Here is a 72,089-nt window from a genome sequence, read left to right as displayed (position 1 = left end):
GATTTTACAATTTGTTGTTTTTTCTATCCATTACATTAATTATGAGGGTGGATTGAAAATGAAGCTACTTAAGTAGGAAAAAGACTTTTTTTTTTTCAAAAACCATTTATTTCTCAACATAGTCTCCTTTTACTTCGACACACTTAGTAAGACAATATTCCAACTTTTTTATACCATCTGAATAATACAATTTTGGGAACCTCTCAAAATACGCGTTAGTTTCAGTAATCACTTCTTCGTTTGAGCTGAATCTTTTTCCTGCGAGCCATTTTTTAAAGTTTTGAAACAGGAAAAAGTCACTAGGAGCTAAATCTGGACTATAAGGTGGATGGTTAACCAATTCGAAGTGTATTTCACGTAATTTTAGTATCGTATCTAATGCTGTGTGAGCCGGTGCGTTGTCTTGAAGAAAGAGCACTTTTTTATTTTTCCTTGATTGCATCATTCAATTGATCCAATAATGCACGATAATACTTTCCAGTGATTGTGGATCCTTTTTCAAGATAATCGATGAGCAATATTCCGAGTGCATTCCAAAATACAGTGGCCATAACCTTGCTAGCGATTTCACTGCCTTTGCCTTCTTCGAAGCACTTCCACCAGCTTCCACCCATTGTTTCGATTGATTTTTGGTTTCAGGTGTATAGTGGTGCACCCACGTTTCATCAACAGTTATTAATCGGCGCCAAAAATCAACAGGGTTACGCTTTGTCATGTCCAAACACTGCTGTGAAGTGGTCTCTCGAACTCGTTTTTGTTCGACACTTAGCAATCGCGGCACCCATCTTGCCGATAGCTTTTTCATATGAAAATGTTCATGCAAAATGTTGAACACACGTTCATATGAGATTTTCACCATTTCAACAATCTCACGCAACTTCACTCGGCAATCATTCATAACTATATTGAGGATTTTCTTGATATTTTCTTCAGTAACCACCTCTTTTGGCTTTCCGTTGATGGTATTGTTGCAGTGCTTGTTCGGCCGCGTTTAAATTCAGCAATCCAACATTTTACCATGTAATCTGACGGAGCGGACTTACCCTAACGTTAACCCAGCTTTTCTTTTGTGTCTTTCGCCGTTTTCCCTTTCAAACAATATTGTTTAATCAATGCACAAAATTAGCTTTTTTCCATTTTTCAAGAAACACAAAAGTTGTTTACTTCAAACGACTACAACAAATAAACTAATCGATGAATTTGGGTGACATTTTAACAGCTGCCGTTTGACAGATTGCAATTTGGAAAAAATAAATCTTTTTTGTGTTTTTGCTGCCATCTAGCGCTAGGTAGCTTCATTATCAATTCGCTCTCGTATATGTAAAAAAAATTACTGATAAACCTTGTAGAAAAACGCTTTGTTTGAAATTATTCTAGTAATACACCTGTTTATGATGTATAAAAGATGATTTATGTTGTGATTATTTGGCTGGTACAGTAAAACACATTTTGAAAGAAGTTTGACTGCGGCGCTAGTGTTAAAATGGGTAATATTGTTTTTTTCCTATTTTCAATAGTTTTATTAGATTAATACCCGTATGCAGAGACAAGACTTAAGGTGAGGAAAGTACATTCTAATTTCAAATGCAGAGAATAACCCGAAGGTGAAGACAATAGAATGTACCTTCCTCACCTTAAGGTTTGTCTCTGCATACGGGTATTAGTCAGTTTGTTTTTTGGAAATACAAGGAGCTATAATTTTTTACAGATATTAAATATTTTTAAAAAAACTGAAAAATTATCAAATAGAATATTCCTTTATTGAAAATAAGACCCTTGAGATTTAAAATATTTTAGATAATATCTATATCACAAACTTTTAGGCCCATTATTTGTCAATATTTGTCAATAATGTTTGCAGACAGGCTGGATTCCCTCCCTAGGGAGTTATTCCGATCTAAATTTGTTGCAAAAGAGAGGATAAACATTTTTGAGAAGGGAATATGGAAGTCTAGGCATTTACAGGACTTATGACCTGTCATTGGCTGGTTTAAGTGGCCACTTTACACTCTGTGTGACATTTATCATTCTGCCCATGTTTATACATTCACAGTTCCTCAACTCTTCCATATACATAGTTATGTTTAGAAATTCCTTTTTTGTTGCCTCTTTTTCACACCTACGGACTCCTGCTATCCTGTAAGATCGTTGGTAACAATCTTTTGGCTTCATTTGACGGAATTATGGTATGCGGGATTCATGTGTGAGGAGGCTAGAGTGCTGGCTAGCAATAGGGTCTCATGCTTTACTTAGGAGTGGATGTAGAAAAAGTAAGAAGAGTAAATAAATAAATACAATTTCTGTACGAGTTACACTAGCATAGGCATAACTAACCTACAGAAACTAAGGTGTAATGCGCACTATTGTGACCAGACCAAGCTGTCCTGCCTTATTAGACTTTGTGAAGATCAACAAGCACATTGACGTACACAAAGTTATTATTTATCCTCTAGAGTAATATAAAATTTTAATTTTGATGTATGAAATAAAAGTATATAACATTGTCACGAGAGATTGGTCTATGTTTGGTTGCAGTAGTGCGTGTGAGGTCATATACTGTTTGACCAAAGCATTTTTAAGTAATTGTCTTTTACATCCTTCCCAAATTATTGGAATTTAATTGATCGTATCCCTTGCTCAATACAACCTTTTTCTCTTTCAGGTTTGACACAGTTCATTGATGTTTGTACTCGACCTACCAGTGAGTCTGATTATATGGCTCTGTATTTGGAAAATGGTGGTAATGCTAATGAAATTTTGAAGTTACTAGATGACCAGAACAAGAAAAATCCCGCTGTTATTACTCCTATATTTAACATACTCCATTTATTACTTTTGAAAATCCAATCAGCTAATCCCCATTTGTTTCAAGCTGCAGAAGAAACTTGTCGATTTTTCCTTAACTCGTATGTCTCAACTATAGGCTTTATGCTCAGTGAAAAATCAAATTCCAAGCAACAAAGGATTACACTGAAATTACTTGCGAGTATAGTTACCTTCAGCCCTGAATTAGGATTTACTGTATTAAATCAGCTGTCTCTACAACCTAAAACATTGATTCATTTGGTGAAAAATGTACACGGAAAAGATAAAGATGATGTCAGGAGTACTTTTATTAACTTTGTTTTGGCATTTTTATCTGAAGGAAACACATCACTCATTAAGTCCGCCTTAGACAAATACGGACTTCTCACATTGATGTTTCCTGGCCTGGTAAAAGATAATTCTGAAACTGTTCTTACTGTTTTGAATACATTTAGCAAGAACATTATACATAACATAAATATATCAAAAACTATTAAAATCAAAACATTCAATCAGAATATTATATTATCTTTATTCAATATTTTCAATTGGAACGACAGCACTCAAAAGTCAGAGGATGAAAAATCTAATGCCAAGAAAGAAGTTGAAGAAGCTGTTTTCAATATTTTGTTAGTTTTATGTACTTCTCACAAGCACGGTATTTATTTTACTGATAAGAGCCTGGGCACAAGTGATGTTCCCACCAGCCAATATTTGTGGAAAGCCCTCGAATCCCTCGAAGCTCCCTGGAATAATAAGGAAGCCGGTCTACTGATTATTGATATGGTCTCTAAATGTCCAGATTTGTACAGGCCAGTTATTCGTCTGGTAGAACAATCTTACGAACCAAGAAATTCAGAACTTTGGTATAAAACTACAATATTTTTTATGAACTTATTGAAAGCAATGACACCTGAGAATATTATAAGCAGAAGTGGAGACATGAATGCGGTGCAAATAACAAATTTTGTCTGCAATGTATATCTACCCATACCGATCCTAAAAGTATCGTCTAAAGTTTTGATTACATGTGAAGATGAAGTGAAAAACCAAATTATTCTCCTTCTTCACGTCATGCTCTCTTCTGTAAACTCTTATTTGTTATTATTAGAAAATGAAAAGAGCAATGTCTGTTCTGTTCTAAAAAGTAAACTCGAGGAATTCATTCCGAAACATTTTCCTTCAACTGATGTTTTGGTAACTGTGCTACATTCCATGTTAGATAACACTTTACAACCGGAAATAGATTCAGATGCAACTAAGAACACTTTTACAATTCCACTACCTAATCAGAGTAGATTATTAATCAATGTACTGGATCTGTTATTGTTGTACAATAAAGTTTTACCCAATTCCCTGGATCCAATATCTGCTATGTTGGACTCTAAAAGGCTATTTGATAAAATGGAATCTATTTGTGAAGTTGACAAAGGGGAACTTAAATTGAAAATTACTATGTTTTTGCTTTGTGCTGATAAATTTGCCTTTGCCCCAGATAAGCCTCTGTTTAAAGAAATTCTCCAGTCTATGTTTGAAGTATTCATTTCTTCTGATTTATATGTTTCCAAAATATCTAGAGTCGTTTTATATAACATTCTCGAAACTACAGGAATATTTGAGAAAAGTAAGTCTGAGATAGATTTACTTTTATCAGTGGTGCACTATGTTGGATCTAAGTTGGGGCATTCAATAGCAAAAAATGTTGTCAGTGTAGTTGAAAATGTTTATCAGTTTTCAGACAAGTATGTGTCCAGTCTTATATTTAATAATGAAGAAGAGAATACGGAAGGTTTAATAAAACACTTTGATATATTCATTTCAAATTTGCAATACTATAAAGGTCACACTTTAGAAAAGAATATTGTTTTTGAGAAAACGTTTCTTACGCACTTTGTAATTGGTTTATTAGAGCACTTAAAATCAAACAAAACTGATGGTTTCAATTTACTTACTAATCTTTTTATTATAAATCTTTTACACTATCAAGATACCGCTGAATATATTTATCAAATTTCAGAAACATACCCGATAGATTTACCTGTTAAAAAGTATATCCTAAGTTGGAAATCTAAACCTATCAGTTTGGATCTACCATTTATTGACAAGCTTTCTGTGCTGCATAAATTAAGTAAAGCTTTATTGTCTGAAAGTCCAATTGATCTTGATGAAGTTTTTGCCCAAAAAGAACAAAACCAAATCTCTCTATATTTTTCCCATGCTGATAATCACAATGCACATTGCTTAACCGAAAATGAGTCAGAAATATTCTCTTGGTTTAACATGATATTATTTACTGTAACGCGTCAAAGTAGCTTAGATATCTTTAGTGAATGCAAGATGTTGAATGCGAATAAATTTTTAAATTATGTTCTACTAAAATGCAAGGATAATAAAACTCGCTCTTCCAAAGTGTTAAAACTTATGATTGGAAACTGCTTGTCACATAAAATTGTGCTTAAAAAATTTTCTCCATTAAAAAAATCCAAAAACCTTTCAGATAAATATTTGTCTGAATTTGTACTTAACTTTGTCAAATTTTGCACTGAGCATAACCTAGAAGTTTCAATGGTCAATTCCTTACTAAGACCATATAAACATAAAATATTTTTGGCATTGATGACGTATCTTAAAAAAACCTCAAAAAGTGAAAGGGGTCCAAATATTCAATATGTAAATGAAATTCTATCAACAATCAATCTTGATTTGAGTGATGCTACACTAATTATGATGGAATTACTGAAATTGGATGTCAAATATATGGTATCTGATGAAAATCAAGCTTCATCATGGGTTTATGTATTATGTCACATTATCAATCAGTTTATTAAAAATGAAACACCTTTTCACCAAGAAATTATTCAAGGAATAGCTTCGCTTTATTCTAAGATAATACTACAGCTCGACGTAGTAATAAATATTACCGATTTTGAGGAGGCTTTATATAATTACCTGATATCCAATCCTGAAATAGTTTTTTCAATTCCAGGCGCTACTTTTGAAGCTATTTTTTCAGTCAAACATGTTAGTAAGTTCACTTCTAAAATTATTAGTTTGTTACTGAAATTAAATGCTAATTTTCTTCCCAGATTCTGTAAAAATGTTATTAAGAGTGATATTTTAGAGAAAAGAGAGTTAGTGCTTCCATTGACTAGTGCTGCATTTGGTCATCATAAGTTTGAGTGTAATCACGATATAATACTAGCTATTTATAATAATTACAAGTCGAACATACAGAAAGTGCTTGAAAAGCCACACAAAGCATCTCAAATTTATATTGATAATTCAGATCTTATTGTAAAATTAATAAATGCTTGTATGGACAAAGTAGAATGTGGGATTTTTTTAAAGAAAGTGCATAAATTTGATTCGGTTGAAATTTTTCATATAAATATTCTGGAGGCAATATTTTCTAAAGCACAAAGTGACTGTGAGGCTAATATTATTTCAAATAACTATCTTTTGTCTATTCTCCATTTAGCTATTATCGAATTAAAAAAGGAAATACCGGAATTTGAAAAACTCAAAAGGATTTATAACTGTCTCAAAAAGTTCCTTCTAGTTTATAAAACAAATGGCGGTCCAGATTTATTTTGTGTTGTCAAAGAAAATGCTATATGGCAAAATTTTTTCAAATCAATTTTAAAATACTATCTTCAGATAGAATCCAAGGAATTGGTAGATAAAAATGAAGTAGAAGTAGATGAAACTGCTTTATTTAGTATACTTTCATCTTTAATCAATTTAATATATCCAAATGACGATAAAGATATTTTAAATTTATTTGAAATGACATCTTCTCATTCGGAATTTCTTAACATAATGTTAAGTAATCGTCACTTGAATGTTAAAACTCAATTGGTTAAACTGCTCTTCACTATGGTTTCAAAAAATAAAGACATATTAAAACCAGCGCATACCACTGTGTATCTAAGTGCATATCATGGATCCTTAAATTTATGTGATAGATATATCTTGGCTTTACTAAAGTTTTATGAAAGAAATGGACAAGCTATGACTGAATACCAGCCATATTTATGGGGAGATATTGCCGCTAATCATTACGCTGTCAGAAGTAAACGGACAAAATCATCTTTATGGAGTAACCCTACCGCCAATCACATTTTAAATTTATTGGATAGAGAAATGATAGAGAGAACTGTAAGATACTATCCTACCCATGTAAGACTTGATGTGGAAGAAGATTTGTTAAACGGAACAGATTTCTTGTTCAGCATATCTAAGAATGGATTGAATTGTGCAACTCGTGATATTATTGAAGATAGCTTAAAAAAGAAACTTGGAAAAGTTCTGGATAGTAAAAAAAATTGCAATTTTTCGTGTGAAGTCAAATCTAAACATTACAAACTTGCTCTAACTGACCTAATGAAACCCGAAAATTCATTGCAATGTGGTGTAAATGATACAGAAATTTATGATCCAGCTTTTTTGATGCCATTGCTGAATTTTGTTGTTACACCTGGATCAGCGGTTTCTTGCCATAGGATAGTCCGCTATGGAGTACTCGCTATTCCTTTTATGGCTCTCTCATCTAATTGTCCAATGATGCGGGCTGTTGCTTTGAATATACTGCAAAGATTTTATGCACTTTTGGAATCTGAAATGTAAGTCACTTGACAATGATATCACATTTTCTTTGTCTAATTTATTTTTTTATATGATAAAATAAAGTATATTTGATTTTTCTTTTATTTTATTAAAATACTGTATGTTTTTGTATCATAATCAAATTTATTTTAAATGACTGCATTTTATGTAAACTTTATATAAGAGACTAATACCCGTATGCAGAGACAAACCTTAAGGTGAGGAAAGTACATTCTATTGTCTTCACCTTCGGGTTATTTTCTGCATTTGAAATTAGAATGTACTTTCCTCACCTTAAGTTTTGTCTCTGCATACGGGTATAAGCTGTAGCTCAGTTTAAAAGTTAATTGTTTAGGAACAATATTTGTTATAGCAAAAAAAAAACATATCCGTTAATACCGTGTAAAGTTTTACAACTTTGACAGAAATAATTTTGGAGCCTATAAATTTAGGATCTTCTTTACTTAAGCCTTCTCATAAATTTTGTTTTGTGTTTTTATAGGAGTAATAAACTAATTTAGTTTTAATTTCATTGCAGGTTTTATAGAAATGACAAAGTATTGTGGTCTCAATTTATAGACACAGTAAGAAACAGCTTAGATTCTACTTTACCCGCTTCTGAAAATGAACAGACAATATATGGAATGAGCGTACCGAGGTTACCCGCTGTAGGAGCCATTTATCTAGCTAGAGCAGCTATGATTATGACGCACCCTTTGGATCCTATGTTTAAACCCATTAATAATTTTATTATTTCTAAACAATCCATAAATTTTTCAGTTGTTCCAGATTTTTTAGAACTCTTTCATAATACAGATATTCAATATATTGATAGAAGAACATGGATGCTCAAGATTTTGAGAGACGGTACTAAAACCTTTGCAGATGTTAAAGTTTTGCTGAAAAGTGTAATTTATAAAATCGTTCTTGATTTCTACTCTAGTAATTTGTCTGATATCAAGCAGAAATTATTAATTCTAGAAATACTTAACTCAACAATTTGTATTCCTAAAGCGGCCAAAATACTGTGTGATGGGTATGGATTATTTGCATGGTTAAATTGCTCGATTAAAAATATCCATTGTGATAATAAAAGTTTGATATCAATGGCGATACAGCTCATATCGAGTCTTTGGATGAGTTTAGCATGTGAACCTCTTTCGAAAGTACCCAATATTATGGAAATTAGTAAGGCAGAAAATGTTATTGACACTGTCATTGGCAAATGTTTTAAAATTAGCGAAAATATTCAGAGCTCTTTGTTATGTTTGCTTATAGAATTGCTCCCAAAATTATCAGGGGCATCTCTACCCGATTTCAAAATGTATTTGAGTGTTTTACGCAAGATTTCAAAAAGCTCTCTTAACAATATTAGCAAGCATCAAATACAAACACTTCTTAAAGAGTGTGAGTCCTTGTTACACCTTAAAAAAGTTTCGTTAATTTTAGCATCAGTAATTGAATCTTCTAAAATAGATCAATTATTGAGTTCTTATTTAGTTCTAGATATTTCAATGTATGATTCGGAGGATAAATTTTTAGTTACTAAGTATTTGCATGAAATCATAATGGTTTGGATTTCATAATATTAATGACATAATGTGTTGATTAAAATTGTATTTTTCATAAATATACTTTAAATATAAAATATTTTATTGAATAAGTACTTATTTGCCTACATTGCCCTACTGTTAGATGATACACAGAACCTTTGATTTAATACTGGTAATAATTGTCTTGGGAGAGATAATACAGCGACATGTTGGTATTGGCTGGTGAAGATTTGGAAGAATTGCAGTATAAACATAAACACCAAAAAGAGATTGATGCGGTGTGGAGTGAGAGAAGTTAGACACTGAGATAATCTGAAAATAAAAAAATCGAAGCTTTCGAAATGTGGTGTTGGCGGTGAATGCTGTGGGTTCCGTGGACGGCCAGATGTACTAATGTATTTATACTCCAGGAACTGGACATAGGAGAAAGACTTACATCCATGTGCGAGAAAAGAATCCTGCAGTTCTTTGGACATATTTCCTGGGGGAACTCTGATAGTTTGGAGAAAACTATTCTCCTGGGAAGTGTCGAAGGGACAAGGTCGCCTGGACGTCAACCGACAAGATGGAGCGGCTTAATTACTGAATTATCAGAATCTTCACTGACGAATGCCTACAGAAGAGCACAAGGCCGTTTCAGATGGAGAGAGACTGTCCACAGATGAGCCATGCCTGGAGTCAGGTGTAGTCATCATCCTCAGACGCAAGGCACGGATTGAAGATAGATAAGTACTGGTGAATCCAAAAATTAGATTTGCAAGATTTGTATCGATGTTGTCAATAATAAATATGTTTATAATATGAGTCCATTGCAGGTGAACTAAATGGTATTTTAAAGGTAAAGGTAAAGTAACCCGTTGTATATATTACATTCCTGTAATCGGTATAATCCATAAAACTTTATTTCCTGGTTCTTTATGAACAAAATATCCATGTTAAAAAGGCTTAAGCAATGGCTCTGCACGCTAGCCAATACATACGCCAGTTCGCTGGCGCGTCTATTGGCAACAAAATTGCCAATGTGCCCACACGTGTCGGGCAGTGTGTAAACATTAAAAGTCCACAAAAAATCACGTGCGCCCTCTCCGGACTTACTAAAAGCTGAGCCAACGCGTTGACAAGCATTTAGCCACCGCCCTTTAATCTGTGTTGAAAAACTGACAACAGACAGATCGCATGCCAGCGCATGTGCCAGCGCGTCTGCCAGCCTAAAATACCCCCTCTAACACGTAGTTGCCGACGTACTGGCCGACGTATTGGCCAGCGTGTAGAGCCTCCTTTGTATATGGTTCTCCCAACCTCTATCACAACATGGGCTATGTCTTCTATCTAGTAACGAGAGAACCCTCGTAATACCCATTCACAGCACTTTTTTTTGCCTTCTCTTTCACAGTAGTTGCTGTTTTATTTTGGAATAATCTACCCACTGATGTCAGAGATGCCTCTTCTTTATTCAGATTAAATAACTATTGAAATGTCACCGTCTGAGTATTTGAGTTTTTCCTTTCCTCTCCTTTTCCTCCCACTTTTACCCCCTCCTCTCCTTATAGTATAGTGTTAGTTTTCCCGCGATCGAAGATTTGATCGGATTTTGGTTCCGAGGTTAGGGTTGTGCGCTCACGGATCAAAGGTCCGAGATTTGAATCCCACTCTATCGCAACTTGTTTCCCATTTTCTTGAAGTGATTGACAACTCATTGAAAATGGCCCCAAAATCTAAATATCCACATAAATCATAAGAAGGCGTGAATTTTGAAGAAGTGAATTTTTTTTACACATATTTTGTTATTTCATAGAATTTAAATTCATACGATTCTATTATACCTGCGACATGTTTATCTTGCTTTGGGTAGGTAGGAATAAATTCCCTTAAAGCAAATATAATACGCACCGTGTAACATTCACCATTCTGCCCATGTTTAAACATCCACAACTTTCCTCAACTCTTTCACCTGTCGACTTTTGTGAAGTAAAAGATCTGAAACCTGTATCATGTGGGTGAGATTCTGAACCAATTCACCTACTAGGTATATAGAAAGATAAAAAATCTCACCCACATATGATACAGGTTTCAGATCTTTTACTTCACCAAAGCCAACAGATGGAAGAGTTGAGGAAATGTTCATGTTTAAACATGGGCAGAATGGTGAATGTTACACAGTGTGTACAGTGGCCACTTAAACCATCCAATGACAGGTCATAAGCCCTTTAAATTCCACATTTCCCTTTCAAAAATGTTTTTCCTCTGTTTCCCGCCCAACAAATGTATATCTAAATAACTCTCTAGGGAGAAAATCTAGTCTGTCTACAAACATTTGGACATACTTAAAACATGGTCGAGTTATTTACTCAAAGTAATAATTCACTAGGGAAGCCCTTTAGCTCTATTGTATAGAACAAAAGGGTTCTAAACTTTTGGTTTGGTTTTTAGTTTAACAACAAACGTGTAACGGACGGTTTCGGTTAGCGCTTGCAATTCTTAACGCATGTACCGCCCGTTGTATTGTTGTAATCTGTAGCTAACTTTGTGGTCAATAATCATAAATGGTTTTTCTCCGTATGGGCGACTCTATTAGGTTATTACTCTAAGGTTATTTATAATTCAAATATTAATATTTTTTTATACAAAAAACAATTATGTTCCCTTCGCGGCGAATGTGGCTCCATTTTGCGTTGGCAAAATATGGAACTTTTGCGCATGCGCTTGTTACCGCGCAATTTTAAAATGTCATTCAGTTTGAAATAGACGATAGGGATGGGGAAATCTATGTTTTTAGACCTTGATATCGATTTTTCGGTTCCTCCAGAATACAAGATATTTTCCAAGAAACCAGTTTACTACTGTCCACTTAACGATATGTTGGTATATTTGTTAGGATGTTGACTATCGTAGTCGTAGGTAGGTGCATCAAATCTCAAGTTTGATTACCGACTGGGTAATAAGCTATCAAGAAAAGATAAAATCGTTTTTCAGTTCAATGCCCAATGCACTACTAGGTGCGGCAAGAAATGCGGTAACGATTGTACAATATTCCAATGCAATAATTAGAAGAGAAAGAAAGGCCGAAATCTTTACTGGGTTTTATCCTGGAGGTTTTTTTGTAAAGACAAAAATATATGTATGCCTAATATATATTTCAAAATATCTTGAAGGCTTTCTACAAAATCACATAGAAGTTCGAAACATTTATTCGCAGAATACACAGCGTGAAAAATGACGACGCACATTATCCAATGCCCTCACAAGACTCATAAGCAGACCAGTAAATGCCTAAACTTCCACTTGTCCTTGTCAAAGAGGTTCATTATCATTCCCTTTCCGCACCTAATGGTGCATAGGGCACTGCATTGGTACACCAATCGCAGCGTATCTTGATAATTTTTGTTACATGTAGGTAAGATGATCAGACTTACGCTTCAGGTGCCAGTCCTGGGGCTATAAAATATACTAGTGTAAAAACACCCCTTTAAATAATATTTCATATCAACCATGTCGGGAATCGAACCCGAGACCTCTCGCATGGTAGGCAAATGCACTGACCATTACACCACGAGGCCGACGGGTTCTTCATCTCTCTTGAAATGTCTGTCGATCTTGATAGAATCAATATTGTTGGCGAAAATATTAAACATTTATTCATCTTGTGTTGTGGTTTGCAACTCTGGCAGCCGTAAATAGAACCGCTCAAGGGAAATTTTCATGTTCAAAAAATCACCGAGTCTCTTCAAAACGCTTTTCTATATGAAATTGTATTACCTATTTTAATTTTTGTAACAAAATTTTCCCCTACATTATACCTTTTTATGAAAGCAACCATTACTTGACATCCTCTTCTTTACGGATATGACCTAACGCGCGAGAGAGGGATAAATACATACCACCATTGTTGCATCCTTGCCTACCTACCTGTTTACCTTTGCCAGCCTGCGGTGGCGTTGTATGAGATTCGTATTTGAAATTCCATTCCTAACCAATTCGAGAATATGGCGGTTGCGAGCGGACGCCTGCGCACCTGCTTTGTATAGTGTATAAGAACGCCCAGTGCTATAAACATAGAAATAAATATTGTTTTTACTGAAACGAATATTCAAATTTCAAATTCATGAAAGTTAAAGCCAGTTTGTGTTGCTACTTATAAAAGTAAATTTTCAAAAGAGTGCTTTGTGCCGCTATTTTTACAAACAATCGTGTACTTAATTAATTTCTGCGTGTGTTGGATGCAAAATGTGTAATTTTCCCATTGCTTTTTGTTATTGAAAAACTGCAAGTACTCTGTGCATCAAACATAACGAATTCGTTAGAAGTTAATTTATTTTTGTTATTTCGAAACAGTGAGGTAAGTAAGTGCCTGAAACGCGGAATATTGTTTAAAATTTAAAAGGGTATAATAATTAATTGAACCAAAACCAGTAAATTTGATTCATAATTGTATTGTCTTTTGGTTATTGCGTATCACTTTTGTTTGAATTTATTTATTATTGAATCAGTGAGTGCAAAAGTTAAGTGAATTTTAGTTTTACTGAGATAATGTTTGTAAGTACCCATTATTTAATTTGATTTTTAGTGCTTTTTACAATTCGATCATCATCATTCTCTTATCCGCATCAAATGGTGCGTAGGATACTTCGTTAGTAGGTACCTACCCACTTCAATCGCAGCGTATTGGCGATCATTTTTGTTACATACATACATACATGAAGGAAAAAATACTAGTTTTATGCTTCAGACGCCAGTCCAGAGACTATAAAATATCGCAATAAAAAGCCGCTAATTGAATAAATATTTCACGTCAACCTTGTCGGGAATCGAACCCGAGATCTAACGCATGGTAAGCAAACGCCCTAACAAGTACACTGCCAAATTAATCTTCCTTTGATTTCATAGTATTTTTATCTCCAAGGCAACTTTGCTGACCATTACCATTCTGTGTCAGGGCGGATAAAGAATACATTTTTAAATGTAAAAAAAGAACCAGAACCCTGGACGTACGTTTTTGACTCGACGGCTACTCCAAGGAAAAAAAATCATGAAAAACAAAATCGAGTGGAGACAAGTCCATCTCGTTATATAGTGGTTGGCGAATTCGCCTACTATTTTTGAGTTTCTGGGTTAAATTTCTGGCACGGTGGAAGTGAAATATTGGTTCTAAAGATTGTTCCACACTGCACACTGTTCCTGGATTGGCACTTGAATCGAAAGATCGATAACCTTACCTTCCACCAATACAGTGCCCTGTGCACCACTAGTTGCGGATAGAGAAATGATGATGAATGATGAAGAGTTCTGGTTCCACTTTACCTACACAACTGTATTCTTTATTCCGCCCGGATACGGGAAAATAATAAGTTAATAAATATGTAGCAGTAGGTATAAAATCTATTTTTGTACCTAATTGCCATGTTTTTATTGGAAAATGGTTATTTTTACTTAAATATTTAAGATTTTCACATTCTCCAATAATTTTCACCTCGGTTGAGAACTATTAAAGAACTAATCCCTTAGTCACTGTTGAGATATTTGTCTGTTTAGATGAAATCCAAAGAGGGTTATATTCCAGTATTGGTCTACAAATATATTTGGACGTAGGTACTCAAAATATTATCCACGTATTTGATATTTTAACTCATTTATGTAAAGCGGGCATTTTACATACTGTAATATAGGTACACCATTATGCCTATGTTTGAACATAAACATTCCTTAAAATTATTCCATCTGTTGAATTAAAGAGCTGAAAACTTGACTTATTAGGCAACGTTTAAAAATATATTTAAGTTTTATTGAAATTTATTAATTATATATAATAGGCATAATAACCCAGAAAAACTTATTGTGCATCTTAACGGCCGTGAAAATCTAAGAAGTTTAATTATATATAAGTCGAAGTCGTCGACGTCGAGTATATTGAAGTTGGCCTCGTAGTGTAATGGTCAGCGTGTTTGCCTACCATGCGACAGGTTTATGGTTCGATTCCCGACATGGTTTTTTTTTTTTTTTAAAGGAATAACCCGCTAAGCCTCTATTTCGAGCCTTGTCAGCAGGTGGGATAGAAGGGATATGGAAGGAGGTAATGAAAAATACACCACAACACCCAGACCAATTGAGAAAAAAATCTTTCTTTGATTTTTTTCTTGCAACTGGCGGGAATCGAACCCGCGACGCCAGTTTCACAGATAGCCGTCTGACCAACTGCGCCACGGCGCCGGTTGATATGAAACATTTATTTAAAAGGGTGTTTTCACACCAGAATATTTTAAAGTGCCAGGACTGGTACTTAAAGCAATGTAACAAAAATGATCAAGATACGCTGCGATTGGTGTACCAATGCAGTGCCCTATGCACCATTAGGTGCGCAAAGATAATGATGATGATATTTAAGTATTAAATTTATCCTCCCTATGATTTTTCCTTCTTTCCGCGTATAAAATGTCCAAACTTTCGCTTTATAAGGACAAAAATATTGAAATACCGAACAAATGAAGAGCTTAAAACATACATAAATATAATTCAGATGAATCTTATTTAAATATTATGCAGCCTCAACGACGCAATGTTATCTGTGGTATCCATATTATGAATATTAAGACGATACTGGAATAAATGCAACAGAAAATGTCCGTATAGAGTTATACAGATTATTATTATCGCCGGATGAAATTCTTAAGCCTCTGGTACAAACCTCTTGTCATCTGTAATGGGACCTTCATAAATTGTCGAGTTTATTGTTTGATCTTAACCTCAACCCTCGCTGGACATCTTCATCGGTTTGTAAATTGATATGGGGAATAAAAATTCATTCTAACGACACTTTCGGAGAGGATGAAGACATTAGCGTCACGACGGCTAACGATGACGGTAGAGTCAGGCAGGTAAATATGGCACACCAAGGTATCGTATATTTATCCTAGCCAATCACAACAGTTACATGAAGATACACACATCCATTAAACTGAACAAAAAGAACACAAAACTATGTAGCAAAGACTAATAAGGGCAATAAAATAATGGTTTACAATATATTCATAAACACGATAAACAAATAAGGCTTCTAGCTAAACCATGGCAATACATTTTCATCCCACACTGTTTTAGAGGCGAAGAGATCTTTGAAAAGCCGGAAGACATATCCCAAAGAATTCCAAGTTATGTGACTGGACATAGAGGCATAAAATCAAAAGTTATCTCTTAGATTTAATAAGTAGCAGATTTTGACTTCTGGTGACATGGTTGGGAACGTGAAAAGAAATAGAATACAACAGAGATAGAACATCATTTATAGAATTATACATGTAAAGAAAACTTTATTTGAACAATATTTTTTTAAATGGTAAGATAGTCGCAATGCTTACTAAATTTGTTATCATGGCATGATATCTTAAGCACACGATTGATACTGTTTCAGTAATAAAATTACCATAATTTCCCTATCCGCACCCAGTGGTGCATAGGGCACTGCATTGGTATTCCAATTGCAGCGTATTTGGATAATTTTTGTTGATGATTAGTTTAACGCTTTAGGTGTACGGGTTTTAGTCAATCACATTAGTAATGGGTTATGATAAACTTAGTTTTATATCAACGCTATGTAATAAATTGTTTTTCAACAAATAGGAATCTGGTATAAATACATACCAACTACTCTGCTAAAAAAACTAAATTAAATCACAGCAAAATAAATATGCCATAGAAATCTTCAATATGCCTTCTCAATGCCTTGTGGGTTGTGCGAAATAATATTAAGTGGGCCATATTACACGCCTGCGTCATTTTCCTCCGTCAATACCCTAGCCATCACACCATACAAAAATGAGATATTAAAGATACCACAAAACTAGTATAATGACATCGTAATATTAATATTATTCGAGATAACTTCTCGGATGCATATTCCAACACTTAGGAGTCACCTATTTACACATTACTTTGTACAATCTACACGTTTCCGGAGATATTCCGATATTCATAATTATTATAAGTGCAATTACACTTACTTGCTAGTACATACACCGTTCATAGTCATATTGGATGTATTTTACTATTCGTCATTAATTTTGACTTGAGTTTTTTTTTAAATCGAGTCGAGACTCGAGATGTGTATTTATTCAACTGAATTCAAAATTGATCAGTTATTAGATTTCTTAATAAAAGTTAAGTGTTTTTTTGAAGCTGGTATTTTCACAAAATGTGATAATTATTTTTATTTTTTTGTATTCGTGTTTTTAGTTACACTGCAACAGGCCAAGAGATCTAAACCAGTGGTGAATCACAGCAGAAAATTCTCAGACTAAACAATAATCACATAAAATTATTGTTTATTTTTTATTTATTTATTTAACGACGCAAAAATAAAAGGCGAGTACAAAGTATTAAAAAAAAAAAAAAAACGTAATAAATTTTAAAAAACGATAGAACAATGCTGTAATGTAATAAAAAGGAAATCTTAACCTTATAGAAACTGATAAAAAAAAATGTTATTACATTATTCGTTATGTTCATACAATTTTATAATTATGAATTATAAAAGATCAGTTAATAAAGAAAAAAAAGAAAATAATAAAAAGTTTAAAAAATTGTAAAAAACAAAAAATAAAAGGTATTGAAAAATATTGAAAAAAAATACACTAATGATATTTTAAAAATGTCATCATCATCATCATTCCCTTTCTGCACCTAATGGTGCGTAGGGAACTGAATTGGTACACCAATCGTAGCATATCTCGATCAATTTTGTTACATGAAGCGTATTACGCTTTAGGCACCAGTCAAGGGACTATGAAATATTTTAGTGTAAAAACACTCTTTCAAATAAATATTTCTTGTCATCCATGTCGAGAATCAAACCCGAGACCTCTTGCATGGTAGGCAAACGCGCCGAAAAAAATCTACATATAATTAAATTATATACATACACATTAAAAACAAAGAAACCATTGCATGAAAAAGAATGAACATTTTAAATAGACTTTATGAATGATTGTTGTAGGCATTAAAAATAAATAGTAGATACATTACAGGTAAAGAATGTAATCGCGGAATTGAAGAATGTCGTTACCTACATGTTTTTTTTCGTGTTTTTGTATATTGATACTATTTAAATTCAATTTGTAGGTTCTACCTCTGTAGTGTATAGTTGTTCAGTGTTCAGTGTCCACATCCAATTTATTCTGCGAGTGAAATGTGAATTTGATATTTTTTATTTCGTACAGAACAGGATGACAAATACGCCAAGTTTGAAAAGAAACCAGTCCCAAGTATATTGCAACAGAACAGCACGATCATTCCATTATGCGAGGTTAACTACCAACACGGATTATTATTGGTAACAAAAATATTAACTTTTATCACATATGCTAAAATTAATAGGTTTTTTATCATTTTATAAAAAAGACTTTCTATATTTCAATAAAAATTGGGTTACATCTAAAATTTGAAACATTCGTAGTAATTTAAGTAATTAATTTACGAGACAAACTTCGGCCGAAAGTAGGGAAGGCTAGAATTGTTAAAATATGTACAGTATTTGTTATTTTTTCAACTCTTTTAATACTCATGCCATGATGCTTAAAATTGATATTTTTAATAGATCGGCTGTTGACATTCCTTGGTGGATTTGCAAGTTTACTAGGTCGCTAGTAAAAAATATTTTTTTTAACAGTGTTGAAACATAAAATCTGTATTATTTATATGTTATTATTAATTCGTTACCTTTCCGGCATTTTAAACCGCCCATACCCCTTTAAAGGTGGATAATTCCGTGGACACATACCTGAATAACGTGTCTGTATTATTTGCATTATTAGCAATTATTATGAACGTAATGAGCATTTTTATTCCTCGGGAATTCGCAAAAGACATTTCGTGACAATGCGGATGTTAATAAGCTCAAATTGTGTTCTCTTGGGATGTGTCTTTGACTCGTCTCCATCTGGAGAATGGCGATAAAAATACTCTTGCATACTTTCAAGAGCATGAAGTTTGTACGAGCACAAAAATGAGGTTCGCGAAGCTTCCAAAATGTTGTTTCGACGGGTTTTCGTTTGGAAGAATTGTATCTACTTGGAAGGAAGTGCGGGCAGTAGGTACATTTCTGGCTGGAGATCGAAGCCGATATATTGTGCAAGTTGTACTTGGCGAACTTTCAATTTTCAGCTGCTCATTCAAACTATGTAATTGGCAGTTCTAAATGTCACATGAAAGCAGCTTAAAAGATATACGTATTTATGTATATGTATTCTATTTTGTAAAATCGACAAAATATCGTTATTATCCTTGATTTAATTTCTAAAGTTATTTTGCCATGTATGTATCTATAATTAATATATAGATAGATGAATACCATACGCTTCTTACTAACATATCAAGGTTGGGGTACGAAAAAAGGAATTTTATAGTTTTTTAAAAATATGAGAGTTTCATATTTGAATTTAGTGTTAGCAAGTACTTTGATCGTATCTCAGAGTTAAGTTAATTTTATTTTTGATCATCTTCAAAATATCTCGGGTAGAATCGAATATTTATTGAGTTCATACTTTTAGAAAACGCTGAACATTAATAGGTTTTATGAAAAAACCATCGATGTTTTACTTTAAACGACAACTACGCTTCGACGCTCTTAATGTTTTAATAAAAAAGTCTAGTAATAAATTAAGTGTTGGCTTAATTTGCTAATATCTATATTTCATCTTAATAGACGGACTCCGTATGTGTACATATAAATATGTACGTATATCTATATAGAGCTGTGCACTGTTGCATTGTCGCGGCGCGGCGTCGTCTCGCTGGATCTTGAATAAAATAATTATAATATGATATTTAGTTACAAGTTTTCACTTTTCCCTTCTATGAAGTCATTGACAACTAAATGACACGTTTGGTAGTTGGCAGATGTTTATAAAGACAACTGACAACGTTTTGCAGGAAGTAAGACAGTACCTGCAAACTTTCTCTTGAAGTCTACACTCCGCATGAGCTAAGATTAGGTATGTACATTTATAGGTATCTACTACAGCAGATATCAGAGAGAACCTCTTGCCTGAGGCACACCGCATACCTATATTAAATCCGCGGGGATATCTCAAAATGCATTTTCTGCGGAAATAATAACACTTAATTGCAGTACCTACGTCCAATCTCGTTTTTTAAATACTCTTTCGTTGACTCTCGTTCGCTTGCAGGTAAAGTTGAATTATTTTAATATTAACAAAAAGCATAAAATACACGCCTTCGCATCTCGGAAAAACGTATTTCTATTGTTAATATTGCAAAGCAAAATTTTCAAGCGCACATACGACAGGAAAGTGGTATGGAGGGTTTTCTATTATATTATGCAACGAAATGCGAAAAAATAAGATATTGACTAAAAATGCTGATTTTTTAAGGATTAATATTTTTTTTTTCTTCAACTGAAATGCGATTACAATATCAAAGAAAGTGAAATATGTAATGACGGAACTAAAACAATTTAGTGCATAATACATATTTCAGTTTATTTTTTATTTATCTTTATTACTGTGTAACAGTGGCGAATAGTGATTTTATTTACAGGTAAACCATAAAAAAATATCACAAATTTTTACCTACATAATATAATAAATGTTATACATACGAGTACAATAAATTTGCATTTTTTCAGTGGTTCTGTGTAATACAACAACATATCTCATCTATGAAATCAACTCAAATGACGATTATTATAAACTTCGTGATATATTATATTATGTAGCTATATTATCCATTATTTTATTAACAAACAGCCCAATGAATTTAGTAGGTATTAGGTATTCCCATTACGATTTAATATGAAATGTCAACCGGCCGATTTGTTCTTGAGATGAATAATTCTAAAAACAGCTGCGTCAAGCGCCACGTGTCCTGCGATATGACTGCATGAAATTAATGGTGGTCAAAGAAAAACAGCCCTTAAGGTGATTCTAAACAAAAATATGCAACTAATTATTTAAAAGTTTTTTTTTGTTTTTTTTGTATACCATTTTGTGGAAAGAACCTAAATTATATTGCTATGGTATTTGTTACAATCAATATAGTGTAAAGTTTCCGCAAACCAAGTTTTGTAAAATTTCCATTGTAAATAAACGTGAAAATGGCATTTTTCAATAAAAAATAATAAAAGCGCCATCTATGAATAATTAGTTTTGTATTTTCGTTTAGAATCACCTTAAGAAAAAAATATCAAAATACTGTTTTCCAAATCGAGAGTCTTCAAATAATTTGTGCAATCTGAAAGCTTACTACAGGAGAAAAAAACTGCCACTGGGTTTAAGATGTTCAAAATACAGTAAACTTATTTGTATAAAGAAATAAGCTGGAATAATCGGCTAAATTCATGGTTCACTGCTAGCGCTGGACGTGTTTAATTAATATTCGAAAAATACAAACAATGGCAATGATTTATAAGAAATAATATTTATTTGTTTGTTTTTCTGTAAACAAAGTTAACGTAAAATATTGTTATGGATAACCTAATATAATGGTAAGCTGCGCATAATCGCTTATTTGGATGATCGTCCCTGCTGTGTGTGCAATAAAACCAGGACCCTGGACGAGTCCTTCCGACTCGATGGCTACTCTCAGGTAATCTTGAGAAAGGAAATCTAATAGATAAAAAATTGCCTCGTGGTGTAGTGGTTGGCGTGTTCGCCTACTATACTTGAGGTCCTGGGTTTGATTTTCGGTAGGGTTATCATAAAATATTTGTTTAAGGCAAGGCCCGCTCTTATAATGTATATTTATATAGTTTAAATGTACAAAAGTGTAAAATAAATAAATATTTCCCTTTAGGAAAGTTGACGTGGCTGGTTTTACGACTCTATCCATTAAAATACACTTCATCAAATTGCACAGTTATAATTTGAATGTGAACGGTCCATTATAAAGAACATTTACTTTAATGTTGTCCATCTCAGTTTTGAATAAATATGACGCGTACAAGCAACTCCATTAATGCGATTTGAGGTTTTTTGTTCATTTTTAATACTCGGGATATTAGTTCCAGTTAATAAAGAAGCGATCAATTCTGTTGATGGAGCTTCGGAGCCTTTTTTATTTTTGGTATTAGTTTAGATTTCGTAGAATTTGGGATCGTTTTCTTTACAAACTCTTGTATAACAACGATTGAGTTAAGGCAGAATATATTATTGTTCAAATACTTTATTGATAAATATGCGGAAAGTTAAGTTTTAATACATTATTTTTGGTTAAAACAAAAATAATTCAATAGTGAACTTTTCATAAATTTTATTAATTATACCGATTTTTAAGACTCAGTTAACAATAGATTTTTATAAGTTAACCTTGTTTCTTTGAAATGGTACCGACAATCTATAATATTCATGTGTTTTTAAAAATTAAAAAAATAAAATTGATCTTTAATTTGAAAGATTGAATTCATTGCCAGGTAGATGGTATTTTTCAGTTATAAATTTAATTTAAAAAAATAAAATATGATGCATTTCGTATGCACTTTATATTATACAGATTTTAAAATCCAGCCTATCCGCAAACATTTTTGACATACTCAAAATATTGTTGATTAAACAAACTGCTTTAAAAAGAAGTATAAAAAATAAAACGTATAATCAGGGGTTACCTAGTAGGTGAAAGAATTCAGCCATATGAACCTCACCCGCATCAATAAAGGTGTCTGCTCTTAATTCAAGTCATGCAACAGATGGAAGAGTTGAGGAAACGTGGAAGTTAAAACATAATCTTATATAATGCATACGTTCGCAGCCATCTTGAGTTTGCATCTGTTGTTTGGAATCCTCGATATACAATTTATATATCACAACTAGATAAAATACAGAATGGATTCCTTAAACTTCTGGATCGTAAATCTCTTACATGTTTTGACTCGTATGAAGTCTCTTCTTCCTTTCATAGTTTAACTTCCCTTACTAAACGTAGAAGCATTTCTGATCTGTCTTTCATCTTCAAAAGTTTAAACAATTTTATCGATAGTCCATAACTCTTTGAGCGTATTTCAATCAATTGTCCCGTAAAGTCAACACGACAAGTTAATTTTTTAAATAATTTATTGCCAAAAAAAATTATGTTCAAAACTCGTTTATTTATCGTAGCTGCTCCAGATTTAATTTACTTTGTCCCCATTTAGATATTTTTAATACCAAATTTTGTGACTTCAAGAAAAAACTTTTTGAAACAATGTAAAATAAAACATTAGTCAGTGTGTAATAAGTTTATGTTCCTTTAATTATGTTTATTTTATTATAATTTCAAAATTTTGAATTGGTCAACTATATTATAAAAATCCCTCTCCTCCACTCCTCCACTCTATTTCCTCGTCCCTTAACCTTCTTAAGAGCTCTTTTTTTTCTCTCATGTCTTATATAATATATTATTTTTCTCTTTACTGTGTAACATGTTCTCTCATTATATTTGTGAAAAACTTTAACTGGATGTATGTACTATTTTTTTATTTTGTATTCTTATATAATAACTGTTGTTTTTCCTTAATAAATAAAAAAAATAAGGAGAATAGTGGATGTTATACAGTGTAAAGTGGCCACCTAAATCAAAAAATGACAGGTCATAAGCCCTGTAAATGCCTTGACTTTTAAATTAATTTCTCAAAAATGCTTTCCTTCTCTGTTGCAATAAATTTAGAATTTTAGTTTTTCACCTCAACTTCTCGTAGAAAATAGAAATCTTTTTTTTTGTGTATGTAGGTATATTACTTTTTTCTTTTAGTACGATTTCTTCCATGAATGTTACTCTGTTAATCTTTATATGGAGTCGTAGAATTTTAATTATTATCAATTAAACCCTAAATGGGACAACGTGAAAGCTGTTTAAAGAGAAAATATAGCTGAGACATTTCTTGACTTTTCTTTATTTATCTTTTCGTGATTCATAGTAATGATAAGGTCGTTTCCTCGGAAAGGTGCTCCTAACAACTAGTCGTCGATATGAAATAAGTCCACTCATTTCATCACTATACAATTTGACACGCATATACACATAAAACGGAATGACCAGTTGTACAAAAGAAAGTAAAGTAAAAGAAAAAAACTCAAAGCAGAAAAAAGAAACAAGAAAAACGATTTTGTTGGAATGGGAAAAATTGGTGGTTTTATTTTAATTTTTGGTGGAACACATTTTGTCCATTTTGACAAATACGCAACAATAATTGTCTTAAGTCTTAATTTGATTTAATACAAAATAAGAATAACATTAAAGCACGGACATCAAATCATTAAATCGTTACAAGATTCTCTTACTTTTTGAACATATTATTTTCAAGATATTATGTTTACCTACATGTTATTTTTATAAATGTATATCTAATTTTACTGTTTTTTTATTTTTATTTTTTCTATATCTATGAATTAAGATCTCCATATTGTAATGTTCATTTATAAATTGAATTTGAAATTGAAATCACAACACTTATCTCTCCTGATGATGCATAGGACATTGCATTGGTACACCTCGTACAGTGTAGCTCGATCATCTGTTGCATAAAGGTGCTCGTTATACGATCTCATATTTCAGTCCGGTCCAGGACAATATCCATATAGTGTTTTGATTATCATCATTGTCGTATATGTATATAGGTATTTGTGCGGATGTTGAAGGACCGGCAGCTGGCCGGTGTAGAGGAGCCAAATAGCCCGCGACGGGGGCATGCTTCTCGGCTCAATATCTACACAGTACCTATGTGTGTTATTACGATTTTTTTGCTATTATTATGATTGATTTTGCTATTTATTTATATATGTATGTGTACTATGCATACATTTATGTATGTGTGTATGTATACGCATATATTGTTATAAATATCAACTACTGTAACTATAATATAAAAAAATAATGTGAATGAATGCCTCGACACGGGCTATGCCCAGTGAGGTGTTTCATGTGAAATAAATAAATACAATATATTGCAGTGTAAAACCACCTTTTAAACAGTATTTACTTTACCTTGCCCGGAATCAAATCCGTGACCTCAAGCATGGCAGCCGAACGCGCCAACCATTACAAAATGAGGCGGACTTACCTCCGCTCGAATTTCCTTTTCAGAATTTTTGCCTGAGAGCAGACATCTAGTCAAAATTACTAGTCTAGGACTCTGATCTATTTCACACACAGACCTATATTAAGATAAACAAATACATACTTGGGTACTAGCTTCGGTTGTCTGAACTGAATTTTTGTCCGTCTGTGTTGTTCTTGTCCCATAGAAGGGAAGTGGTAAATTACAAATCTAAGTAGTAGACTAACTCAAGATGACCATGCTCTAGGACCCGTTTCGTCTGCTCTAAAGTTTGAGAGGTTGTTAGAACGATTAGGGTCTTTGCACAGGATTGTTCTTACTGTTGGTATTAGGACAATTAGGGTTTTTGCGAGGGATCAGTGTCATGACGAGAGGTAATTTCGCCCGAGTTCGATAGGCATCATGTTAGTATCTGGGTTAGGACTTTGCAGTAGTGTCTTGATAATTTGTGGTACTTATGTGCTTTGGTAAACGTATTGTTTTTCTTCTGTTGCTTGTATGCATATTGTATGGGGCAAATTATTCTAATGTTTCATATATGTATTTGAGTTTTGTGTCGTTGTTTAATTTGTTTGCATTACTACGTTCTTCTTCCTTTCCGAAGCGGGATCTGGAGCAAGTGGCCGCGGTCTCAATTTGGAACTAACACTGTATTCCTTCCCTGTCATACTGGGAAATTAGAAAAAGGTGATTGTACTGACCACGTGTATTTGATTGATCACTAATTGACAGTACTGCAGTAAGGGGTACAATGAAAGCGTTTAAAGATTCTTTGTTTTGTTATTTTCGCGATTGGATTGTAAAGAAATATTACATTTTCACTTAATTAGTTTTAAAAAAGTTGATAGTGAATATGCAAAACTAAAGGAAGACTCGAGTCTTTATTAACATTTTCGGGAAATGTTTATATATACATATAAATATATTATTCATCCGCTTGGACTTAAGGAAACACAAACGATATACCTATATCTATATTTTACGTTTAATTTTCATCTGATGTTATCACTTATGTTTTGAACAACTTATTTTGTTATTTATGTGCTAAAAATAAAATGATTGTTTCTTCTATGTTATAAATAATTACTTTCAAAGGCTGAGTATCTACATTTCAATACGGATCACACTACTGCCCACGTCAAAACACCCACATAATATTAGCTTAAGCCAACAGTTGTACGGAAAGGTACTACTTAACTTATTTTGTATTATGGAACAACGTATTATAATGAGAAATAAGCGTGATATGTGACTTGACAATGGCCGTTGTGTCCTTTAAGATGATTTCTTCACCATTCATTAGCATAATTCCCCTTAATCTTACATATAGAGAGATACAAGGGGTATTCAAATTTATTTTCCAAGTGTTAAATCAACTACAAAACAACCCACAAAACGTGCTTAATCATTTAATTTTAATTTCTAGCTTGTTCGAAAATCTTCATAACCATTGTCGTTTCCTTATTCGCACTATTAACAGTATTAACACATCGATAATTCATTACGTGAAGCTAAAATCATCAGTCTTAAACTTCAGATACTAGTCAAGGGACTATAAAAAAAAACATCTTAAAATAAATATAGCATGCCGACCTTGCTAGGACTCGACAACGTGCTTGCTAACCCGTACACTTCGTAGCAGAAGGTAATTTTAATGCAGAATCGTGAAGGGAGAATGAAAGAAGAAAACCTATAATTAAAATTATTTGTTTCTTCTTAGACTTGTTGGACATATTTATTGTTTATTATGTAATGAACTTAAATTACTTTAGCCAACTATGAATGCTAGATGCTTGGCTGTTTATTTTTTAAAATAGTCTGAAGCTGGTTTTACTGAAAAAATAGCCTAAATCAAGAATCGTGTTAGGATTTTATTCGCTAATTAGTTTTTATATTCATGATTTACATAACTTTTTTAAATTATACAATATTCTCTATTATTAGCATTTCGTGGCTATATTATATGGCGGCTTAATAGTTTTGTTTATATTTCGTCTACAAATAAACGTACATATCGTGAGTTTTAGTTCGTTAACAGCGCGCCATTGCCCTGCGTAATTGCCTTTTATAGGGCCCGAGTGTAGTATGGAGTAGATAGTCAGTGAAAAGTAATAAATACATTATGTAATGTAGGTCTTTATTGGTGCGGTGTGTGCTCAGCAGTACGTGTTGGTAGCTCTGTTCTCCATTCACAGATGGGTAGTCAATTGGACCACCCAAAAAGCACCCCTTTACGGTTTGACTGCGGTGAGGAGGTAACACAATACATATTGGATTCGCTATTCATGCGGAATCCTAACGCACCCCTCTTACTTTGTCGACAAATAACCAAATTATTCATTAAAAATACAAGCATTAAAAATATTTTTGCACAGTATAACAAGTTTTTAAAAAAATTTTTTTTATTCTGCTTGTGTAAGAAAAGGTTTTTGGCGTATATGTATATTTATTTATTTATATAATTTTACAATACGCCCAAGGGGCATTTACAAAAAATATACAGTTAAGTACAAACATAGTGCGTAAAAATTTAAAAGATAAACAATGCTTTTTTGTATACATTTAGAAACAATAAGAAGCATACTGCCATGCAAAATAAAAAGTGAAACTTTACATAGTAAAAAAGAAAAAAATAATTTTATATGGATATAATAAAATTAATTGAATTAAAAAGCAAATTGTAAGTAACTTGTAAAGAATTCAAACAAAAAAAAAAACATTTTCATATACTTATAAGTATAAAAAAAAAATATACAGGTAACTACAAACAAAGAAAGTAATAATTTTATAAATACACAACACATTAAAAGAAATAAAAAAAGATTTTATATACATGTAGAAACAATAAAAAGCAAACTGCAATGCAAAATAAAAAGCGAAACTTTGCATAAAAAAAAAGATTAAAAATATGAATATAAGAACAATGTTAAAATTAAAAAACAAATTGTAAATAAGTTGTTAAGAATTCTAAATATATATATACACACATATATACGCATATTGTTGTGCTATTTCTTAGTTGTTCTGAACATGTGCTATTTTCTAAATGTCAATATTATTTATGTCCCGAATTGAGTTGTTGTAACTCCTGGGAATGTAATTCAACGTAAAAAACACTTGTAAAATACTTTATGTTATATGATTTATAAATAAAAAAAATTTAAAAAAACTAGAGGCTTGAAAAAGAAATGAATTTTGGCGAAAATTTGAATCTGTTTGTGGCCTCGTGGCTAGTGTTGCGAACTCACGGATCAGAGGTCCAAAGTTCGAACCCCACTCTACCCTTACTTGATTTCCATTTTCTAATGTGAGTTATTTACAACTCGTTGAAAATGGCCATCAAAATCGAAGTATTTTAGTAAATTATAAGAACGCTAATATTTCTTATTTTTATTATAAAAAAATGTTGAATAGCTTATACTCGAAGTTTATTTCTTCTCAAATTTCTTTATAAATGAAACCAAGTGCAGAAGAAAAAAAATAAAAGACTTTGCCATTAAAAATTTAATAAAAATTGTAGGTATTTTTTGGTATAATATAAAGTTGTATAATATTCTTGTTATCCTAGCCATTCCAAACATGAGACGGCCATTAAAAAATACTATAATAATAGTATTTATTTTAATAAATCACAAAAATAATAATAGTTACAACTGTAGACTGGAAGCTCTTTTTACACAAGAATACGTTCCACACAGTACCGTGTAAAAAACAGGTATAAAAAGTATAGGTACTTAAAAAGAACAATGTGGGATCGGTTTTGTCGTACAAAAATCAATTTGAGATTTAAAAAAAAATGTTTATTTGAACCGGGCTCACGGATCAGAGGTTTGAGGTTCGAACCTCACTCTACCACAACTTGATTACCATTTTTAAGTGAGATATCTACAATCTATTAAAAAAGACCCCCAAAATTGAAATATTTGGGTAAATCGTAAGAACGCGAGTATTTATTTTTTTTAATAAAAAAACATATTTTTAAAAATTTAAATTGAAAATATATTATACATAATTTTATATAATATTTCCAAGAAGTAAAAAAAAAACTCATTTAGGGACATGCAGATAACAATATTTATTTACAGACGTTTTTATATTTTAAACTATAACATTATTTACAAAAGCAGAATAGAAATTATGATACAGTACAAATTAAAAGGGTATGAAAAAGTAAAAAAAAAAAAAAACTTTTGTACCTTAATTTTTATTTTAAATGACTTCAAAATACTTTAAAAAATTGGAACAAAGATTATTCATCAATATAATATGTTATACGCCAAGTAAGTGAAAGAACATTGTAGAGCATTTCAAAAGCTTAGTTTTTATTATGTTACTATTACGAATTGTTTAATGTTAATTTAAAAAAAATATGTATTCAATTTTGGGATCGTGTTATGTTGAATCCGTGTAAAAAAACGGTTTAAAACGAAGTTCCAACGTATTATAAAACTCAAACAAACAAAGGAAACACTTTTTAGATATAATGTTTGAAGTGGGTAGGTACCTAACTCGCCCGCTATCGTGCAAACCCATATAAATAGATTTGACATCTATTTGTGTTTTTTTATATCAGTGTGCAATAAAGTGTATGATATTTCGTTTGTTTTTCTTTGTTATATGTATAAGAATATAAGTTCATAAAATAACATATAATACAGGCATAAAATTATATCTTACCACTTAGCAATTTAAAAACTTCATGAAATTGATGAAATATATACACAAAACTGAATTCTGACGAGAATTTTGGCATTAACGTACATCTTAAATTGCTGTGTTATTTTTTAAATTAAAATCAAAATTACTACGGAATTTTATCTGCCTCGTCGTATTATTGTATAATTTCGTATGATGGTATTCACTGTGAGACTTTAAAAATTAAATTACCTGTTACATTTTTGTTTTTACATAAATGGAAAATTTATTCATTCTCTGAATTCTTGGATTTATTCCTCTTTTTAATGCGGTAGGCGGTTCCAACCCAACTTGCCCAGGTTTCAAGAATATCGTCTTTTTTATAAGGCCTTAAATTGTATTAATTTTTATTTCAAAAATCACAGTGTATAAGCAGGCAACTCGCCAGACATATTCTTATGAATGCTTTAAAATGATATTGTATAAGAACAGATGCGTAGGAGCGTGAATCTAGGGATTTTGATTTATCGAACTGATTTTGGGGGCGGGTTATTTAGAAACAGATCTATGAAAGTTTCTTAGATGTTTTTTTTGTAGGATATCTTATAAAAAAATGTTATAAATTTAATGGTATTCCGGTGTTTTAGTTTTGCGATCTAGTGGGTGTGGCGTATTTTTAACCTACCTACAGTGGGGTTATATGTGAGAATATTTATAGATTTGTATGTATTTTTACTTACTTCATACGAAAATTTAATAAGTTGTATACTATTTGACGTTCAAGTCAACGGTAGTACGTTATCCAAAGCAGATATTGTTTTAAAAATCCCATTTAAAATTATTTTCTATGTGTAAAGAATACTGGGAGAAATATTTGCGTAACAAAATGAATTGATCAGTGAAACTTCATTTATGACTAGAAAGCTGAAGCTTTTTCCTTAAAATTTTAAGCTTTAATGAGACCTTGTACTTAAATGTGTCGCAACAGAGAGGGAAAACATTTTTGAGAAGGGAATATGGAAGTCCTATATAACTCCCTAAGGAGGAAATCCAGCCAGTCTGCAAGCATTTGGACATACTCAAAACATTGTTGAGACCTTGTACCTACTGTGCAAACTTAATAATCATACTTGCGTGCCAAAACACTTACTTGTGTGTCTCTAATTTTACTTTTTCAGTGTCAGATTAGTTGAATTTATTTCCTCTTCAATTATCCAGTACTAGACCGCCTTTTCGACTGGTTAGTTCTTTTACTCTTACATATTTATTTATTTAACAATAAAATTGTAGTCATCATAACTTTCGTTACATCATTAGGTCAAGTCGTGGTGTAGTGGTCAGCGCGTTTGCCTATCATGGAAGAGGTCTCGGGATCGATTCCCGACATGGTTGACATGAAATATTAGTTTAAAAAGGTGTTTTACCAACTAGAATATTTCATAGTCCCTGGACTGGCACTTGAACCGTAAGACTGATCATCTTACCTTAATGTTACAAAAATGATCAAGATATACTGCGATTGGTGTACCAGTGCAGTGCTCTATGCACCATTGGGTGCAAAAAAGGAATGATGATGATGATTACTTTACGAGTTATTAAATCCATTACGTAATGTAGACTATTAAATCTCGGAAGAAAGAAGAAAAGGTAAGGAATGGAAAGGAGATAGCTGCTAAACTGCCGATATGTGCAGAAATATATTTTGTTTTATTTTATTTTATTAACATATACGGCGAAAATGCCTTTTCCAAAAATTATAGTATAAACATATTTGGTTTGATTAACGCATACAATACTGCATATGTCCATATTATGTGCGGAAGCTGTATTTAGCAAGCAAATTGCCCTTTCTGAATTGCATTCGTATGGGGGTTCTGGGAACGTACACTCGTGCATGAGATCTGGCTCTGGTATAGGGAACATACAAACTATATATTTTAGGTATATCTTTCCAGAAATCAACACATAAAAATGTGTCCCAAGAAAAGTATGACGACGAGATTCGAGGGTGTTGTAACCCAGCATCCGTGGCCAGACCTTCAAAAATACTACTCTTTTAATAATTTAAAATAAAAATTTGCATTTTTTTTTATCAATGTGATATTGAAAGTGGCGATGAAATTTCTTCTGAAAGTGATTGGTTTTTAAGCCTTTTGTTTGTACATTATGTCTACTACCCGTATTTATTTTTGTATGTATTGATTGCTGTTTTTAAAGATTTATTTGACTGGCCGCGGCCGTAAAGGTTTACCGCATGTGTAGCAAAAATTAAAAAAAAAAAAATTATAAAAGCTCTGAGCGTTTTAAACAATTATTACCTACTGTTTGTAAATCGACTTACTCGTGGTTTGACGTAATAAAGTTTGCTTATTACGGTATGGCTATTTCGACATGTAAATAAGAAGCGTTTAATGTCAATAAAAATATCTAAACCTTCTCTTCACTAGAATTAATTGATACGCATTTACTTTTATCTTTTATACTTTTTTATAGTTCATTTACCAACGTTTAGAAAGTGAAGCAATTACAATAGTGCACGAACTATTTAAAGTTTTTTATAGCCATACCAAATACGAGTACTTAATTTTCTTTTTAGGTAATCTGATGTGCTGAACTGAAATAATACTAAACATTTACTGATATTTAAAGCGCTGGTTATGTAAATATAATTTTTAATATTTTACTTTAAAATCACTATATGCTTTACTTATAAATCGAGTATAAAGTTAAGCTTGAGAATAGTGGTAGAATAATGATGGTATAGCAAAAAGTATTACTTATAAACCTCGCATAGAGTTAAACTCTGTTTAAATCTGGGATAGGGACCTTGGAAACTTATACCTGCACATTATGTGGTATAACGCTGGAATAAGCACGCGATCTGTCAAAAGTCATATTTTTCGGTAATCAAAATGGATAGTTTTTTCCCCAATTTTAAACGATTTCGAAGTCCTGCGACCTTCTCAATGCGATTCAAGTGATTTTTAATTATTTGTTTAAATAATATCTGAAATATTATATGTTTGTATGTGTTTTAATCAATTGTGATAGAAAAAGAAACACGAATAAACTATAGAATTCGTTTTTAACTTCTCCTCCTCGTCCTAATTTTGATTTCTTTTTCTAACGTTTTTCTCCATGTTCTCGATTACTCTGAAAGTAGTCTCGATTTGACTTTGACGTTTGTTTGTGTTGTTTTAAAAGTTACTGCGCACGCGAAAATATCAGTTTTGACTGTTTTAAAAAATTAAGCATGAAATAACCTGTGAATTTTTATTCAAGGTAATAAATATTTTTATATGTAAGCTTTTTTTATATCGATTATAAATAGTTAAACCGGGTATAGTTATTTCTTAATGTAAACCTGGTATAAAGAAATCTAATAAGTAAGGCCCTATATTAACGATTATCCCGAGCAGTTTTGGGTCAAACAAGCCGATATTCTATAAAAAATTGCTCAGGTATCTCAATATGTGTGACTCAAAAGCTTTAGATAAATTTTCGAACTTTTAAGAATATTAATTAAGATTATTACCGGTCAACATAAATCTATTATTTGATAAAGTTGTATATGAATATTTGAAATGATAATATCCAAACGATTAGGGGTCGACCCACGTTTCGTGTTCCTCGCACTCTGGCTTCGGAGAATCATGGACCCGAGTTTTTTAATCGAGGAAGCAATTTAAAAATTCCACAATCTGCTCACCTCACCTGTTATTTTGGTGAAAACTCAGCGAGGCACCATTTTGTTTGTAATACAACACGATGTGCGTAACTCTCAACGTGGGCGAGAATTTGACATTTTCAACTTAATTAATATTATTATTGCCTTCTTATTTTTATGGTTTTCTTAATGTCTTTTTATTTGCATTAAATATAATGGAAGTGAATTTATTACATCACGGTTTCATGGATTTTTAATTGATTTGAGTAAGTTCAAGTGTTTTTTTGTGACGTTTTATCGTGCTATTTAGAATTATTTCTACCCACATGAGTTTGCACATGAAGTCTTAAATGTATTAAAAATAACATTTGATTACAAAAAATGTGAGATATTAAAGAAAAAATAATCTTTAATAATAAATTATTAATATTCAAATATTGAATTTAAGTAGTTACCTAGGTACTTGTTTATGGTTGAATTCCAAAACATAAAATAAATATTTTTTCAAATATGTCAATCGTCAATCTCCGGTCTGCTCACCAACAGAGGGGTGTACTTATGTAGGAATACGATTTTTAAAAATGTATTGAATTTATTATTATTTTATTATTACTAAAAACCCATTAAAAAGAAATAAATGGGTAGAAATTATAAGGAATTTAAGGAAAGAATCTGATCCACAAAAAATGAATGCTGTTTGTATACATTCAAAGACAAACTTTTTTAATGCACAAAAAAACAACATCTTTTTATTTTTTTGCAAATGCATTATCCTCGAATGCAACCCTGGTAGATCGATGAATAAAACATTTATGCTCCTAACTTCTTTTTTGCATAATCGATTAAAGATTTTAATATCTACGAACACGCACAGCGCAAAGATCTATATTTCTCTGAAAACCAGACAGTTAAGCCGTTTAGGAGGAGTACGGTGACATCACACGTACAGAGGAATTATATATATTATAAAGATTATGTAGATATTACGGGAAAATAACACGTATGTATGATATATTTTTATTAATTAAAAATAAAACCTTATTTGGCTCTTTTGTAAGGTTGCTACATGTCGCTTTAACTTTTTCATTTCCAGAGTCTATATATTTAATATCTTAAAACAACGACTTAAGAGAGTTGACATTTTTAACCGGTCGACCCATAACTAGAGATGAGAGTGGTTTATGCAAAGAAATAAACAAAATTTTACAAACTTTTATTATTTAAATAACTTACGTTTATAGTTTTGGAAGGAACTCTTTCTATCGACAGATCAGATATGTTCTTTGAATAGAATATAAACTAGTAACACTGATAACATAGTTTTTCAAATACCATTTATCATGAAGTGTTATAAAGTAAATCAACTAGTAGGTAGTCATGTTATTGTTCTTTTTTGCATAAAAATGTCTGCCCTAAAACAGGTTGTACCTAGTTAGGTAGACAAGACATTATCCAGAGAAATCTATTACCCAAGTATGTATGTAGTAGATAAAGAAATTATAATTTTTGTTAATAAACCATGATTATATTTATTAAAGTGAATGTTGGCTTGATCAATAAAATCAAATGTATGCTATTGAAGATTATTTTTACTTAGCCTTAAAAAGTCTAAAATGAAGTTCTAACAGTGAAACTAAATCAAGTAATTCATTACGTAATAACAGAATTTAACAATTAATATCTAGGAAATATAAATGAATATTATTTTAGTAACAGCCTACCCACTTCAAGTATATTATTTTCATATTGTGAATGTTTGAAGAAGACATGCGATTTTTAATAAATTGATCAATTCAATAGCATTGAGATATAATATTTAGAAATGATACTCCATACACATCTGAGCTAAAAAGTCGTCCCCAAAGGAAAGGGAATGACCAGCGGAGGAAGCAAGTGTCGTCACGTCATACCACGTCGACTTTGGCATGCAAAACACGTAGTACAGTAAAAAACACGGACTGTTTACATCGGTCTACTGTAAATTCTATTCAATATGTCGCTCCCTTCCGCATACGCGTCACTTTTGTTTGCCGTTTCACTATACGCCCGAATAACTAAGCAGGACAGAGACAAGAGATAACTCACAAATTGGTAACATATTAATAAGACGTTTTTTGACATTAAAATAGCTATTTTAATCGAGTAATGATTGAGAAAGAAATATTTATTACCGGCGAAAGGTTATACCATCGCTTTTCCAGATCGATTTGTGCAGTATCTTAGCGTACCTACATAGATACATTTTAGTAATAGCGAGGAAACAAGAGTTCAAAAGTAGCCGGGGACTGCTCGCAACAGACTAAAGCCCGTTCTACCAAACATATGCCAATTGGTCACAGTTTGAGGGACCATATTTCTAATGATTATGCTTACTCTAGTTATAAACCTCAATATTCAATATATCGTTTTCAAATGATGTTTTAAAAGTAATTTAATTTAATTACCTACTGAAGCAATAACTGCCGATATTTCACACCAAGTAGTATTATGAACACTTCCGTAATTTAAATATTTATTATTTTTATCGGTATTCCAGAACTTGTTTTCCATCAGGCAGTACGCACTATCTACCACTCAGGTAAAGGCTTTCATCTATGATCTTTGAACCCACTTGAAAATGAGTATATGAGCTAATAACACCATAAATCAAACGTATTTCTGATAAAAATTCTTCCAACAATAGAATAATATTAGAAAGGAAATAATGACAGTCTTAGGTTATGTTTTTTTTAAAACTTCAAACTATTTCTAAATACAAGTATAAACAATGACGGGCATAAAAAAATGTTTTATCCGCTAATTTTAAATAAGAATTAGGTATGATACTTTTTCATGCTTCCATTTTGAGAAAAAGTATCAAAATATAGTATTTAAATTATTTTTACATTCTGCGTTTTGTACAATTCATTGAAAAGAAAAAAAATATTGCTTTAAAATAAAAAAAGTGCAATGTGTTGTTCGCGAAAATGTTGTAGACATCTCAAATCTTCGACTCAAATATTATGACATAAATTAGTCCAGGCTTCTTCTATTTTAAAAATGCTAATTTCATTTGTAAATTCTTTGATGATCTTTGTAAATATGATGAAGTAAAATCTCACATAAATTGTTATTTGTACCAAGCGCTAGACGTTCATTTATCCGGGAAGTATCAACTAGCGTTTGATCTATTAATGTTGACGAGCTGCAAAGCCGTATTGTTAATTTTCAATTTATTACTATGCTATATATCTTATTAAAATAATCCAGAGTGAAACTTTACGAAGCACAAATCTTGTTCCCGAGATTGTTACTATCAGCTATGGCGTAAATTACATATAGCCGGGAAAAGGCGTTGCACTTCATAGTCACCAAGTAGACATGTTGCAACGCTTTCAATCATCTGGGAAGACATTATGTATGCATAATATTATTAATATTTTAAGGTCGTATTCAATCAGCACACTGTGAACCACGAGAAAAACCGGTATTAAAATGTTGAGTTTTCCTAGAATAAATCGAGAAACCCCGTTGCTTTCTGAATATCTAATACACAATTTATTTAAAAGCTTCCTATTAATTTGTTGGTAAATCAGGGTTTCGTCATAAATAAAAAGGACCTCACTTAATAAGCATGCTAATATCAACTATTTATAACGATTCCTACTGTGAAATCCGCTTATGTATTTTATAATGTTTTGAGTTATTTAACTCTGATAATCAATTAATTTATTCAATTATTCGATGAATTTTGTGGTCAGAAATGGTGGCTACATGTATCTATCATATAAGTTTTGATAACTTTGTCCAGTTAGATACATGGAGCCGATAAAAATTTCTCCTTTAATTTTGTTTTTGTCTGCGGACGATCCGATTTGAAAAATATTTAATGCTACAGAGGAACCAATATTTAATGTTTTCAACCCAGATGATACGTCTTCTTCCTACTTTGCGTTTTCTTTTAATATTTTCTTACAATAGTGTTCCGATAATTTTGTACTTTTTTCCTGAATTATATTATTATTTTAAATGAAAGATCCTACTTATTATTTACAAGGGAATTATTACCTCGAAAATGGATTTGCTCGCAATAATACGTAGTGTATCTATTTAATTCAGTGTAATAGCTAAGATACTTCACACACGCCTAGAAGGTTCCGATTTCAGTTCCCGATGAGAACACAAAAATTAAATGTGAATTTTCAAAAAAGTTTCGAAATTTTCTACTTTAATTGGGCTTCCTGGCCTGTTGTGGAGCAAAAAAAACTTAATGTTATTTGATTAATTTACATATTTACTATTAGGTACTCGTACACTAGAATATTTTATAGTCCCTAAACTGGTACCTGAAGCGTAAGACTGATCCCCTTATCGTCATGTAACAAAAATGATAAAGATAGGCCGCGATTGGTGTACCAATACAGTGCCCTATGCCCCATTAGGTGCGGAAAGGCAATGATGCTGATGATAATGACTCGTATTTCAAATAAAAAAAATATATCAGAAGCTTGCTTGCCCTAATCCAAGCTGTGAGTAAATTTGCTATTTCTATTCATTATTACTACGCATTACTGAAATACTTGAACATATTCACTATTAACTTTAGATGGTCAAAACGCAAAAAAAGGTTCATTGATGTATGTATTTAGAATTATTTAGTACTATGTCACTAATATTGAATTAATAATTTACTAAAGTGAATGTTTTTCTATCTCAAATATCAGTAGGTAAACAAAGTTCTGTTAGGTATCATGTTGAATCTCTATATGGTGAAGCACTGGTTATTTCTTGATAGAGAAAATCTTCCATATATAAATATTTGATCCGTGTCAGCAACATGGACTCTGTTGAGAGTCTGTTCCTATTGGCTCCACTAGGTCAAGTCACGTTATCAAGATTCATTCTTCAGTTAAGTTATTGCATTATTATGATAAAATATATTCTCACAGTGCACAATCTTCACCAAACATATGAATTTAATCCAGTTATGTCTCTCTTCATTTTCATAGAATTCTTTAACAATATAACATCGTGAGATCTTTACAAGAGTTATTTTATTAATATTATAACCAACTTATAGTATGATAAATTCTTCAAACAGATTTAAATATCATGTAAACCTATACGTGGATTTCTTTTTCATGTTTAGAAAAAAAGCTCAATTTCGGCTAAACTGCCGTCATAAGGAAAATGCAGCTTTTTTTTTCAAAAATCACAAAATGAGTCAAATATGACGTAATATTCTACAACAAATTTTAAACCATTTGACATATAGCAATGATCAGTAAATAAATTATTTTAATATGAATAACGGTTAAATGTTTTTTTAAGTATTAAAGCAATGATACATTATCTAAATAGAAATTGATAGGCAAAAGTTAAAAGATATGATACACACAAGATTTATGCTTTAGAAACAATTACCATACTGTGTTTTTACTTATGATTATTTACAGTTTTTTTTTAATTTGTGCAAAGTTGATAAACACTAAAAAGTGTCTTATCTCAAATGATCACATAAGCAAATAAGTGTCTTTTTGCTTATAATGGCAGTATAGTGGCACATTAGTCATTTGGCCTCCTTGTCGTCGATATAATAATTATTGTTTTAATATAATACATAATAATTTTTGTATTTTAAAAATATGTATGCTTCCACTTTCAATTAGGTTGTATCCCAACTCAACACGGGTCTTTGGGTCTCATGGAGTTTGGGATATTTTAGTTATGTTATAATAAATATATAAACAAATGTTGTTTACGCAGATATGTCATCAAAAAATATAATTATATTCTTTTTTTGTGTAAAATATAACATATGCTAAGGTTTTACGTTTTACATTTTTTTTTTGCATTTTTTTTTAAATTTTTTTTTTTGCACCACAACAGGCCAAGAGGCCTAATTACAGTGGTGAATTACATCACAGAGCACCCAGGCTTGAGAAAAATCACATTTTGAATTTTTGTGTTCTCACCGGGAATCGAACCCGGAACCTTCTGTGCGTGAGTCAAGCGTCTTGACCACTACACCACGAAAGTTCAAACTAATAATAGAATAATACTATTATTTAAATATTATTTTTAAATATTATTATTTAAATATTATTTGAATATTTTTTTTTGCGCCACAACAGGCCACGAGGCCCAATTACAGTGATGAATTACATCGGGCTTGAAAAAAATAACTTTTTAATAATTTTGTTCTCGCTGGGAATCGAACCCGGAACCTTGTATGAGTCCAGCGTCTTGTCCACTACGCCATGGAGGTCGCCAACTGAAAAGTTCTTACAGTAATCAAATACTTTTAGTAACCTTTAATTACAGGAATAATAAAACTTCGGAAAAAATCGACGCGGTCATGGCGAATTTGAAGAATAAATCGATAAAAAAGTGTGTTTCAATTTAAAATATAAACCCAATATGAGAGATAAAGTAATGCACCTCAAAGTATTCTAAGCGTGAGAAGATCGAGCTAAACCAATTAAGAAATTGGTAACGATTAATGATTAACGTTACTAAATTATTCATCTTCGAGCAATTACAAAATTTAAAAAAAGTCTTCGTCTTTTTGTTTCTTGCCTCTCCCGACACTTGCACTGCATGGCAGGTGTACCTATGTATTTCTTTTAACTGAACGCATCTAAAAGATACTTTAATGTAGTGATTATAAATAATCATTCGACAGAATAACTGCGGAGTAAACAATAAACACACATGTACGAGTAATTAAAAATCGTTTATTTAATTCTTCTTTAGAGTTGTTTTAACATCTCGTATTAACGCGAATACCTATGTACAATATGTACTATAGATACAGGAATCGTAATCAAACACGCAACTATTAACTACCTATTATTACTAACAAAACGTAAGATTGCTGTAGAGACCCCATGCTGTGTAGTTTTATTTGATAGATAAAGGCCGTGCTTTTTATATTTCTACACAAACTATGTAGGCACACATTTTGTAATGATAGATGAAAAATATTTTATAAAAGAGTATTTGAGAAACCATACAGTTTGACAAAAAAATCCAGGTAAAATACTAACATAAAATTAATCGATTGCATTTTCTCAGGTCTAATTATGATGATTTAAAAGATGACAGATGGAGAAAAGAAAAAAAAAATGGCCATTTAAAAAAAAACAATATTTCATACTGCAGATTATTAAAAAAAATAAAGGAATTTCTTTTACTTTTCTTCCCGTCTCCTGTGTCCCTGCACCTACATTTTTATTTGTATCATTATCGAATCCAAACCTAATCCGCACCTAATGGTGCAAATGGCACTGCATTGGAAAGGTACATGCAGTGCATTTGGATCATGTGTTACAGGAAGGCAAGGGGATCAATCTTACGCTTCAGATGCCAATGCAGTGAAATGTAAAAATTAGGTACAGGTGCATTCAATATTGAGATGCTTATATATTTTAGATGTCTTTGATGAACTTAATAAAACTGTTACATTTCCAATTTAACAAGTCAACGGCACTACTATCGCTACTATCCGTGGCTAATTTTAAGGCTTTTAAAAAGTTTTGTAATCATTTCGGCGAATTGATCATGTCCAATCAATTTAATCCCAGTCAGTGAAAAAATTCCTTCCCCCTTTTCTCAATCCAATGAAGTGCATATTATGTACTTTTGGATTACCTTCTTTTAGTACATAGATGCTAAGGCTATCAGATTACAGAGAGCTCCTTCGGGCAGCTTTTTTCATTCGGCAACGTGCAACTTTTCTGTGGGCACCGCCAAGGAGACTTATGTCCTCAGATGCGGTGTGCGGTATGTGGTGGGCTGACTGTCATTGTAGGTAGCTTGTATTCTTCCATGTTACTAAATTTGTGGTTTAGTTTTTCCGTAACGGTCATCTGCAGCTTGTGCTTTTAAGGCATTCGGTTTACAGCGTTAACTCTTATGTTCCTTTGTCCTTTTAACTCTTAATCCCCCTTAACCGAGAGTGGGTTTACTGAATAGACGGTATTGTCGCTATCCGGAAAGCAGTAGGAGGAAAGGTAAAGCGCATTTGTATGAATTTACATTTCTTAAATGCGCCATCTGCTTCGTATTGTGAGGCGTTTTCCAAAACAACAAAATAATCCCCGTTGTGGTTCTGTGTATTAATAAATTAAACTTAGTAAATACCACGAATACCTGTGGATATAAACGTTCGCCAAAATTAAGGTTTGTCTTCTGAAATGATCGTCATATTCATTTAATTTAGAAGTAAGCATGTGAAAAGTGTCTTACCCAAAACTTTATTATTTTTATGTAACCCATTGCGGGACGCTTCTTGACCAACTGAGTTGTAGGCTATTGACATAATCTTACCGAGAAAGTAATCAGTTTTTTTAAGTCAACATTTATGATATAAACTAATCAAAGATACATTTTTTTGTATACGCATAAAAAATCGATTGCATTAGAGACCCACGTTTTAGCATCAATATTAAAGTGTACTATTTTTTATTTAAAATTATGAATTCTGAAATGATAAGATGGACGAATGCTACTGATTTTTATTCCATAGAACAACTTATTGAAACCAATTAAACCTGCATCATTAACTGCGTCGGTCGAAGATTACTATGTTTAAATAAAAAAAATAAAAAAATATATTATTATTATTATTTGTATATATATATTCTGATCTTTCCGGCTGTTAAATATTTATGTAAATTAATTGTTTTTATAATTGTAGATAATATAACACAGGTTAGTAGAAATATAATCTCCACCAACAAGCTACAGAAAGTGGCTTGGTGGATTTTTAGTTTTAGCAAAATATGAAAATAGAAATATTAAAACTGTAAAAATATATTAATTAAATTAATTTTAAAAAATATATAGATATTATTATTGACCAAAAAACCTAATATATTGTATAAAAAATAAAATTCCTAGCCTAGTATTATTAATTCAACCGGTTTTTCACTCACCTTTGTTTTGAATTAGCAAAAATCGTTGAGAACTGATGAACAGGGTTGTGGTTCCGTGGCTAGACTCGTAGATCAGAGATCCGAAGTTCGAACCGAACTCTACCACTATATGATTCACATCTTCTAAAAGTGAATTATTTACTACTCGTTGAAAATATCCCCATTTTAGAAATATTCAGGTCAATTATAAAAACGCAAAAATGTATTTAAAAATATACATATATGTTAATTTGAATTATATAATTTTTTATTCGCACGGAGTCTGCCATGTTGTTGCTTCCGATATTTTACTTCAATAGTAAGAAACAAACACGATACTCTTTTGTACCAGGTTCAAATTAATTAAGTATACCTAACAAACAATGATTTAATTATATGTTTAGGTACTTTAAAAAAATTTAATCTAGTTTCAGTTCGCTAAAAGTAATAGGTAAGTACATACCTAAATTTGATTTTTTTCCTTCTAGTAGTCCATTTTGATGGGCGGATTTATGTATATTAGGTCCAATGATTGCGAAGTAAGATTATACGGAGAATTCACGTAGGAACATAATATGTAAACTTGTCATGTTTTCTAGTAATTGGTAATAATTATTGTGATACGATAGTGATTGACGTACGACTAATGAGCGCGAACTGCTGGGAAGTATAGGAAACTATTTTTATCCGATGAACAAAAAAGGATCCAGTTTATATTTATGAATTATTGGTATTAATTATTTGTTTATGCTGAACAGCGATCTTTATAATACAATAAATTGATTTCAAAGACAACTGTTTACGATTTTTCATAGGGTTATCACCAAACATCTTAAAATCATATTTGTTTCTGAAATACTTTATTGTTTATCTAGAAAATCCTTTGAAAAATTAGATTTATTTTCCAACTTTCATGTCAAAAATCATTGATTTATATTGGTCACATAATAACTGAGGCAGATACTTATGTATTTATAAGTTTGGATAAGGGAAAGAAAGTAAAATTGATTTAAGTATAGCTTTTAAGATTTTGAAAAAAGAACCTCATTTAAGATTGTGTTTTTTAAGCTTTAAGTCGAAAGGCCCAAAATTTTTATTTTAATTATCAATAGGAATAGGTGTGCGATGGTTTTTTTTGCGTAATTATGAAAAATCATCATCATTCCCTTTCCGCACCTCATGGTGCATAGGGCACTGCATTGGTACACCAACCGCAGCGTATCTTAATATTTTTTGTTACATAAAGGCTAGATGATCATTCTTACGCCTCAGATACCAGTCCAGGGACTATGAAATATTTCAGTGTAAAAACACTCTTCTAAATAAATATTTCATATCAACCATGTCAGGAATCGAACTCGAGACCGCTCGCATGGTAGGCAAACGCGCTGAACATAACGCCATGAGGCCGATTATGAAAAATACCACAGTAAAACAATTTACCTATCGAATGTACATAATATGTAGGTATATAAAACGGTACTTTCGTCTCGTTTTTTTCTCATTTAATTTTGTTTTCTCGATTAACATTGTTTTGTTATTAAGTTTTCCATTGTTTTGTGTTCCCAGGACTTGATTCTGCAAATATTAAATGAGTAGGTACGCATTATTATTCCGCAGAAAAGTTACTATTAACTGTTAGGGCATTGGAAATTCCAGACGAGATTAAGCGATTTGTTATGGCGGAAATGCGCTACATTATAATAATGCCTAAGTTATGCTCCATTGAAATAACTTCTCCCGTGATGTAAAGAGGTGTAGCGGGGGTACTGTGGACCGCAATAAACACCAAAGCACCATCCCACAAATCATTACAAATTCACAAAAGTGCAATTTGCAAAATATTTTTATTATCATAAGCACTGGCGGCTCCTGACCGAAAACATTCTCAGTGCATTTCTTTACATTTTGTCAACTTGTAACTTGTACATTAGGTACAATAATATTATAACAATATGACAGGTCTGACGTGATAAACGGGCAATAGTATGACAAATGACAGTCCGCGCATAGGAACCAGGAACGCTAAATTCGCCTAACATTATACGCACGTTATAGGATACTAAATTCGTACTAATATCATGTCATTACGCATGTTCAAAGTGACATTGCAAACGCACTTTAAACTTCAAATATGCGCATGCGTTGGCAATGCCCGGAGTATGTATATTATCTTCTCCTTCTAACGCACGATTCATCGGTATGAAGCGTTGTCTATCTCCCTCAAATGACGATCTTAGGAGAATCATGGTAAAGAATTGTGCAAAACAGAACATGCACAGGGACGATTGCGCATGCGTAGACAAGATGTGAAAATCGTCCGCTAGAGTCGATCTCGCTAGATCTTTTGGCGCTAGTATTGAATATTATGATGTTTACGAGTATAATATTGCAACGAATCCCTGTTTTTTGTAGCTACTTATAACATTGTTTTACTATCAATAAAATTACTCATTTATTTGCACATATTTTTACTTGGCAGTGCACTGTACTTATGCACATACTAAGAAACCGCCTCTGATCATAAGTCACTCGAACAAAGGAACTCGGACGGTGTTCTGGAAAAAGGCTTCAATACACAGATTTTTTGTGGAGAAATTATAGTCACTCATGAGTTTATTGATTAAACACTGTATAATCAACTCAATGCCTTTTAGGCATTGTACACTGATAACAGCTGGAATAAGAATTTGGTGTATGGAAATTGTTACTCACTTTTAAAGTTCTTCCGATTGTTTCTTATATGGAGCACTTCACTATTGCTGTAGCACGGACACGGATACCGGTATCGTGTAGATAATGATGAACTGTATAATTTAGCCTGTTTATACAACACTAACTTCACTTTGTACAAAATATGCTGACGCAGTTTATGATAAAGATTTATCAGTGAGACAACTTTTCACATGTGACTTGCTCTCAGGATGGTAGAAGAACTAGAATTTGAAATAGGAAGGATTTGGGTAGGAACGGGATATTTAGTCTTATATGAGTTGGCAGTATAGAAAATGTAAATTCAGTACTTAACATGCACAACTAGTGTCGGATAGCCGAGTCTACCCATTATCAGGGGTACATATGAACTTTTTTCAAAATCGGATAAAGTAATTAGGAATGTCTGGAGATAAAAGTGTGAAGAGAAGAAATGCGGTTGGATATTTTATAAAAATTGAAAATTTTACCACCAGTTCTGAGATATTTTAAAATAAAAATATATTTATTGACCTACTAATTAAAAGTGGTGTGTGTCGCTGCCAAATAGTTAAACCAGCCACTCAACAGAGCGGCTAAGCTGTTATCAAATGCTGGCACTTACTTGAATGGCTAGGCCGTTCGTTGAATGAATTCAGATAGCTCAACGTAACGCGTTGGCTGGTTGAAAGCTGGCCCCTTGGAAACGTTTGGGTTAAGTTTAATAATAAATAAAAAAATAAAAAATTACTTTGTTTAATTAGTTGAATTAAGGATTAATTATTAAGTTTAATTAAGGATCAAGTTAAGCAAAAAAGTTTTTTTAAATTATTGAACTTAATACTACCTATCCTAACCTAACTTATCAAAACAAAATAAATTAGAATATAAAATGATTATTATTGTTGTTTTAAAATGAAAGAGGCTAAGTGATGTACAACCCTTTCGTTAAATGTTTTTTCAACGAAATGAATGATGAGTTGAATGCCGCTATTTAATGACCGGCCTAACCGCTCAGTTCAGTGGCTGATTTAACTATTTGGGGGTGACATATGTACAATAACTTGTAGTGTCGTATTATACAACATGTTAGTAAAATGGCACGAACTTAAGGTTGAAATTGTGGTCTGAAACCTTTGCCCTAAACAGAGTTGATTTGTCATTTTTTTAGTATTTTTAATTTACCTTGACGACGTATGTAGCTACTGTTATTTAATTAAGTTAAAAATTCTTTGCCTCTTACTTTTTACACTTTATTAGTTGCTTGTTGTTCAACGCTGTCCTTTTAATCTATGCACCTGGAATCTAAGGGAACGTGGCCATACATACCTACGCAGGCGTTCGCTTAACTTCTAAATCTTCTGATCTGCCTTCTAACGTACACCCACTTCATATCCTCTGAATATTCATAGTACTAACATGTATAATAAACCTATAAAGTGCGACTTTCAACGAATACCTAGTACTATCATCGTCATTATCAAAACCCCAATCCTCGTCCGACGGAGGATAGGATATTGCATTGGCAAAACAAATTCTCAATTTTTTTATCATCTGTTACAGGAAGGTAATGTGATCAGTCTCACACTTCATGTGGCAGTCCAGGGACAATAAAATATTAAATAAATATTTATGTCAATCATCAAGCATGGTAGGCGAAAGCGCCAACCATTTTACTATGAGGCGAACATTTCTCCATTTGATTTGCTTTTACTGGATTTTTACGTAGGAGAAGTAAAATATAAGTCAAATACACTTGTTTTAATCCACGTTATGGTGAATCTAATGAAAATGTTTATTTAAAAAAATAAAATGTATTACTTATATATCTCTTAGTGAAAACAATTCTTAATTCAATGAATGTGTTGAAGAAAATTTTAAAATTATTATATAAAATAAACTCAGGTAAATGTGAAGTAAAATCGCGTCAAGTAGGTAAGTACAGAAATAATAAAATAACTAGTTAGGTATTAAAAAAGGTCTTGTTCGAAGATCTTAACAGCTTTCGAACTTTTAGGCTTCGTAGTTTTATATTACTATATGTCAAATCTCGAAGCAGTTAGTAGTAAATCGCGGCATAAGAAAATGAAAGCTAAAACTGTAAGAATATGTGTCACCATTGTGGACAATGACAGGGACTGCATTGAATAGAATGATAATCAAATAGATTCTGGTCTGCTTTTTAGAACAATCCAAGATATTTTGCTTTGTTTTAGTGAAATCACCTTCAGGGAAGTCTTAATACCTGCGCGTAGTGATAGTTTAATCTTTTTAAAAATTTGATTAATGGATATTGATTTTAATATTTACAGATTGAATTAATACAAATGACAATGATAAATACAATGACGGAATGAAGGCGAGAAGAAATATTCCAATAACGTTATTTTCTTTAAACGTTATTGGGTATTATTCGTTTTGTAACTTGAGCTTCGGTGTTCCATCATGATAAATTGGTCATGAATATTAATTACAATATTGAACAAATCTTGCAGTACATAATTGGCCTTGCGTTATATAAACATCAATACATACACATTAACGTTAACGTGTATGAAAATATATATTTTGTGTATGTATTTATACATTCGAAGACTACCAATTAAAATAACCGTTTATTATTAGTCTTTAAAGTAAATGCCAAGAAAACCACTTGAAAACTGAAAGCGTGGTTAAATGTAATTGTTTTTCAATCAATTTTTGGAGAGTTTGCAATTTTAATTTGAAACGTTTGTTATTAAATTAGTAGACAGTTAGACAGGTTCACCGTCTGTTGATTATAGACATTAATTATTGTTATGAGAAGGTATGTATTATGACGTAAATGCTTGTAAATAATTAAAACGAAAATGTAATATTTTTATCAGAAAATGGAAGAATAACGTTAATGTACCAAACAGTAAACTTATATTTTTTACTGTTTTTAAAACCAGTGTTAATAAAAAAATAACAAAAACTGTAATACTGTCATGGGTAAGGCGTGTTCTGGGTGGGCTCAGAGCTTAAATGATTATGTTACACACGATATTTCGTGCATTCATTTTTCTGAACTTAAAGAAACTCACATTTATTATAAAATATGGCGCATTCATTTTTACTTCATAGCAGATTTTTTTATAGTACACATATTATATTACGTATAAATAATCAATTATATTTGACAAGGCTATAGTGAAACACGATTTGATATAAATTATTAATCTTTAAGTTGATGCTGAGTATAAAATGGTTCTAAATTTCAAAATTACAATTTATTTAATAACCCTAATGTTTTAATTGAAATAACTTGAATTTGTAATCTAAGATAAATTTAGTAATATTGTTTATATTACTTTGAGCGTTGGCGTTGGTTACATTGAAGTGGAAATTTTATTGTATGCACAAATCTACGCGCTTTCGAACTGCCGATACTAGCTAAATAATAACCCTTTGTTGTTTTGATTTTATTTATTTAAGTTCCGGTATGTCACCTTTGGCCGGAAGCTAATTGTTAGCTGTAGTTCCGTAGCAGATGTGTTACGCCGGAAGTCATAAAACAACGCGCCATTTTCAACAAAAGATAAAATTAAGTTCATTGAAATGTGAAAAAGGATCAAGGTTCTAGCTAAACTGTTTGAAGAGATTGCTTAGTAGTGGCTTTCACTTCTAAAAATGTTAAATAATGTATGATGATTTAAAAAATTTTTTTATTAAAAAATAAATATTTGCGTTTTTATGATTTACCCAAATATTTGATTTTGAGGGCCATTTTCAACGAGTTGTAAATAACTCACTACTAGAAAATGGGAATCAAGTTGGGGTAGAGTAGGATTCGAACCACGGACCTTTGGTCCGTGAGTCCGAGACACTAGCCACAGGACCACAACCCGATTTCAATACAAATAATTTATTTGTTGTTCAAGAATGTTATGATTTTTTTCAAATTCCAAACTACAATTATTATTGGTCTTAAGACCATAAGTAGGTACAATGATGAAGGATTTCTCGAGTAAGAGAGGTCACCAAGTAACATTTCTTTTACTTTAGCAACTGGTAGACCCTTTTACCACCAGATATCGTAACAGTAATAAGTCGTAAGGACTTATCGCATGAGGTAATATCATACATGGTAAAAATAGTAAAGGTGATTGTTGAAATAAATAAAAATAGGACACAAAATACCGAACGCTCTCAAAGTGGAACGGAAGATCTGTTGATGCCTGTCAATAGTTCGGCTTCTCTTGTATAAGTTTCCACCACCAGATCCTTACACTTTAGTAAAAAAATTAGAAGGAACATACCTTTTGCAGTTAATAAAAGCCTTGTACATAATAAGCAAAGCAAAAAATATGCAACTCCTTTATTTAAAAAAAAAGACCCTTTTACCAATATGGCAGGTATAGGATGCTAAAGCATTTAAAATGCCATTTTTATCTTTCTGTAATACGTACATAGGTACTAGGTACCTATAGTATAAAGGCTTCCGCAAAAAGATGGATCAAGTTATAATGCCTCAATAATATAAAAACGAGTAAGTTCACAGAGAAAACTTTTATGGCAAAGATTGTCAAAACCTAAAAAAAATATTTTGATAAAAGATTAAAAAATATTGTATGAAAACATTGATATGGAGAAGTCCAAAGTGATTAATACCTCACTTAATAGGCTAAGTGGTAACGCTACACTATGCCCTAGGCTCTGATTTAAGTAAGAGTTATCTTCAAATACATATAAAGTAAAATGTAATTTTCTGTATGAAAATGTCATATATTTGTATATTTACTTTAGTTAAAATATATTCTTCAACATGTTACCGACAAAGATACTTAATTTTTTTACACAAATATACACTTTTTGTTGGGTCAATGCGGGTTAGATGCTGCCCATTTCAGTTGTTATGAAATGTATTTATTTAGATAGTTGTACAAATAAAATTTGAACACCTAGTTATATCTTAACTAATAAACACTATAGGTATATACAATAATAATTTCAAAAAAAAAACATTGTTATTAAATCCAGACGCTTAACGATGACACTCTATCTAACTATATGGTTTAGTTAATATATATATATTTTTAAAAAAGAATTTCATCAAATTAAACACTTTACGAAAGGGACATTGCTTCTCAATATAATTAAGCAAAAATAAATTTTAAATCTAACAATAAAAAGGGAAAAAAAACTCAAATCCAGCCACTACAAAAAGGCGTTTCTCCCACACTCAGCGGGAGAGACGCGACGGTATTTGGGAGACGTGTTCTATGAATCCAATTTTAAATTCTATATTCTATTTTTTTACCACCATGTTGATTGCACGTATTTAAAAGTGCAAGTTTCGTATGATGACATTAATTTATTTTAAGAAAATATTTTTCCCAACATCAACATTGGAATACTCAGCTATCGTACTTTAGTGGCATTTCATCAGCAAAACTTGGTTAACTGTGCTATGTTATCCCCCCGGAGCCCTCACTCATAAGAAGAAAAAAAACACATTGAAAATAAAGCGGCGTGTCTCTCCCGATTTTGTAGGATAGACGCCATACTGTATATTTTATGTTCGAAAAGCAAAAAGGTAGCAGAATAATATCTCAACATGTTCATAATAAAGCCCTAACCCCTATAAAAAATAGTAAAAAAATAAAAAATATCAGTCGTACTATTACCACACAGGAATTTCCTAGCTAGTCGGGATCTAAAACAAAGAAACTCTGTACATTTTAAAACTATGAAATACATAAATAAATAAAATATGGACTTTTTGAAACAAGCGAGTATGTCACTAATTTTGTCGTGGTTTTACGCGTAGAATTTTAGAAAAAATGTGATAAAAATTCACTCGCAATGACAGTCGCAGCGGCACTGACGCGGACGCATAGCCGAGAGGGAGTTCTCATAATGTAATACTATCGTTGTTTTTTTCACTTAACAGGAATAAGCGAATAATTAACAAGAGCCACGTCTCTCCTAACGCAGCGTCTACCCTCGAATAACCCTACAGAAAATTAGATTGTAGTTTAATTAAAATAGAAGATAACTCTGTTGACTACCCATTTTAATCGGGACTCTGATAAACTAGGAGCCAGGAAAAAAAACCATTTTAAGTTATCTATAAAAAAAAGTTTTTTTTTTATGAATTATGGAATTCAGAAAAAAACATATTATTTTAAAATTGTTTGTTTCATAAATGGAAACTTACCTGAGGGAAAAATACCTATGCTGCTACAAAATGTGAAACAGATTCTGTTGTACAGTGCTTAGTACCTATTTATTTATTTTACAGAAACAAACAGTCAACAATGATTAAGCAACATAAGCAAGATAAAATTTAAAGACAGACCAGTGAAGTTTCCAAATAAAAATCACACGTATAAAATTGTGGTAGTTTTTTGGTAGCGTGTTTGCGTGTATTTGTATGAGAGTAAGTGTCGAGTTGTGAGAGTGTGTATTTGTGTGGGAGTAAGTGTTCAGGTGTGTGTGCTATCTAGGTATTGGTGACCGACCGAAGTGTCGGTTTTAGTTTCGGCCAGTTTCGGTCAGTGAAATGAGTTTCGGACAAAAGTTGGCTGAAACTCCGGCTCAGCCGAAACTTGCTGTCGGGATGTGTTTGATTACGTTTGGCTGTACTCGGATGCATAATGTGGCGTGTGTGCGTGACCTGTGACCTTTACTTTGTTTCGGCTTCCGGCCTGTGAGTGTTGTTAGTTTTGTGTGTAGCGTAACAACGAACCAAAAAGCGGTAAAAATAAACCAATTAAATTTATGCCTTTTATTTAATTGTGTATTTTATTAATCACTTATTTAAATCAATTCGTAAGGTTTAACGCTAAAAACTTAATGTTTGGCGTTTACAATACCATAAAGTTACTTTTCACTTATTTAAATAAGTTTCGGTTTACGCCGAAACTAGAACAGAAGTCGAAATTCAGTTTCGGTTTCGGCTGAAAATCTTCGCAAAGGTTTGCAAGCAATTAAATGAATGTGGCGTGTAAAATAATTATATTGAGATACAAACAATATTTTGAGTTTGTCCAAATTTTTGTAGACAAGAACTGGATTCAACTCCCTGGGGAGCTGTTTATATTAACATATTACAACAGATATGAAGAACATTTAAGAGAAGGTAATATAGAAGTCTAGGCATCTACAGGGCTTATGACCTGTCAATGACTGGTTTAACTTCAGCTCTCAGCTTTACAAACATCAACAGATGAAAGAATTGAAGGAATATAGATGTTCAAATATAGGCAGAATGGTGAATGTTACACAGTGTGTAAAGTGGCCACTTAAACCAGCCATTGACAGGTCATAAGCCCTGTAGATGCCTAGACTTCTATATTACCTTCTCTTAAATGTTCTTCATGTCTGTTGAAATATGTTAATATTGAGATACATCTAGAAGGTCCAATGGTGGGCAAATCAAACAAATTAACATCTCACGATATATTGTGGTAATTAATTTAAGGTTCTATATCTATCTTACAAATACGCCTAAAGTTAATCATTATCAAATAGGATTATTGTGTTACGGTGATTCGTTCGAACATATTGTGTTCCCAATGATTACCAAGCATGACATAAGCTGATTCATTCGTGGGAAAATGATATGTTTTTTTTAATCCCCGTACCTACAGTTCAGTGAATAAAATAAATCGATTTTATACACACGCCGATTATAAAAGTTATTCAAACGTATTTCGTATTTTACTAACTGAAAACGAATCAACAAATAAAATATTTCTTTTATTGAAAACGTTTAAGAACCGACTTACCGACAGTTATTTTTATTGTAAGAAGTTACTCATAAAGACGTCGATATTGAAATACATATGTATTTTTATAAGAACTTATGGAATTAATTACTTTGTATTAAATTGGGGGATTGTAAAAAAAACAAGACGTGTGACCTATTGCATTGTGAAGAAAAATATTTACGAGAAGAACACTAAAATCTACGTTCTTCAGACATAAGTTGACATGCCGGATAAAATTATGTAAATCGTGAATTTAATATTGTTTTTTTTTTTTTTTTTTTTAATTTTACAGGCTTAATTTTAAGAGGTTAAGTCGATTTTTTTATTTTTAAATTTGTACATAATATTAATTGCTCATCGGCGGGTTTATTGCCAAATGGCGATTTCTTCAAACTTACCAATAAAATAAAAGGTAATTGTTTTTATAAGTCAAGTTTATTTTATTTTATTTATTTGGAATTTTTACAGCTATTACATAAAAAATAAGTAGAGATACGAGTATATTAGCAATACTAGACACAATTTAAAAATCCACTAAAGTTAAAAACCATATTAAATAGAAATAAAAAATAAAAAAGTTAAAGATATACAAAAATAGAAATAATTGTATTTGTATATAAATGACCTTAAATCAATACTAATACTCAATGGGAAAAAGAAATAAGGAAGAAAGAGGAAAAAAGGAGAGATTAAGAAAGAGAAAGGGATGTTTTTTAACAGAGATACTGTTGTAGATCTTCGATAGTGTTTGGGAGATGATTCCACAGTCGAGCCACATGGACGCTATATTAGTTACAGAAGAAGGATGAGCATTAAGAGCGTGCTTTGAGAATCAGAACGAAGAGGTAAACCACGAACTGATTTTTATTATTTTAAAACGTAAACACCGATGACAGGTATTGTTTCTGGTCAACCGTAAAATAAAATAATTCAAGTATCTTTTGCGCCACAACAGGCCAGGAGGCCCGATTACAGGGTGAATTACATCACAGAACAACATTTTTTGTTCTCACCGGGAATCGAACCCGGAACCTTCCTAGCATGAGTTATGTGTCATAGCGTGCACCACGGAGGCCGCCATAACGAGTGTGTACAGTGGTTTTTTAAATATACTTATTTTTGTTATTACACTATTCAACTAAGCAAAATTAAAAAAAAATATGTACATGTATCGTATTATTAGCGCCATGATTTTTTAAATTGTGTATTTTTGAGATTAATACGCGTGTGATGTCTCAAGATCTTTTGCCCTTCTTCTCGGTCAGTTCTGTCGATTTGCCAGTTGATTTATTGTAAACCGCAAATTTACCACCACTTTCTTATCAGTGGTTGATTCATAAGAACTAGTGACGTCTATCAAAGTAGTTCCTTTTTTTAAAAATAAAAGTTTTTCATACATTATTTTTTAAGAATCTTTGCGGTACAATTTAATGTTCCAATTTTAACCGCGCATAATTTATTTTTTTAAATCCTATTTCCTGTAGGGCTGAACTTCTTCATTTTGTCTTCATCAAATCCTTTTCCACATAGGGCTGCATAGGGCATTGCATAGAACACTGCATTGTTAAATAAAATGAAATGTGTCCCGATTATCTGTTACATGAAGGTAAGGTGACCAGTCTTACGCTTCAGTTGCCAGACTAGGGACGATGAAGTGTTTAATTTAAAGCCAACTTATAAACTCCAGACCCTCCCATAAGTCGAACTCAGGACCTCAAGTATGGTAGACGAACGCCCCAACCACTACACTACGAGGCCGACTTTTCTCCTCTCGGTTTCTTTTTCAGGATTTTTACCTGAGAGTAGTCATTAAGTACAACACTAGTCCAAGATTCTGGTTCTATTTCACACACAGAACCGGGACAAACTTTTAACTGTAAATATTTTTTTTAAATACCAGAAACAATTATCAAAAAATTCTAAATTCAATACGAATACAATTCCAAAAAAGAAAAACACATTAAGGCAAAAAATTACAATGTAGGATGAACATAGGTATATATAAAAAGAATCAATGAATCAATGATAATCTTTTGGCTGTGTACAGCGGAACTTAGGGACGCGCGATATGGGTTAGAGGCAAAATTTGCTAGCTGGCGTTCGGGCGTCCGCTGGTGATGTCCACATGCTCTTAATATTTTAATCTGAAATCAAATGGGGTGATCAATTAAAAATTATATTTGGTTATGGACACGGCCAGTTATAATTCCTTTACTTAAATTAATAATAGTCTTGTTAGACTTAAATTGATATTATTTTTATTTTAGATTGGGTAGTAATAAAACGGTTTTCATAATCAACAAGGCGTACTTTTTGGTTACTTTTTGTTTTTGAGATCTGTACAAATAAAACAGATAATCAATCTTTGTCATTCAGCTTAATTAAATTTAGTCTCACATCAATCGTATAAACTTCAACGTGGAATAAGGTTTTGGAGCTTTATTTAATTACTGCGCGTTATAAATAGGTATGCTATTTAAGAAGTATTCAAGTCGATTCGTTTAAAATCATTCAATTAAAAATAACAACAGAAAAAAGATAGGCAAGTATATGAATAGTTGTCTTTAATAATCAACTTTAAAAAACTCGTAAATGATTAATTCCTTGAAAATATTGTGTACAGGTTAAAAAATGAATACTAACTTAATTAAATTAATACGCTTATTGTTAACATAACTAATAAATATTTTACTTGAGAAAAGTTAGATATATGTTCGTAATATTTAGACTGAATTAATTTGTTTTTTTTGTTTTGCTTATGTACATTTTAATTGGGTAGGTATAAAAAACGATTTCTACTGTTAGTAAAATATAACATTTAACTCTATGTAGCTACGCATATGGTTATAGGTTATAGAGACATTCGTCAATTGTCTGGCACTGGCACACAAGTTGGTAACTAGGTATTGGACTTTTAAAGCTAAAAGCTCATCTCAAATCAACCGTTCAAATAAAACCAAAAGTTCTCGTATAATAGAATATCATAAAACATTTTTTTTCTATTTATAAAATATGAAATGTTTTCATTTACTTTTAAATTTTATTACATAAATTAATACGAGTAATACTTTAATACACAAATTTGGAATATCCAGTGACCGGTTTCATCGCTTTCGCGAAATCTTCGAGACTGGTATTTTTATTTAGGAGTTTAATGTATTTATACAAAACAAGTAAGGATAGATAATTCAAAATTATATGAAAGTAAATTAAATATTTAAATAAGTTATTTTTATCTTAAGGATCATTATTATTTTTTTATATTATTTTTGGGTTAACTAATGAGTTGATATAATGTTATTTTAATAAGTTTAAGTATTTTATTTTCAGTGTCCCATCCTTCGTGAGTGTGATTTTTTTCAATTATGATTTCTGAAAAACAAAGGGAAAAAGTCATTAGTAAAAATATATTACAATGGGTAAAGTAATGGAGAATGCACGGGTGTTATCTGTTTATTAAATAATTCTACGTCGGGTTTATTTTTTAATCTATTATTTTCGATAATTTCTAGTTTGTCAAGTTTATGACCTTTAGGTTCAATATGAATTTTTTTGACATTATTTTTTAAATCAAAGGAATGTTTATTTTATATGAAATGATTGGCAAATTTTGAATTATTTTTATTATTAGACCATGATTGTATGTACTCTTTTATGCGTGTTTTAAAGGCTCTACTCGTTTGGCCTACGTAGCATGTATTTTTACAGTCGTTACAATTAAGAAGGTAAGTTGCTGAGTTGGAAAGTTTATCTTTTTTGTCTTTAGTATTTACCAACAAATTAGGCAAGGAATTATTATTGTTAAAGGCTGCGGTGCATTTATTTTTAAACAAAAAATATTATATGCGAGTTGTAAAGTGATCTCACTTTTCGAAAATCTGTAGTTACCAACTCGTTCCTGAAACCCGATGATATTATGTAATTATGTCGTGATATATTTAAATGTCATCGTATATTACAATTACTATTTTCTTTAAATTAACATTATATAATCGATAGGAAAATGTGAATAATTCACGTTTCTTATATTTATTTATTTATTTACGGTTCCATGAACCTTTTACATAATTACAATAAAACCAGTGAGAAAAAAAATACAACAAAAAATAACACAGTATTAAAAAATGAACAAAAAAATCGAGAAAAGTATACAATGGTAAACAGTATTTATGTATAAAAAAGAAATATTAATTACGTATATGTTATTGGCTTTGTTCAAAATGCATTTAAAAACGTGATTTTATAAATATTTGCTTTTACCTGTTTTTTTACACATAAATGTATGTAGGGACACTTTCTATTTAAAGATTTTATTTCAAAAATATTTTTTTAAATCTTCTTAATTTAAGTCATTACATATCCATTGCCGTTTTCTATATATAAGTCAAAAGAAACGTCTAATTAGATAAATAAAATAAAATCTGCAATTAATTGTCATTATAACATAATAATATAATTTATGGATTTTATTGGGCAAGCAAACATTATGTACAAAATCAATATATTGACAATTTCTTTGTATGTTAGCGGAGAATACAGGAGAGGCCACGCACACACCAAAAAATCGTTAAGACTCGAGATAATAATTCCAATTATGTTAGATATAACAAATTTAAAAGATAATATTTGAAAAAATATGTGTATTTTAATAGTAAAATATATCAAATATATTATGCTTATCTTAATATTTCTATGACTTTTCTCTTAAATAACATGTACAAATTTTATTGATTACAAAATATTGACAGCCTAGCCGTTGTATTTTATGTTTATTTTAAATGTTAACGGCATACATTTATAGGATTTCAAAACACAGAATTCATTTCAACAACTCAAGTTACTCGGATGTCAGTAGGTATACATTGATTACTTGAATCATAAAATAAGTATTATGGACGTCTTCTTTCTGTTTTACTGTCTTGTTTATGTGCAAGAACATCATCGTATGTGTAGTTCATTATCTTTTCTACTTATTTATGGACTTTATATATCAATTGTTAAGATAATGTTGATTTACACGTATTATGAACAGGTATAAAGTAAATTATGAAACTATTAATATGGTTCATGAGCGGAAGTCAGTGTGTTCATTACTCAAATCGCTTTACATACAAAATAATATTATCCCATGTTTGCTCCTAAGTTTGAGCGTATATTATATAATATCCACAAATGGCTCAAAAGCCCCCAAGTTTTTCTGATTACAGCTGACTATTGTACATCCTCAAATGTCCATGTCCCAAAGTACTGAAAGCAACTGCCAACGAATAAACTGTTAGCAGAACTAGATAACACGATGCCTCATTATGTTAGCAAGCGTTGTTAAGGCTCTCGTGAGGCATCCGCAGTATGTGACCCCAGCTAACCGAATACATTGTATTGTATTTTTTATTGTAACTAAATGTTTTTTTTTGTCAGTTCTTTAAATTAGTGCAATGCTACCCGCCACTGGAATTTCAGCTTGATTTATTAATCATCAAATTACCTACATACACGAAACATTTTATACGTGCATTATTTTCAATATGGCATATATTCTTGTTCGCCTCATGGTCTAATGGTTAGCGTGTCTGCCTACCATCCAAGAGGTCTCGCGTTTAATTCCCGGCACGGTTAATATAAAATGTTTATCTTTAAGTGTGTTTTTACAACAGATATTTCATTGTTCCTTGACTGGCACCCGAAGTGTTAGATTGTTGACTTACCTTCGTGTAACAAAAACGATTAAGATACTCTGCGATTGGTGTACCAATGCAAAGCCAAAAGGGTAATTATGAGTACGTATTCTTGTATAATTAAACATCCGCATTTTAATATAATATTTGAAAACAATGCGGCCTCCGTGGTGTAGTGGTTAAGACGCTTGACGCACACACGAAAGTTTTCGGGTTCGATTCCCGTCGAGAACAGAAATTTCAAATGCGGTTTTTCTTAAGCATGGGTATTGTAATTCACCACTATATTAGGCCTTCTGGCCTGCTGTGGTGCAAAAAAAAACCATGAGTGGATTAATGTCTTTATGGCTGTATGTCGCAAATTTTAAAAAATGTACTTGTTTTGCATAAATGTCGATTATGTACGGCCTTTTTAATGGTGTAGTGGTGTAAAAAAAAAGATGAGTGGATGATGGCGTTAGCGAAATTGCAAGCTGGCGTTAAGGTGTCTGCTAGTGATGTCCACATGTTCTATTTATTTTAATCTGAAATCAAATGGGGTGATCAATTGAAAGTTATATTTGATTATGGATACGGCTATTTATGATTCCTTTACTCAAATTGATAACAGTTTTGTTAGACTTAAATTAATTTTATTTTTATTTTAGATTAGGTCGAAAAAAAAAAAGATTTTTACAAGGCGTATTTTTTTGTTATTTTTTCTTTTTGAGAGTTGTACAAATAAAATAGACAATCGATCTTTGTCATTTAGCTTAGTTAAATTTAGTTACACATAATCATTTAAACTTCAACGTGAAGTAAGGTTCGCGAGCTTTTTTTCATTTCTCTGCGTTATAAACAGGTATGATATTTCAGAAGTATTCAAGTCGATTCGTTTTAAATCATTCATTTAAAAATAACAACAGTAGTAGTAGTATAGCGAATGGAGGGGTAATTTTTATCAATAATTGTACTGGCATTCAAAGCTTTAACCCCAGTTATGTCTAATTTTTATATTTGTCACATAAAAGTTTTATCCACTTATGTCTTCATTTCTTCTATAAGTGTCCAAAAAAATTGTTCACGTAAAATGAAGCGTACATTTAGGATTATTCTTGTATACGAGTTTTGGGATGAGGGCAAAAGTGGGGGTATTGTTTTCAACGTGATTTTAATTTTATTTTTAAACTAATTTCATGTTATATGACATAAGAGTTACGTGACAATATGTGAGAGTATTATCAAAAAATTAAATGAGTTTATTGTGAGAAGGAGGAACTTGGATACGGTCCCCGATCCTCTGAGAATCTGGGTGCGTTTCAGTGTGAAAAGCTTACTCGAAGGGTTCTCAATCCAAGTTGTGCAATATCGGATGTCTTTAGTGCGATCACGCCTCACATTGTGTCGTCTATCCGGTCCTTTGTTCCGCTTGGAATGATCAATCACTGGCCGCGGACACTCCTTGTGAGAGGTTATAAGGGGCCTAACTTCCGGTACAAAGTTCAGTCGCTGGCTGAACTTAACGGTTAGGACTCAGGACTTTAATCGCGTGAAAATTGCTTCTAAACTTCGTGAGTAATGAAATACTTAAACCCCGTGCACTTACACATTGATTTGTGTTAGTAAATCACCACCTTGCTTTGGAGTAAAAAGTGACTTATTTGTTTACATATTTAAAAAACGTTTAACAGCTTCTTTCCGTCAAAAAGGCTTCTTGTTATTTCAGGGTTTATTATTGAGAAATTAGTCTTTTAAGAATCGTATTTCGTTTTAGAATTTTGAATCAACTACATAGTTGCGGCAGCGCAAAAGTATGTGTACTTGTAAATCAACTGACTGTTGTTCAATTTTGTGGAAAACAAAGGCAACGAGTGGAAATTCGAGAATATAATGGGTTTTTTACTCTGAAATCTTTTGCTTGTGTGATTTATATAAAATCCATATAAATCTTTACAGAGGTTCCTATCAATGGTGTATTGCATATTATTTTAATTTTCTTAATAATAAACGTACGTCCAATGACTTTGCAATTCTGAAAAAGTGTTTTAATTGAGTTTTAAACTGATACGCTTATGATAATAAATCGTATTTAATTGAGAGTTTTACGTTAGCATACTGAGTCTGAAACATTCCCTGACAAAGAATTTTGATTATTACTTTACTCCTCCGCTATGGGCACTCGCAGATTTCTATTTTTTTTTAATACTGTCAAATTGGTGTCTCGTTTTTAAATGGATTCGAATAAAAATAAAAATATTGTTATGAGGATAAATTTTGGCATCACGATGTTCCACATTAAAATCTGCTTAATCTTTTTCATGATGATCGATCAACTTTTTCGTTATGTTTATTAAATTTGAAGGGTACATGATATAAATGATGAACGCCAAAACTGGAAGATTTGAGACATAAGGAAACAGTTTTGAGGCAGACGTTTTTAAGTTTTCAAACCTCTTGGGCATTTTAATAAACTTAGCAATATAAAATAACCAGCTTGTAAATACTGTTTCATATCAACGTAAATGGCTTTCAGTTATAAATAAACTATCACTTGAAAAAAAATTTTTTTAAAAAGTTTTATTCATTTTAACAAATCAGTAACATACATATCGGTATTTTTGTTCCCGCAAAGCTGAAGCTTGTCTGCGGGTTACATTACATAGTTTAATAATAAATGAAGAATAAACTATATTTTATATACTTTATTTCCAGTGTTTAACTGACATGTATCCTTTATCTCCTGTATGCATTTTTTTTTCTTGTTCAGATACCTTAGAAAATAGAGCCTTAATGTCAAATTTTATTCAACAGAAATGTATGCAAAACATATGGAATGCCGTTAGATGCCTTTATTAGTTTAAAACACATAAAAAAATGACACCCATCCTTAATATTCTTTACCCTCCATGTGCATAGCCAAAACTTACACACATAATGAAATAATGTACATAAAAATTGTTTTTTTTATCTTCCAATGTCTGCGTGTCGTCAGTCAATACGAATAACTAGTTTGATGCATGCATAAATTAATTTTTCAAGTATTTGAAGGTTTAGAATACTAATTCGCTGTGCAGGGATTGCGTTGTAAGCGCCAATTAGGCGGGAAATAAAAACGCAGATCTCAATCTTCCGCCATCTTGTGGCCGCCTTCTGCGTGCTTGTTCACCGATAAAATTATTCCGGAGTGTTGTCCAATAAAATTTTAACGACGACCTGTGTCCAGACAATATGGGTGACATCTGAACGATTCAGAATAATAAAGATATACCCACCAGAAATTCGAGATTCTGAATAAAAAACTCGATAATATTAACTCAATTGTGGACTATCGTTAAAAGGAATTGCTTTAACAATGAGAAAAATGACAAGATAGTAAAATAAGTATTTCTAGTATTTACTAAAATATCACGTTTCATGGTGTATCAAACCTTTTTGACTTTAAAGATTCCCAGATTATTGAAGAAACTTTACAATATCATACGATATATTTATACTATTATTTTGTAGCTTGTGTCTAAAAGGTTCAATGTCTTAAATCACAACACTATAGGACTCCGATATAACTTTACAGATATTTTGTGACGTTATAATAATTTATTTAGTACTGAAAATATTTCTTCAATAAAAAAACACTACCACATATGGTGTGTGTATAAACTTGTTAAATATGTGCATTTTTTTATTGACATCAACCTTCTAAAAAACATTAGCAAGAAAAATAAATAAATCTAACATTGGCCCCTTTAGACCCTAACCACCTAGGCACATATATTTTTTTAAAATTTGTTTTGTTTGTTAAATTATAAACATAATGCATGTTAATGTTTAACAATGTAACATAGTAAGACGAAACACGTCACAAAATAAAAGTGTTTTTAAACTTATTGAAGCTCAAAATATTAAATTTAATTCATTCAATTGATTATAATAATGTGAAAAGCGCCGTAAATTATAAGTAATGATACTCTGAAAATAAACTATGCGTTTTCCAAGCTGGGGTGGCAAAATGGTGTTTGTGAAAAAAATACTTTTGACGGGATCTACGTTTAAGGCGCATGGAAGGAATGCGGTAGTATGTTGTGACGCTGTGGTTTGATTTAACGAATTTCCATACGAAAATTAGAAAAAAAAATCCTATTTCACGTTATGCAACAAACAAAGTTGTATATAAGTATTTAAATTTTTTATAGAATTTATGGGATATGACATTTATTGACTGAGTAAATTTATTAGTCACACAGTTGGATGTTGCTAATAATAGAAATATTATTTTTTTACAAAAGTGAGTCCCGTGGATTAATAGAAAAAAAATCGTGAAAACTTTTTATCAGTGATGTTTTTTAACATTAATATTATTATTATTAAATGGCCAATGCTGTGCCGAGCGCTCCACAAAATATATACAGATAATATTATAGCTACCAAGAATTCCAAAGATATGGTGCAATACTAAGTTTTAGCAAAAAACGTATGTATTTTTAAAGATTTACTGAAGTTTAACTTTTCTCGTTATTAATATGAGGCTGTAATCTCAAAGGAACTGTTTTTCAAGTGGGAGGACTATTTTCGCTGTCACGAATCTTTTCAGAACACACTTTATTTCTCAATCCTTTTAAGTGCAATAAATAAATCAATTTTATACTTATTTTATTATTTGGAAATAAAATTCCAATATCCATTAACTTGGATTAAATCTGTAATCAGTATAATTTTACATTTTATTTTCTTCTTTGCAGTACCTATATTATTAACTAATACAGAATATTCATGATCTACGTTTCACTCTTTCTTGTTTTTTTATATTTTAATAAATTATAGTTCTTAAAATCTTATAGAATCCAAGAAATATTGTTTCTTCATTTGTTTGGGTGTTGCGATGTATTTTTCATAACTTCCATCCATATCCTTTCTTTCCCACACGCCTTCAAGTCTGTAAAATAGGTGGCGGGTTGTAATAGGCCTAACGGGTTATTCCTTAAAAACAAGATCGTTATTTTATTTTATTGTTATCACGACAGTGGCAATGAATAACGAGTGTTTTTTAAAATCAGTCGGCGTCGCCATTATTTTGCTATCAGAAATCTCTTCATAATGTTCCCACGTCCTAGTCATGTATTGGATCCACGTTACGTGAATAATAAATTAACAAAACACTATTTTATGTTTTTTCAAATAGAAAAATTAGGGTAAAATTAACTTTGACCAATTGTTTATACAAAATTTTATTTATACCAAAACTATTTTTTCAAAATTATATTCTATATTCCGACATATTTACAAATCGTTTTGATTATTAGACTCGTGAAATACGAATGGATTCTAACACAATAAAAATACCACATTGAAAATATTTACTTTATGATATTCAATGTATCATAAACTATCGTATTTATGGCAAAAAACGATTTAGAATCAAATTGTAACTTTACATTTATTTATTTTTAAATAAACCTATGCATTTATATTCTCATTCATGTGTTTGACAATAGGGTTTAAAATATTTTTGTGTAGTCAGATGACAATAGTCGTTAGCCTGTAAATCATTCGAGTATTCATTCAATGGTAATTTTACATACGGATGATTAACGAATCTTGTATTGGACGCGGAGTACTGAAGTTCAGAAGACATTACGTATTATAATATTCAATTTTATTGTCTGTTTCAAACGCATGTAGGTATGTTTAATAAAATGTTGGACTTCATTTGTTAACCTAACTTTTTCAGAACGCGTTTGTACTTTTTTAGTTACCTACATATTTTTATATATCTGGCAAGGTTTTTTCTTAAGTTATGTTGAATGTTTTTCGCCTTCTTCTTGCGTTAACTGCAGTGTATTGGTTCGTTAATTTCCTAATGATTTCTATTTATATCTCATTAGATATAGTGAACACATAAAAACATTGGTCGATTACAGTGGACTGACTGGATACGTCCAATGTTGGTATCATGAATCAAGCATCATCCGAATAAGAAGTACCCAAGAATGTAGGACGATAAATCCAAAAAGACACGACTCTGGAGAATGAAAAAATAGCTAAATGTTCCCAACTCAGACTATACATTGTGCGTGAACTATAATTTAACAAAATAAATACAATCAAATGATTATTTATTAATCACATCGCCGAAAACTGAGAGTCGAGATCCTGCAAAAGTCCAGACAGACTGGCTAAATAGGAATATAAAGTTATTTCGAAATAGAATAATCCTTTTTTCTTATAACAAACAAATTAGTTGGCCATTTCTCCGTGGGGACAGGCAGAGAGGATAGAACCCCACTTCACTTAGCTTTGCATACAGACCTCGCTTCCTCTACCTTCCTGCATCTTCTCATGCACACACGACGATTATTCTGACTTTTGACATGTCCATATTGTCCATCTTCAAGTATTTGTTGAATTTGGCATGCCATGTCTTTCTCGGTCTTCCTCAATTTTTGCATCCATCAAAATTCGCATCGTAAATCCTTTCAATCGCTCTACACGTCCAAACCAACGCAATACTCCATTCTAGACTTTGTCGGTAAGCAATATTGCTTGTCTCAGCCTTGCATAATGCGCAGATCTCGATATTTGGGCACCTTTCATTCAAAGTTTTACCACACATTCGCCTGAGAACCGCATTTCAATGGGATTCAGCCTACTTTCATACTTGTTTTTCCAATTCCATATTCGCTCCCATACCTAAGAACCGGCCCTAGAGCTCCATTGTGAACTGCTTATTTTGTCTTCTGCGATAAATATATATTTTTACGAAACATTACATATACTTTAACTGTTACATTTTCAAATGAATCACTTCTTGAGATCTCCGAATAATGTCTTTATATTAAATCGAATTTGTTACTGTGTCTATTCAAATTAAAATGATACATTTGCCGCGGGGAACATATATTATTACACTGGTATACTTATTACCATAAATGAAATATTAAAACAGCCACAGCCACAGCATTTTAAATTTTAATTTCGTTTTGACTTCAAATTGATATTACGTCCCAAGTTATGACAAGCGCACAGGAACACAATGATTTATGTTCCTTCTATCGAAGATACTCGCCATGTACCGGAATACCAGTGTTTTATGAAGTGGTTCGATTTAATGATACTTGTAATATTCAGACCACTAGTTTGTTGGCAACTTTTATAATACAATGTTTGTATGTAATTATAACGTCGTCGGTAACCATTAAATTCTTATTTCAGCTGACATCTCAATTCGTTTAATTGCGATACTTTATGTGATACTGCATGATACATAAAAGGACAAGACAGGATACAAATTATTATTGCAAAAACATTTCAGTTTTTTCTATGTTCATTTTTTAAAACTGCTGAAGCTTAATTTATCTATCTATCTTCTACACATAGATTTAAGAATAGTCCAGAAACCGCATACGCACATCAAACAGAAGGCGACTCAACTACTCATAAATTAGTAGGTTTACGTTTTGACCAATTAGTTTCATTGTAGACGTCGCTCAGTATGCAACTCCCGATTTGAATTCAACTATGCTGTGTTGTGTCCTTTTAAAATTTAGAAATACTGCCAGGATCTTAAAGAAACAGGATACAATCACACTTCACCTGTAATTTGTAAATGAATGTGTATATAACAAATGCATTACTTAAAAATTGAATTATTTTTCCATCTGTCAGATTGTCGAAGAAACAAAATGGAAATTTCGTTAGTGTTGCCAGGGTAGAATTTTTTTTACCCTACTTTGCTCATCTAATAAAAGAACTAATGAAAATTAGACCTCGGATTAAACAACGCCGTGGGGGACATTTGAACGACATTATCTTTAAAACATCAAATATTATTTAACATGATATAAAAATATCCGTTTTATGTTGTAAGTTCAAAGTTCATTAATTATATTACTCTTATTAAATGACGCTTTACTTATCTACTCTGTTGTGTCAATCAATGTTTCCGCGTGCACAATAAAATTTTAGAGAAATTAACAGATTACTTTTTTTTTACCTTACATTTGTGCTATTTTTTTTCCCCATTTAGCAACATTACCCGGCGAGTTCACGAATACGCGCGGCGAAAGTAAGCCGGAGTGGGGGAATTATTGGACACAGTCCAATATATTCAAATATGATTATACGCTCCTTCTGGACTATTCTTAATTCTATGCTTCTACACTAAAATTATAAATGCGAAAGTGTGTTTGTTTGTTTGTGTGTCCTTCAAGTCTCAACGGAGCGACCGATCGATTTGATTTTTTGCATAAGGGTAGCCGGAAAGATGAGTATTAAAATAGGGTACTTACTATTTCTTCCAAAAATTAAAAAGCACACTTATAAAAATATGGCAAGAATGAGCAATATTAATTAAAAATAACAAGGCGGTAAGGTGGGATGTCAAAAATAATCAATTTGAAATTAAATCTGTAAATTTGTGTAATTGATTCTCTTTATCTATGGTTAGTTTGTTTTTTTTTCAATTCACTGCTTTTAAGTTCCGGTAGGTACGAGAGTAGAAAAACCTTAAAATTCCTATATAACCCCTTCGGCTCGGGTGTTTGAATAACCACCCGGGTTTATTAAAGGGGTTAACAAAATGAAATAAATAAATAAATTTGTCGAAAAAAAAACACTTCCTGATCTTAGTACGGGGTACTGACCCTAGTTAGACTGATAATGATACAATAATATTTAAAATATATATATATATATAAATATATATGTGGACGGATATGGATAATTTATACGTACTATTTACCTGTATTTGTGAATGATTATCTGATTATTTTTCTGTTAACTGTTTTGTAAACAGATAAATAAATGAGGTTTTACTTTTCAATTATTACACCAATGACAAGCCATAATTCCTTCCAGAGTCTAGACTTCCATATTCTTATTCTTCTTCTCCCTGGCTCCAGCCAACTCACTGCCAGCATGAATGTTGGGGACAGCTCTCTTCGTCTTTAGGCTGTAGATACTTCTATCCTGGACGACGTCTCCCAGGCCGTGCATCTGAACCTAGTTATTTCTCTGGTATCGAAGAAGACCATGGACCCATGTAATCGGGTGCTCTGCGTCCATCGTGCCCATACCATCGCAATTTCCTTTCCTCCATCTTACTGCTGGTGACTCATTGCATGTTAAGTTTAGTTTATATGGGACGGCTCTTCACCTGTATTTCATGGATAGGAGAAGCTAGTACCTAATAGTTCTAGATAACATTTTTTTTTATCATTTAGTATTCTTCAAAATTGTTTCTTTATTAATGTTTTTTTTCTTTTCTTTTCTTGATTTTATTAAAAAGTAAAAAATATGATTCTTTATCAATTTTTTATCAGTATGTATTTATATGTATATTTATACTAGTTACCTAAGTAGTAGTTTTAAATAATAATACATGTAATTTAAAAAAGAAAAATCTTTGTTTAGTGTTATTCAAAATTGTTTTAATTTTTTTATTAATATGTGTTGCTTTCTTACCTTTTTTTTTTTTTACAGGTTCAAAATATTTCTATGACCAAATATTTTATTTTTCAAGTATTTTATTACTAGTAATATAATTTTTAAACTGTGATTTTTTTTTTGACTCCTTAATTTGTAAATAACTGTTTAGTTATAATTTGTTTTAAATACTGTATTTTACTTATTCCACTTACATGTATGTATTTTATTGTATATGCAACTTATATAACTAAAAAGTAAAAATTAAAAAAAAATATGTAAAAGGCACTGAGTGCCGTTTATTTTCATAAAATAAATAAATATCTGTGACAACTTGGCCTACACGAATGCGTGGCCTTTTTATTTTATCACGTAGGGCCCGTAGGGACACTCCAGCTGACCATTTAATCACACCACAAAGCCAGAGTGAATGTACATATTTTTGTATTACCATTTACAATCCTGTATTTTTACAAGTCCCAAGATTCACATTCTCAGCCACTGAAAGTTGAAAGTAAACATCGGTGTTCTGGAAAGATGTGTTGTGTGTTATTTTTGTTGTGTTTAAGTGCACATAACTTACAAAGAGCAATTTAAAAGAACACAAAACACTCGAGAATCATAAGAATGAATTTTCCAATGCCGACTATTATGTTTAGAGTTTAAAGCAAAACATTAAAAGTTGGCAGAAGACTATGAATCATAGCATGACGTAAATTATATTATTCCCAGCTCAAATAATTTGTAGAATTTCTCATGTAAAGAATGATATATTGGAGATATTAATTAATTATTGAAAAGACAAATTACGCAAAATTCTCTTATGAACGAAAAAGACGTTTATTTTTAATCATTCATATTATTAATTGAATTCATCCATCGTTGATTTTCGTTATGAAAAATAGCCATAATCTTGATAAATTTTGCACGTAGTAACATCCAGTACTTGTTTACAAATATTTAGTAATGCTCACAATATTTTGCCATCAAAACAACTGGTATGAATAGAAGTATATGAAATTGGAAATACTTTTTAGACGTTTAAATACTCGTACAAGCGAGTGAAGTAATATACGGTAGAATCGCATCTACATAAATAAGGCATTACCTACTTTATTTTACGAAGATTGGTGGATGGAAGACATCCTAACATTCCCTTAAATCACTTTACACACCGTAAAATATTTATTTGCTGCATATCTATGTTTAAAAATTAAACACAGTACAATTCATATATTATAAGGTATTTTTTTAACAAAACACAAAAGAGTTATGTTGTAACATAGGTACATTATTTTACGATAGTAAAATCGTCTGAACAACCTCTTTTTCAATTATAAATTTATGGTGTGTAACATTCACTATTCTTCCTTTTTATTCCATCCTCATTTTTCCATGTGTTGATTATTGTCAAGTAAAAGAGCTGATATCTTTTTTTTGTGAAGAAATTCTACAAAATTATTTTACATCCCAGACAAAGCTCGAAAATACTTTTCTAATTCATATTCCTTAAATCCGCTGGTTTTAATAATATTTTGAAGATGTCCTAATATGTTCTAGTATGTGCAGGCAAAGGAGTTTACTAGACTTTACTTCTTATTTTGCCCCCGCGCTTGTAAAAATTAAGTGTTTTACTGTTTAATGTAAGTGTTTTTTGTTGTAGATGTCCATTGGGCAGGGCGGACGGGATGCGTGATGGGCGGGGGCGTAGCCGGGGCCGCCCTGCGCGAGGGCGCCGCCCGAGGGGACCTGCCCCGCCTTGCCGTCATCCTCAAGGACAGCCCCAGGATCGTCAATGACCCAGACGAGGTAATTGCGGCTCTTTCTCTTCATTCCCTGTCCCCGTATCCGCCCCGAACCGGTTTATGCAGATATTGGAAACGTCGTCCCGAGGTATCGCTTCGGTTCAAATTCAATACGTTGCAATCTTGTAGAGAAATTATTGTTCGTTTTACTAGTAAATGCGGAAGATTCATTTTCTACAATTAATCCAAAATATTTATACCTAAGCCACATTTAGCATTACATTCTTAAAAAACATCAATTTCGGGACGGAATAAAATTCATATTAACCTTACACATATTGATAACTAAACACAGAGGCACTCATGAAAGATTCTAATATCTACAGTTTTTTTTATATTTGTTTTCTTTATAAATTTTTATGAACATATAAAAAGTATCTTAATCCAAACAGCACAATCATCCTTAATTTAATTGTCATTTGTTTTATTTTCTTACAACTTATCATAAAAGAAAGGAGAAAATTGTGAAATGATCAATGAATAAAAAAGAATAATTAAGCAAATATCGATTAAAGTATTTGGTTTAAATAAAGGAATAACTAAATATATTAGTAACACTAATAACTTAAATTTAATAATTTAATATAATAAATAGTCAATGGCCATATTTTAGTACTTTTTTTGGAACTATATCATATTCATAATAAGCAACTTATTCGCACCCAATGCCGCGCGGAAAAGGAACACTAATTGCGAGACTAATTTTTATTCCTCTGTTGATCGATTTCAGATGTTTTTTATTCGGATGAGTAATTTTCACTTCAATCTTTGGCAGAAACGCACTTTTTGGTGGGCTAGTAATCATAGATCTAATGATGTGATTATCACTTACAAAGACCATAATTTATGTTGATACATCGCTTTTCATACGCAACAAATCTCCGGACATCACACATAAGTTTATGATAAATGGCTTGAATAATTGACTGGGCCAGTTTTTTTATGGAGTTTTCTGTACTTAGCGGATATTAATAGTAAAGTGAGATCTTCCTACGCGATACAAAACCCAAACATGCACATGACCAAACGTTTAACATTTAGATTCACGAAGATACCGAGTGGTCGAAGTTTCTCGATGTCAACATCCGACAGTTTATTATATCGAGAAGGAATTATTAACTGGGCCAAATTTACCGCGTAATTATAAATATCTGATTCAGTTATCTGAAACCCATTACTGGAATTTATTATAGCGAGAGAGCCAACGTAGCTGGCTACTTATTGGTAAATTTATGACGAAGACTGAAATCTAAATTCGAAAATCACTATTTATATTATGTTTTAAAGTTGAAGTTTATTTGTTGAACTAATCAGATTATACCACAATTATGATAATTTAGGCATTCCAATGTCGTCTTCGTCGCATTTTTACAATATCTCAAATACCTTGGATCTTGGATCCCGTTTTAATTGCCACTTATTTTTTATCTGATTTGTTTTATAATGTACACTATACTAACAATTTTACAAGACAAGAGTATGATTATTGGATGTCCTTTACCAGTTCTCTTCAAAGTTTTAAATCCTTATTCAACAGTTATTATTATTTATTTTTTCGAATCTTAAAAAATACTCATTGATAAAGTCTGTCGATATTTTCCTAACTCTGACTGTAATTATGTCTTTATTCATTTCCGTTTGTATAATATAAAACATTATTTTAAAAAATACATATGAATGCTGAATTAGGAGATACTTATAAATGAAATATTTTGTGCCTTTTTTAATCCGCGGAGTTTTTAATCCGAAAAATATTTTGCCTCCTTTTTTACTGTAGTTGTTCTCTACTACTACTGTGCTCGGCTTTAACGTATTTATTAAAGCAATTCAAATTACAATTGAAATCTTAGATTTTATCAACAATAATAGCTGTGTTTACTTTTAAAACCCGTAGATCATTGCAGTAAGTAGGTATTCAAATTGTCTGTTCTACTGTTGGAGTCTGTATTCGGTATTCTACAAGTCCAATTATAACCTTAATGTTAGGTTCCATTGGAGATACCTCCACGTCCACAAAGTGTTAGATTTTTTATAATGACAATGTGGTGAGTGCTGTGGTATTCATGTTTAACGGTTTCTTATTATAAATTATTGATGATGAGTTTAAAACGTCATGATAATCGATCTCGTTTTCAGACGCCCATCGTAATGGATGTGGTATTCTTTGAATATTGATTTTAAAATAGAGTAGATATAAAAAAACTGAAACGGATGTATTATTTTAATGCTACACGCTTAATTTTATTATTGTTTAATGGTTTAGTCTATTGGAGAAAATTTCAATTAGATCGGCTCGAGTCTTTACAGCTTGGCGATGTGGTTTTTGTATAGTATATACATCAAATAAATTTCAATCAAAATTAAACAGTAGCCGAGCGCAAATCTTTAATGTGAGTACCTATTCTAATTATAACATTATAAACATAATTAATGAAATAACCGTTTTTTTTTTTATTTTGAAAACCACGTTTTTGAATCTCTTGCTATCCTGAGTGTCTTCATTATTTAGAAATCATACATTCTCGTGAGTTCACAGACCGATTCATTGATAAACGTAATAAATCATGTTTTAAACAACGCGTTAAATTATA

The 72,089-nt window shown here is 31.7% G+C and overlaps 1 protein-coding gene and 1 long non-coding RNA gene across 2 annotated transcripts in view; both read left to right on the top strand.

The window, feature by feature from the left end:
• The window catches only part of LOC148271484 (nucleolar pre-ribosomal-associated protein 1), a 10,889-nt gene extending 1,831 nt beyond the window's left edge, over window positions 1–9,058 (top strand). The window contains exons 2-3 of the mRNA XM_088241343.1: window positions 2,663–7,427; window positions 7,949–9,058. Of these exons, the coding sequence (XP_088097469.1) occupies window positions 2,663–7,427; window positions 7,949–8,996 (5,813 nt within the window). The 3' untranslated portion in view covers window positions 8,997–9,058. The remainder of the gene's footprint in view (window positions 1–2,662; window positions 7,428–7,948) is intronic.
• A 3,823-nt stretch (window positions 9,059–12,881) lies between these two features.
• Window positions 12,882–69,986, top strand: LOC148271483 (uncharacterized). The gene is made up of 2 exons (XR_015825083.1): window positions 12,882–13,496; window positions 69,357–69,986. It is a non-coding gene; the product is annotated as an uncharacterized LOC148271483 (long non-coding RNA).
• The last annotated feature ends 2,103 nt before the right edge of the window (window positions 69,987–72,089 follow it).

The sequence above is a fragment of the Micrasema longulum genome, unplaced genomic scaffold, assembly GCF_059751315.1.
Source record: "Micrasema longulum isolate JH-2025_06_02 unplaced genomic scaffold, ASM5975131v1 h1tg002848l, whole genome shotgun sequence".
In the NCBI taxonomy this organism is placed as follows: Eukaryota; Metazoa; Arthropoda; class Insecta; order Trichoptera; family Brachycentridae; genus Micrasema; species Micrasema longulum.
Note: the sequence above shows the minus strand (reverse complement) of the source record. Positions and strands in the feature narration are given on the sequence as shown.